This window comes from Rhinolophus hipposideros (genome assembly GCF_964194185.1).
Source record: "Rhinolophus hipposideros genome assembly, chromosome: 10".
In the NCBI taxonomy this organism is placed as follows: Eukaryota; Metazoa; Chordata; class Mammalia; order Chiroptera; family Rhinolophidae; genus Rhinolophus; species Rhinolophus hipposideros.
In genome coordinates, this window is record NC_138056.1 from 52,797,474 (window position 1) to 52,869,562 (window position 72,089).

Here is a 72,089-nt window from a genome sequence, read left to right on the forward strand (position 1 = left end):
AATTTTATTCCCTTGACATCTTGATAACCCTCACCCAAACATTTTCAGTTCAACTGTTTTATCTTTCTACTTTCTCTCTTTGTGTTTATCAGGTTCATTGGAGTCTCATTTGGATTACTTCATTTGGATTACTTGCGTGCTTTTTAAAGAAACCGATTCTTAAATTTACTTGTCAGTTTTATTGCTTTTCTGGTTTTCTTGTATATCGCTTTCTGCCTATCTTTATTAATTCCTTATTTTCTAATTTATCTGAATTTGTTTTTATGAAGTACCAGGCATTGAAAGTATACAATAAATAAATGGCATTTATTACTATTATGTAAATTTGCATTAAGCATTTGTTGTTTGTGCAATTTGCTTTTTTAGCAACAACACAGGTGCAGGGTAACTTTGGGTCAACCATGAGTAGGTAGATTGGTGGTGGCTTGTTAACATGGTCCTATGTCCACAATAGTGTGAATATGGACTCTAAGAAAAAGTGATTCAGGCAGAAGCAAAAGGAGGAATGAAAAGATTATGGATGAGCTCTTACTATGTGTCAGACCCTGCTTACATTAATGCACTGAGTACTTTGAATATCCCTACAAAGTGGTTATTACTTCAACATGGGAGCTTGTCGTGCTGGGCGTCCGGCGGGGTCTCTGCTCCTGCTCCCGACATAAGAACGCAGGACATGGTGAGGCCAAAAAGGAACACCCACAGAGCCATAGGTAGGGGAGTCAAATCACTGTATTCTCACCGGTGGCATCCGCCTCTCTGCAATCTGCTCTTGCTACCCCCCATTTTCTTTTGCTAGTGTAGCCACAGCAGTTATATTAGTGGCCAATGGCTTACGGGTCACAGCTGACGGCCAACTAGCCACAGCTGATGGCCATCTGATCACAGTTGATGGCCATTTACTACCCGAGCTAGCACCTTTCTATATGAGGCCGAGAGCCTGGAAACTGCTTTTTGGGGCTTTGTCCCCACAGAGCTCAAAAAAGTAAAATATCCTGCCCAAAGTCATAGAGCTAGAAGGTGGGGCTGGGGGGCAGAATTCATACTCTGGGATTTATACACTTTCAACAGGCTCTGCTGCCCTTTTTTGCTTGGTGTAGTTCCAAGTAACTTGTATGTTAACTCCCACTGCCATGGTATATCCATACTGTGATTTCTAAGAACATCCTGATTTGTTTAATACTCAGAATGTTTGGGAATATCTTTGAACCTAAATAAGTGACATTCCATGACTCCATCTCAGTGCATGACGTTGATTGCAGTTGTTTTGTCTGCTTTGCCTTTACTTTAGCATTGTCAACAGAAACTACCCCAACCAAACTTAGCCTTTTAAATATCTGTGACTTTAGTCACTATGGCTGCATAGGTAGACAATCTTATTCAAGAACCCCACTTCCATCTCAAAGTATCTGCTGTTATTCTACCAATGCTCAGGATGATGTTTCCCCAGCCTCTCTCAAGGCCTTGAATTATGTCCTGATTCTCACTGTTTGGGTAATCACAGATGCCCTGTCCCAGCTGATACACATCTTCAGTTTATTCTCAGCTGACCCCCACAGCTTCTAATCAGAGCACCCGATGCTTTCATGGAAGTCTCTGTCTGCGAAAAACCTTCATGCCTCTCCTCCAGGTCTATAACATTTTACCCTGATGGCAGACAAATAAACAAATGAATAACCAAAGAAAAAAGAAAATGAAGGATAGAAAGAAGGAAAGAAGGAAAGAGAAGGGGAAGGGGAAGGAGGAGGAGGAGGATGAGAAAGGAAGGAAGGAGGGAAGGAGGGAGAGACGGAGGGAGATGAGGAGAGAGGGAAGGAGGAAAGAGAGTAACTTAATAGTTATTTTGGAAGTCAATAGATAAAATCCCCGGGGCCTCTCCCTTACTATCATGGGACCTGTTGTTTTATAAATTTACCATCATTTCTTATAGAGTTAGATAAAATAAATGCTGTCACATTTCTCCTGGATTTCAAAATAAAGTGGAATCTAAGTCCTTGCTTTCAGGGAGCTTTCACAGATGAAAGCTATGGAAGTTACTTTTTGGATAGGGTTTCTGGGCAGGAATTCCCGCCCATTCTCAGGAAGTTTTTTTGCCAAATATCGAGCTATAAACTGTTTTTTGTTCTCCACAATGAATTGTTTCCACAAAGTGACAGCCGATACTACTGACCACCTGGGTTCAAGGAGCTGATTTTCCCGATTTCCTGACTAACTTTTCTCGGGATTTGGGAATGGAAAAGAGAAAAAAATTCCCCAGAACGGGCAGGAATCCCCTGCTTGGAAACCCTAGCAATAAATAGGAAAAATGTCTAAGAGATAACATTGTGAGTAGTATGTTTATTTCCCATTGTGGGTATTCCTGGGTTCAAGAAGCTGATTTTTCCGATTTCCCAACCAACTTTTCTCAGGATAAGGAAAAGCGAAAAAAATTCCTGAAAATGGGCGGGAATTCCCACCTGGAAAACCTACTTTTGGATGCTGCTCAGCTTTTGAGGCTCAACCCTTTAAAAAAAATGTTCTGTAATAATTATCAAGTTCTGAGCTCACTTCACCCAGAAACCATATTGATACTACTATAGGATCCAGTCCTCAGCACAGCTGATTAAACCCTGTGGTCACTTACAAGATAGAGAGAAGGACACATTTGTGTTCTATGGTATGAATAGAACTTAAGCTTGTAAAATGGAGCTATGACAGTTTCTTGCCATGTGGACTGCAGGGAGCAGAGACAAGTGAGTTACAAAGAGATAAAAAAAATGGGTAAGACATGCAGGCAAACCCAGAAGTGCATGTCCTAAAGCCTTCTCATAAATGAGGAGCCTTTCCTGCGGTTCTGTTGCAACCCTACCCTTGGGTTCCATGAGGCACCTTATTCTACATTTATTAGGCTACACTGAGTAGGTTCTTCTTTCTTGCAATTCTTGTTGTTCGAGCAGCTGCAGCACTGCACATTAGTGATATGATCAGCCATTCATAGCCCCAAAAACCGTGGAATTGAATCCCAGCTCCTACACTTATTAGCTGTAGTAGACTGAGTGGTGGCTCCCAAATATACCGAGATCTGAATCTTTGGTACTGAGGGTGTTTCACATGGCAAAAGAGACTTTACAGATGTGATGAAATTAAAGGATCTTGAGATGAGGAGATTATTCTGGATTGTCTGGGTGGGTCCTAAAGGTAATTATAAGTGTCCTTATAAGAAGAGAACAGATGGCGATTTAACATGGATGAGGAAGTAGGAGATATAGTGGTGAAAGTAAGAAGTTGGAGTAATGCATGGAAGCGGTCATGAGCTAAGGCATCCAGTCAACCTCCAGAGGTTTGGAAAAGACAAGGCAACAGATTTTCCTTTTGAGTCTCCAGATGTAAGTAGCCCTGCTGACACCTTGAATCAAGCCCACAGAAACAAATACAGTGTTTTGAACTCCAGGATAGTGAGATTAAAAAAAAAAAAAAAATGTAGTTTTAAGCTACCGAGTTTGTGGTGATTTGTTAGAGCAGAAACAACAAACTAATATGGTAGCTTTGTGATCTTAGGGAAGTTTTCTAACAACTCTGAACTTCAGTTTAAACTGTCTGAAATGTGGGGAAAATGCATATTTCATCAGGTGATTTTGAGAATCAATGAGTTTTTATATTGTCTGCTATATAGCAGGCACTCAATTAGCATTTGATTATTCGATGCTTGCATTCAATACAGTTTTAGTCATAGAGCTAATTAGACTCAGGACTCCTTTACAAGTTGTTCTGATTCCAAACCCACTACAAGCAAGTGGGAGACAACCATCATTTAATGGATTGAATATGATGTGATCCAAATGTGAAAAGTTGGCATATATGAATCCTTTTTAAAATGGAGTCAGAGAAGTTATTCCAGAGAAATGGCATTGCACATCTTAGTCTTTGAAACTGTAGAATGTTTGAATGGGGCAAAATAACTTTTAGACCAGGGGTGTCCAAACTGCGGCCCGCGGGCCAACTGCGGCCCACAATCCACTTTTTATTGGCCCGCAGCAAATTCCAAAAATATATTTAGTTTACTTAAATAAACCAGGTGAGGCAATAGGTACTTCACCTTGAGTGATGGCCTGGCTGTTTGTGTATTTTACCGCACATGGCCCTTGGTAAAAAACCTTGAAAAAAGTTTGGACACTCTTGATTTAGACTAAGCCACATCAACATTGCCTTAGAAACAACTGTTTATAATGCTAACAAGAAAGCATACATCCTGACTATAAGAACAGATAAAGATATTCTTTAGATTCAGTAATGGCCATGTATAGCTAAAGAATAACTTAGCTTATTAGCACCAATAGAAATGCCTTCCTTCTATTCACATAATTATATTTATGGAAAAATTTAGTCAAAATTATTTAAAACACTAATGGCCATTATGCGGAACCTTTGTTTTAGATAAGTCCATTGCAGGGGACTCCTTTAAAAGAGAGGATGCCAAACCTTTTGGAGGCAACAGAATGCATTCTTTGATAGGTATATAGAAGCTTCTAAAAGCCAGATGACTTCAAAAAACATCTCTAAAAGGATCCTAAAACACAACTTTGGCCATTTGAGCAGGCCAACTTAACTTAGACATTTAAAAGCTAGAGTCACTATAAGGCTTCAGAATTTCTTACTGTTTGTCCCACCAGAAACCTGACAAGATCTTTTTTTAAAAAAATTAATAACTCTATAATCAGAGATTTTGCAGAATTGAGAGCTGATATTCAAAGTCTAATAGGAATTTTTAGGTCTCTTAGCTATTTCTCAGGCCTTTCTATAAATAATCAGGAAATAGATTAGCTGGAAGCCAATGCCCAAGGGTTTGTCTTGTAAATCTCTATAAAATCAGGAATTTAAACACAGCCTACAACTTCCTGAGACTGAGTTCAGCTTAATTCAGCCAGTAGAAACTGAAACCGAAGGTGGGAAAATAGTAAGTTAAAAAAAAAAGGCGCTGAATAATCTCCCTTGCCTAAATCAAGTTACCCCCCCACCCCCAGCATGCTTAAAATTGTTTGTCAAGGAAGAACAAAACAAAACTAAACAAAACAAAACTTAAAGTCTTCTCCACAAATAGTAAAGTAGCTAATCATCTGAACAAATAAACAACTTATTCTGTTATTTATGAACTAATGAGTTTTGCATTACTGTGCCTGTCCCATGGCAAAAATTTTAAAATAAAACTATCTGGTCTTCGGTTGTGTCTCTATATTCATTTGCATGTTATCTACCTCCGAATGATATTATTAAAATGTGTTTGTAAAGACCTCTGCTTAATTGCCTTAAAGTAATTAAGTGCTCATAAAAATGTTAAAAAAAATTAAAAAATTAACAAATATTTTTCAGGTTCTGGAAAAAAATGTTACGTGGTATCAAAGCTAACTTAAGATGTTGGCTTAACATAAAAAGGCATGTATTTAGAGTTATCAATTTAACATAGTATCTTTATTTTGCCTGGATTTACTAAAATGAGTTCCTATTATTTTTGTTACAGAATTTGTCAATAGGAACAAATAGCTGCGGTTGATAATTGACTTTCTCTTACGTGTCAAGTTTTTATGGATGAGCTAACAATCAATAAAATAATATATGTTAATAGAATAAAAGTTACAAGTGAAACTTTTTAATAATAATTATGTGTTATAGTATATTACTTTAAAGTAATTCCTTAACTTTCGGTAAACTTCAGAGTTTTGTTGAGTTGAGTTAAATGATGGGAATTTGTTACATATCTAGATCATTCCCAATAAGATAAAACACTCCAACACTAATTGCTAAATAAGTCAAATTTTATCTAATTTTGGCTTATTGCAGAGAAAATAAAAGATAAGTTTGGATATATTAATAAAACTTGTGCTTTGTTGAAGAAGTGTGTTTCTAGAAGTTATGAAATACATTAATGGGTTTGCCAAGCTATAGAATGCTGATATAACAATTCTTAATTGTGCACTTCTTAATTTTCACTAGAAATTAAGGCTATTAAGGGTTAAGAATTTTAATTAATATGGAAGTAAATTATTATATGTTTCCATTAAAAGAAGGTATAAGGTATGGAGGTGCATTTTTGAGGGAAATAAAAGAAAGCAATTCTGCCCTAAAATAAATTTGGTTATTTCTGAATGGGTAAGACAACAAAAAACAAAATAAAGTGGACATAGAAAGTTGTAGAAGGTTGGTGAAAATAAATCTTGGGAAAGAAATTTTACGTGTGATCAATGTGGATAATAGGAAATAAATTTATTATGAGCTTTTATATTAATGATGTACTTATATAAAACGAAAACAAAATTCTTTCATCTGCTAAAAGGACAAAGTTTTCCTGTATTGGTAAGCTCTTAAGAGATTATACAGGGAAAACAAAGATTTTGTGTTTTATTAAAATGATTTGTTGTACTCTATCATCACACCTTTGATTACCTAAGTAAACTGAGTTTTCTTAATATTAAAAAAGCTAAATTTTACTTGCAATTTTTTAACTTTGTATTTGTCTGCGTGAAGACTTTAACTGTCACCATAGTTAAACGGGTAACTAAACGTAATATCCTCATACACTGTTGGTGGGAATGCAGACTGGTGCAGCCGCTATGGAAGGCAGTGTGGAGGTTCCTCAAAAAATTATGAATAGAATTACCATATGATCCAGCAATCCCTCTTCTGGGTATCTACCCAAAAAATCTGAAAACATTTATCCATAAAGACACATGTGCTCCAATGTTCATTGCAGCTTTATTTACGGTGGCCAAGATATGGAAACAACCAAAGTGTCCTTCTATAGATGATCAGATAAAAAAATTGTGGTATATATACACAATGGAATACTATTCTGCCATAAGAAAAGATGAAATAGTACCATCTGCAACAACATGGATGGATCTTGAGATTATTATACTGAGAGAAATAAATCAGACAGAAAAAATCAAGAACCATATGATTTCACTGATATGTGGTATATAAAACTGAAAACAACTAAAGAACAAGACAAACAAATGAAGAAACAAAAACTCATAGACACAGACAATAGTTTAGTGGTTACCAGAGGGTAAGGGGGAGGGAGGTGGATGAGGGTAAAGTGGATCAAATATAGGGTGATGGAAGGAGAACTGACTCTGGGTGGTGTACACACAATGGGATTTATAGATGAGGTATTATAGAATTGTACACCTGAAACCTGTATAACTTTACTAACAATTGTCACCCTAATAAACTTTAATTAAAAAAGAAAACAAACTCAGAATTAAATAAACTTCATTGAACTATTAAAAAAATGTAATTTCATAATGACCTCTGATCCTATTTGACCAGGTGTTAAAAATCTTGTTGATATTTCTGACAAACTTTCCCCAAATCAAATTTAAATAAACTAATTTTGAAACTTTCCAGAGGATCCCCAGAGCATTTCAAAGGCTATTTTCTTTCCTCGTGAAAGGAGAAAATTAAACTAATTAGGTCTACTTGATATGCAAAAATTACACGAGAAACATTGTCAAATAAGAAATAATAATTATATTTATATGCATGTGTTATTAATATAAATGTTCGAGAAATTATAAATTTTAAAAATCTAAGATGTCCTGGATGTTTTTATTTGTAATTCCAGTTGTCTTAAAATGTTGTGTATTGCAGAAATAAGCAAATTTCTTTTTCAATTGCATTTTAATGAATGATTAAAGCCATTTTGAGTTTTGTTATTTAGATAGTTAATGTTTTACTGATATTTTTACAAATTTGCTTCAACTTCAAAGACATTCATGGAAAATACTCTAAAATACAGGTTTCTAATAACTTTCACATCACACCACTGAACAGGGTAAGAATGATAAAATTCTAAGGAAAATTGGATTCATAAAAAGCATCAACAATAATTAAGTACATGAGACTGAATAAACTGATGAAAATGATTATAATTCTATAGCTTTTTGTTTGATATATTGCTGAATTTTTATGTTTTGTTTCTCCAGATTTAAAAAAAAAAAGTTTTTGTCTCAATCTACTTATGAATTACAAAAATGTGGTAAATCATACTTTGTAAGCAGAATTGAAACATTGTTTTCTACCTACTTGAACCCTCCAGAATTTGGAAATGCTTAGTAAGTTAGTATTCTTATTTCCATAGTTGTATAGTTATTTACATAAGTTCAATAAAAATCTGTTTTCCTTAAAACGGGACACAACTGGAAACTGGTTATATTACCAAGGATTTGACTGGAATGTTGTGTTTGAGACAGACATACATAGACTCCGTTTTAAAGACCTAAACTCAAGAATTAAGATTGCCTCCTTGAACAAAGCCTTCTTGGGGGGGAAAAATCAGACTAGTATCTTGCTTACAGGCTTCCTAGCAGCCTTACCAAGTGAGTAAGGAAGGTTATTTCTTGGTTGGCAAAGAAATACCAGGATATTTTGTGGACCTCAAGAAGAGAAGAATTAACCCAGATCTAAAGGTACTGCAGGTAAAGTGTGATGGCAAGTATTTGACTTGGCCTCTTAGCCTCAAGAAACTATGAGAAGTTTAATCTGGAGATTCTTTATGAAAAATTCCAGCAAAACAGATTTAAAAGACCCTATATGATCAATTATTATAGTTGCTGTATTTATGTAACTAATCAGGCCAAGTTTATTGACACTAGACCTAATCATAGTAAAATTAATTTAACGGCAAAATATCTTTGGTAAAAGTGGGGATAATTGTAGACAGAGAAAATAAATGTTTCAAGAGAAATTGTAATACACACTTATGGATATTAGTTTTAATTGTCTCTGAGGTTTTGTTTTCCACCTGTAAACTGGATTGAATCCTCAATTCTTCTAGTTTCCTCAATTATTTGTCTATAACTCTCCAAACTAAAGTTTCCAATTTTCCTCCTAGTTTTGACTTGAAATACTCGAATCCTAAAGTTGCGCTTTTCCCCACAGTCTTGCAAACTGAATGCAAACAACTTGATATAAATCTCAGAGTAATAGCCGTGATAGCTCATGCCTAAACAATCTTCGTGCCTGAGGTGCGTAAGCCACTCAAAAAGTTTACCTGAACAACTGATGACATCTTCAGAAACATTTTGAACTGCAAAAAATGATTCAACCCTGGCATCGAAAAATGATGTTGACTGGCTGCCCCCTAGACTCAGAATCTGGTTTCCAAACATTAATCTTTGTTTTTCTTTTGTTTCCATAAAAATGCCTCTTCTTAAATACCTGACTGCTTGCACCATAGGTCTCCCTCTGGTGAAGCAGAGACAGAACTAGATACAATCCCGGCATAGGTCAAAGGGTTAAATGCAATGTCCACTGATACCCCGTGATCTCTGACCTCTTTAGCTAGCTAGCTTTTGGCATTGCCTGCTGACTCAGATCTACTCTCCAAACCAGATTTAGCGTTTTATTTATTATTATAGGACTTTTGTTGCTATGAAACTTTGTCTGTTTTACATAATTCAATGTAATATGGACACCACTCAGATAATGGTTACTCGGAGCTTTGACATGATCACTAAGGTCTTCATATGAGAAACCTAAAGTGATTGTAGAAGATGTTTGCCCATAAAGGAACATGATGGGAAAGTCTTCCTCTGTTCTGGCACTCTCATTGCTCAAATGTGACATAAGGCCCCTAAGGAAACCACTTTCCCTCCTAAGGGGGACAAGACATACCAAGAATAAACATTCCTGGCAACAAAGGACCCACAATGGCATGGCATACCAAGAACTAGCTTTCCTGGTGATGAAAGACCAATCAGGCCTTTCATAACTAATCAGCACTGTCTTCCAATGGTTGATCAGCAATACTTTCAAAGAAAGATCTTAATCAAAAGAAGGAAATGTAAAAAGTTGGCGTAAGTGGAAACATTTTAAAATAGAATCCGGTAGCCATTCCAGAGGAACTGCATTGCATGTCTTACTCCATGAGCCTTTGGAACATTTGAACTGGGCAAAATAACCTTTGGAGTAGGCCAAACCAAGATTGTCTTACAAACAATTCTTTGTAAATCTAACAAGAAAGCAGACATCCTGACCATGAGGACTGACAATTAAAGAGAGTATTTAGAATCAATAAATAACTATGTGTAGCTAAAGAACAACTTAGCTTATTGGGATAAATAGAAATGTATTCCTTCATGTAATTATTATCCTTTTCTTTCTCGTAAAAACCCTTTCCTTCACCCTATAATCAGGACATAATTTGGGTTTATGCCTGAATCTGTGCCCCTGGATTGCAGTTCTTTTTTATCTCAAATACATGACTGTTGCCTCTGATTTTTGCTTAGTTTTAGATTAACACAACTTTTTTTAGGCTTTCTTTAAAAGTGACCACTAAACAAAGAAAATGCTCTTTCCTGTCACCTTGTCTGCAGTTTTAGAAAAGCTAATTTTAATTTATGTGAGTCAAAGTTCATTTCCTTCTCTGCTGAAAGAGATGTAAATAGGTCTTCCAAAATTTTTAAATGTCCTACTTTGATTTCCTATGAATGCTTTTCTATTTATTTGTTTAACTTACTTTGCCTCACATTTGGGATATCAATTTAACTCAACAAGCTTTTACTAAGTACCTACTCTGTGTTGGCATCATCCCACATGCTTATAGAAAGGAATCCAGTTATTCATGTATCCATCCATCCGTCCATCTTTCTACCCATCCAACTATCGAGTTAGCAGGCAAATATCTGGGGCCCACTGATCTGAGCTATTTATACATGTGCTAGGTCCTGGTGCACATGCATGCCCTATAGAGGGCATGCAGTTTTAGTTCTGGATCCAGATCCATGATCAGAAACTTCAAAGAAAGGTGGCAAGGGCAGTGATCCAGGTTTGCCAAAAAACTGAAAGGAAGGAGAGTGGAGGGGTGGCTGTATCAGACAGAAAGCAGGAATTGTAAGGAAGACCTCACTGAAGAAATGCGGGGCTGAAGATGTGAGATAGGGTGGAGGAGACCAGAAAGAAAAGAGCCTTACATAAAAGCTTTAGAAGCATTAAAAGGAAAAGATGTTATGAACAGATTAGACATGGTATTTGAAAACATATAGTTGACAATTTTTTTCTTTGCTTTTCCCAGACAAGACTGTAGACTGGCATTTGATTATTTAATGGAAATGACTTAGAATAACATACTAGAATTCTATATCTCAAGGCAGGCAGCTTTCTAAGGTCTGATGTATACATTATGACTTTCTTTCCCCTGAAACATTACTGACAGTCACCGCTATAGTCCAGCAATCTTGAAGTTGACATATGCTGAGTGACAGATCCAAGATAAGAATAAAATACATTTGAATGTGCCGGTAAAGGAAAAGTGGGAAAGGGATGAAATTACAGAGATATAAAAATGTATCTTTAAAGCTCTTAGGAGGACAAATTGCTAATCAAGAATAGAACTGTACAGAGGCTTGATAAGTTCAAATGCAGAAACCCTTCTGGGATGGAAACTTTCTAGTGCACAGTGGTTGTATAAGAAGTCTAATGAGATACATTTGAAAGTGCTGGCTCCATTTGGTATGAAGAGAATTGTCAAGAGATTTTGAGATGTATGAATGAGTAGTAATAAGCCCAACTGGGCCAAGGTGGGGTGTCTGATCAGCCAAGTGGCATAAAAGCTACCTTTGGAAACCTATCCATAATAGTACATTCTGTTTCCATTAAATTCTGACAAATGGAAACCATCTGCAAGGAAATAACACTGACATCAATCAAGAAAGTCATAGCTTTGATTTACTTATAATCTATAATTCTAGTATATTCTATAAAAAAAAAATAATATAAATGGAGCCACTTCTAAATAGAGTCAGAGTTGCCATCCCAGAGGAACTGACTTGTGGGTCTTACTTTTCAAATGTTTGTAATGTTAAAACTGGACAAATAATTTTGGGGCTGGGCCTAAACCAGCATTGTATTAACAACTGTTTGCAAAGCCAACAGGAAAGCAGATATCATGAAAACCTGACTGTAAATGAAAGACATTCTTTAGAATTAAGCATCACCATATCAACTGATGTACACATATCAAAATTCTTCCTTTGCTCATTAACACCCACAGAAATTCCTTCCTTCTAGTCATGTAATTGTTTCCCTTCCCTTTCTCATAAATACCCCTTGCTTTCACCTCCTAATAGGAATGCTATTGGGGTTTCTGCCTGAATCAGTGCTTTTTATTTGGATCTCAAATAAATGCATGTTGCCTTTCACTTATGCCTTTCATTTTTAGGTTAACGTATCATTTTATACTCATTAAAACACACTTATACACACATGTGAGGACTCACATACACCCCACACGGGTATTTATAAAGCATAGGTAATTTCAATACTCATCCAGTCATTGGTCTCCAAAGTAATTTCTAATAAAACTAACTTATTCATTTGTTTATTTTTTTAGAAGTTGTAGTTACTAGCACATGTAGTATTTGCCTGATTTACATATTTCTTCTTATCCATGATCATTGGACCCTTAGTATAGAAGGATGACAAATTGCTAAAAATTCGTCACTGCATTCCTGGCCATAGTTGATTTAATTTGGAGTGAATGCCTGACCTGACGGGGCCAATGAGAGAATCTCTACTTGAAACAAGAAATGATAAGGAGAGACTAAGAGGAGAAGCTCATTCAGTGCATTCATGTTGCTCAGAGTGTTTCCTCCTAAAATCCTGAAATCCCAGAACTTTGAGGACTGCTGATGTGGTTCTATTTAAAAAAAAGGTTTCCTCCATCAATATTTGTGGGATAGTCTGCAAACTGCAATTTGCTAAAAATGGAAACCACAGTTGCCCTCACACTTTAAATGGTAGCAACACAGATTCCCACTGAACATACAAGGCACCCAAGTTACCAAAAAGATACTTTAAAAACGTTTTTGATAAAAAGCTAAGATCATTTCCTTGCCCCACAACTGCCTTCTCATGCCTTTACCACCTTCAGAAATACTGCCAAATGATCCATTCCTGAGAGACAAATCCTGCAGTTATCTGAGGGACCATATATATTATGATAAACACTGTGGTATAATAAGAAATATATTTGGTCTTTGTCTTTGGTGTCCTGCACAAAGTAACTAAACTCTTGGACTTTCCTGAGAGATAGGAGTGCCTTCTGTTATTCATAAGCAGACCCTTGAAAGCACACCTGAGTTTATGCTAATGAGGTGACTTAGAGTGGGGCCTTTAGATAGCTTCAGGATGGGGGCTGGCCACCAGAAAGAACAAATTTGTGACTGAGGAGTAGGAACTCTGGGCTCTATTCTCCAGGGAGGTGGGGAGTTGGGGTACAGAGACTGGCTTATAAACTTTCTTGAACAAGAATGTTTGGAGAGCTTCCAGGTTGGTGAACTCATTGCGGTGTGGAAGGGTGGTATGCCTGGAGAGGGCATTGAATCTCTCATGCCACCCCCAGTACCTGGCCTGGTAACAGAATGAAATTCCTCTCTCTCTCTCTCTCTCTCTCTCTCTCTCTCTCTCTCTCTCTCTCTCCCCTCTCTCTCAGACTCAGGCTAATAACTTCTGCTATATATATGCTAATTGACTAGAATAATTCTGCCTGAGGCTTTTATTTTGCAAAAAGAGCCCCCTTGTCAGAAGGAGTCTTTCCTGAAGAGGTAGGAAAATGTGTGCAAACCAATGACGGTTTATCAAAGATTTACAGGGACCTCAGGAACTTCAAGACAGGACCAGATCTGTGGGAGTGGGTGGGTCTGTCAACCAGACCATCTGTTAACAAAGAAATCTGAAGATTTCTCACTCTTCCTTGGATCCCACTCTTTGTCCCACCCCTTCTCCCTTCCTTGGACATATAGGGCACTTGAACTTGGGTCGCTCTTAAGATGGACTTGAGAAATTATTGAGAACTCCCATATTCTTGGTAGGCACTGTTTTGATCAATAAACCTTTCCTTCAAACTCTGATCTATTGAATATTCGCCTTTTGCAGCATCAGGCATATGAACCTTGTGATGGCAACGGCCTTATGCATCTTTTCCATTTGGCTGTTCCTCAGTTGTATTCTTTGTAACAAACCAGTGAAAGTGAGTAAAGTGTTTTCCTGAGTTCTGTGAATTGTTGTAGTAAATTATCAGATCTGCGGAGGGGGCTATGGGAACCCCTGATTGACAATAAGTTAGTAAGAAGTATGATGGCCCAGGATTTGTGACTGGCATTTGAAATGGGGGTGGACTTGGGGAACTGAGCCCTTTAATTTTTGGAATCTGATGCTAATTCCAGGTAGGTAGTCTTGTTAATGGAGAACGGGTTCTTGGTATCCTTATGATACGGGATAGTTAGCATGTCCCTAGGTAGACAGGGAGGTCCCGGGTGGAATAAACAAAGACAGCCATATCCTAAAACTCCAGGTTTTGAAATCACTCCTTCACTCCAGGACAAAATGTAACAAGGCCTTGAGTTTAATCATAAAATTCTTTTCAGCCTGATAAACAGAGTAGATCTGATAGATAAGTGTGGATTACTTTGCTAATTCCTTTAGGATGGGCAAGAAGAACAAACCTGGTAGACGAATTTCATTAGAAGGCGCCAGTTCCCTTCTTCAAACAGTTCCCTTCTTCAAACAGCTCCCCTTCCCCAAGCAGGTAAGGGCAGGTATAAAAGAAAGAGCTTTCGCCTCAGTCACGGGACCACCCCATTCGGGACCCCCTCCCACTCGGGAGCTCTGATTCTGCTTTCAATAAACTCTCCTCTTTTTAAAACTCTTTGCCTCTCCTGGGTCCATGTTTCCATTCTTCGGTCTCACGGAGACACGATCCCGGCACTCACTCAGAAACTGCCGGCAGATCCAACATCATCTACATCATTTGGGGACTCACAGGAAAATATTCCTCCATCACTTACAGGAAAGAATTCAAGGATGTACTGAATAAGGCACACAAACAGCCAAACAAGCAGTGGATTTATTTAAAGAAATAGTACACTCTTAAAATGGTGTGAGAGTGGCAGGCCCAGAAGAGGAGCAACTGCGCCGAAGAACAAAGAAGCTCAGGATTTTATTAGAATGAGGCTGTGAAATATTCAAGTTTTAGGAGTGGCATTCCAGGCGTTCCCAGGGAAGTCGCCTGTGAACACTCCTTCCAGTGGGGAAGTGGGATTCCCTTGTCTCTACTTGGCCCTTGTCGGGTGATACAGTGGAGATTTTTCCCTTCCCCCAATGGTAATAGTATTATGGTCTATTACAACAAGCTGCAGCTGCACCTTTTCTTTAGCATGATCTCCTCTCCTCTCTTTCCCTTGTCTCCCCTCACATCCTTCTTCTTTACCTCTCTTCTTACCCCCCACCCCGACCCCATCCTATTTTTTCTGCCTACCTTAACAGTCTCAGAATTCAACTGGATTGCTGGACACCTGATTTGTGTTAGAGAACTGGAAAATTGATTGGTATCAGAAACAAAACAAAACAAAACAAAACAAAACAAAACAAAACAAAACAAAACAAAACAAAACAAAACAAAAAAACACCCCAGAAACACCGATAACAGATTGATGGATTTGGATTCGAATTATGGTTTAATTTGTTCAGACCATGATGATTCTTAAAAATTTACTAAACACTTTCAATTGTTTATGTGGGTTTAATCTGTAGAGCCAACTGAATAAGGCACACAATGTACCTCTGTGGTATATTATAATCCTTATTATTACCTTTTAAGAATACTGAGCCTCAAAGAGTAAAATGTATAAAAGGACAACCTATCACTATTCCAGGAACATACTGATTGTGTCCCAGTTGCTGTGGTTATATATACAGTGTGTGCCAATAAAAATGTATACACCTTTTAAGAAAGGGAAAAACTGTATTAAAATTGTAATATGTTGTAATAGTTAGCATTCACTTGATTAATACCATCTTTTGAGTGAACGTCATACTACACATTGCTACGTAATTCAATTCACATTTGAAAAGTAATACATAGATGATATCTCTTAAAATGCGTATACATTTTTTGTCACCCAGTATTATTTTATATGTGTGTGTGTATATACACATTATATATATATATATATATATATATATATATATATATATATATATATGATGTAAATGTGGGCATATATATATAATATACAAATATACATTTTCATTATATTATACTTTATATGATGACATACTGTCTCAGTTTTAGTGGATTTTTCAAATCTTTGGTAAATATTATTTTATCATTATTTAATTACTTACAGTTTAGAAAGTTGTCCATAACCATTACTTTGAATGATTTTTACCATATCCTCCCCTAAACTCACGCACATGCTTAATTGGTAATTGAGTTTTTCCCCTCTATTCTGTAGATAAGATACAAAAATTTTAAAAATGTAATTGACTATAGAAGTTACACATTTTAAAGGGTTGGAGTCCAAACTTGCCTTTGAAATTTCTTTTTCTCAACAAAGTCCCTTACTCTTAGATCATCTACTTTCTCTTGTATCATCTATATTTACTATCTATTGTGGAACTACGACTTAAATGGAGTTGCTATAATGGACATAATACATTTGTACAATAAGAGAAGTTCCAAATGGTCTTATTTGGCCAAAAAGAATAAAGATTCAGAGCTAGGATGCTGTACTGGTTAAGGGGCCCTGGTGTAGAGTCAGGTAGACTTGAGATTCAATCTTAGCTCCTTTACGTACTCGGTACTAAGTAAGCTCCTTAACTTCTCTGAACCTTGGTTTCCTCATCAATAAAGCAGTAATAACAGATATATCCTGCAGGACGTCTGGCAAAATTAAATTATATTGTGTAGGTAAAGCACTTATGACACTGCTGGGCACTACAGAGTTCCTATAGTTTTTCAGCCATAATTAGTTTACTATAGTTATATTGGGCAGTATAATCCAGCCCTGATTATCAGTGCTGTTTCCACTTGCAGCACCCATTTTGAAATCCTGCAATAGCAATCAGAAGGTAACTAAGATGATGGAGCCACTCTGTATTCATTCAACTGACATGCATTATTTACATTCAACCGTTCACTCATGAATGGATGGCTCCTCAAGGAAATGTTGAAAAATCATTTTTCATATATTAAGGACTTTTACATGCAATCCTGGAGATTATATCTTTCTGGGAGTTTTGACCTATTTCTCAATTGTACTATTCCCAAAGTAGGTTGGAAAGGACACCTTTGAAAATGAAAAACAGCAAGTTTAAGAAGAATAAGAGGAAATCTCACTTCCTGCAGCAGCTACAATCTTGTAAAGTATGTTATTTTAACTGAGCGATTATGGAGCAAGTACTTGACTTTTTCAGGCTGAGTTGACTTATGAAAGGGATAAATAGATGATTTCAAAGTTCTCTTCCCTCCTGACATTTAGTTTCTGGCTAAATGTGTTACCATTTTAAGATGCGATTTAGATAGATTCATTGAAGACAAATTTCCAGTGGGTTATTAGGGGAAACTAAGGTGTGTGGCCATTTCCCTATTATCATAATTAGACATCACAGAAGAATCACCACAGCAGGCTCAGATGTACGACTTACCTGACCTACTTCTGTTCACTTCACAATCTCTTGTGGATCATTATGGCTTTCCAACACCTGGCTCGTTTTCCCATAAATGGTTATACTTTATTCTTCTTTTTATTACGTCACCAACTTCTTCTTTGGCTTTTGATCCCTACCATGTTTCAAATTTGCTCTTTGACTTCACTGCTGTTGGCTGATGTAACCATTTCAGCTGATCAGTCTGGCCCAGGGTCATATAGAACTTCAGAAATGAGGCTGCTGATAGTTTTGCTTGGATATAGAGTGGGCCCCTGACAATAAGCCCAGTGTGATCTAATATGACAGTCTGTATAGTCTTAATTGTTCAACAGAGGTGCAGATACTTTGACCTTTTCAGTTCTAGCATTGCATTCCATGTGATTCATTTCTCTTCCATGGTAGAACTATGGGAAAATTGAAAGTAGAAGCAACAAAAAGTGTTGTTCAAAAAGGGGGGGGTATGGGAATTGAGTGATAAATTTAAATTAAATTGGATTTAAGAACAGGACACATAAATCCTTTTTCTGAATATGTTCAACTAATGAGGTTTATTCATTTACTTATTCATGATAGTATAGTGTAATAATAAAGAGCACACATTCTGGAGCTTGAGTGCTTATGTTTCAATCCCATCTCTGCCACTTACCAGATGGGTAAGTCATTTAATCTCTATGTGTCTCAGATTCCTTACGTACAAAATTGGGAATAACAATGGCAGCTACCTCAAAAGACTGATGAGGATTAGAAAGTATATGAAAATCTTTAGAACACTGCTCAGCACATAGCAAATCCTACATATATATTAGCTGTTTATTATCAATCAATAATTATTGATCTCCTACTATATGTCAAACATAAGGAATTCTGTACCTATTCTTGGAGTCAAAGAATAGTTCAAAGTAATAGTTGACATACAACAGATAGCTGGTGATATGAGGGATTGGATACTTATCCATGGGATTTCTTCCTCCCATCGTTATCATCCTCCTCCTCATCATCATGACTAAATTTTTTGAGTGTTTGCTCTGTGCCTGGCACTCTTGGGTGTCTTTCATGATTTTTCTTATTTAGGTTTTCTTATTTAGTTTCAATTTTACAGAACAGTAAACTATTTGCCAGAGATCATATAACTTGAAAATGATAAAGCCAGGATCAAACTCAGGCTGTCTGATTCCAATATTCTATGTTCTTAAGAACATTGGGTAGCTATAAACTACATTGAGATGTGGCTTGCAGTGTCTCCATTCAATACACACACATTTATACTCAGCAGTCAGAGACAAATAAATACTCAGTGGGCAGAGACAAATCAGTCCCCTGCCATCAGACAGCTCCAGCCATTAAGGAGATCAGAGTTTCATAGTGTAGATACAAATATGAAAAGGGCAAAAGTCTGGAGTGTGCTATAATGGTGATATTCACAGGAAAAGCTAGAGGACCAGCATCTCAATTAGAGGGAGGGTCAAGGAGTCGTGTGAAAGAAAGAGATGACCCGCGATGTCAAGGATGAAGAGGTAGCAGGTAAGTACTCGTAGGTGTTGACTGGACATTTGAGGCAGAAAGACAACATGTGACAAAAGATTTGATGTCTGGGGGGACTATGTGACTTTGTGGCTAGTGAAGATTAAATGAAAGTTTAGGAGACGTGGACTGGGGTGGAAAATAGGGGCATGACCTCTGTCTGCTAATGTGAGGCGTTTGACATGTAATAAGAAGGCTTAGGGATTCTTTGAAAATGTTTAACCAGAAAGAAAATAGGTTTATATTTTCTTGGCAAAGGTTATTGTACAAAAATGTATTAAGGAGTGTTTTTATCATGTCTTTAAATTAATGGCATGTTTTACTGAAATCTATCTGTATTATTCTTTTGTTTTTATGGATTTACACTAATGAATTTCAGAAGGAAGTATTATTAACATTACTTACTACTAATCCCTACTACCCTAATTCTTTAAGTTTATAGCATGTTTTAAATTTCACTATCTCCCATAACTTCTAACTGGCTTATTTTTATTAATTATTATTTCTAATTTACAGATGAGGAAATTGAGGCTGAGCAACGTAAGCCCACGAGAGATGCCTCAGAATCACAACCCTTGAAAGAAACTTGAACATGGAAGCCTTAAATGCACATCAAGTGCACATTCTCTTCGTATCTGTGACATGGGACCCCCTCACATCAATCTTCAATGCAACTTGGGCGTGAGGGTCAGTTCCAACCCAGCCTACCTATCTTAGCTTATTCATGCTGCTATAGCAAGCTATCAGAGACTGGGTCACTGAAACAAGAAATATTTATTCCTGGCAGCTCTGGAGGCTGGGAAGTCCTAGATCAAGGACTTCCTGGCAGATTCAGGGTCTGGTGAGAGCCTGCTTCCTGGTTCATAAACAGCCATCTTCTCCCTGTGTTCTCTCATGATGGAAAGCGGTGAGGAAGCTCTTTGAGGTCTGTTTTGTAAGGATACTAATTGCACTCATGAGGGCTCCAACCTTATTACCTAATCACCTCTTCCAAAGGCTCCACCTTCAAATACCATCACATTGGGGATTAGGTTTCGGCATAGAAATTTTGAGGGACAGAAACATTTACTTCATAACTCTACCCAATGGCCATTCCTCTGTCTTCCTGGATAACAAATCTTGATTGTGTCCTGGCAGCAGTTATAGCCAGTGACATATAGGGGGGATCTTTCAATGATCCTTTTAGGAAAACCTTTTTCTGAGAAGAGAAAGAATAGTACAAGATGATAGCCCCTTTGCTTCCTGTGTTTTGTATGTTCTTGGATGGAAATGTCATATTTGGAGTTTGGTAGCTATCTTATAAGCATTAAGAGATCTTCTGAGGACAAGAGGCAGCATCCTGAGGACGGTGGAAGGGAAGGATGCAGAACCCAGGTCTCGGTGGTGGATGTTGACAAGTGCTGCCAGATCTCACTGAGGGAACCCAAGATAATTACCCTTACTGCTGGCAGGGCCTCTGGCGGGCAACCCTCAATCTTCAGGACCCTTGGGGAATGTCTCAGCTGCACAGAGTTACTTTGTCCAAGGCCATGACTTTTTCCTAGGGTCGCCAATATCTCCTGACTGATGGGCTCAGAGGCTACAAAATCCCAGCCTTCTCATCCCAATACAGGGCAGCTTTGAAGGGTCATCCAACCAGCAGAACTCCTCATGGGGGTCAGCTGAAATTGTCCTTTGGCCTCCATGACAGCTTGGCTTCTTCCTCTGCCCAATGCTGCTTCTTTTCCTTCCTTTCCACAATGTTGATTCTCAAAGCATACTCTAATAAGCTCTTGCAAGCTAAAATCAGTCTCAGGGTCTCTTTTTAGGGTGACTCCTCCCTGCAACAATCCCTGATGACTATTTTGGGCTGCTGAACAAACCATGGATCACCTGTATTTTGTTAAGCTAGCAATAAACACATGGTCTAAATTACGACTCGTTGGCATTCATCAAAAAGCTTTGTATCTATCTGTTTATCCCTCAGTCTTTCTGACCAGACTGTGATGTCTTCCAAAGTGTTCACTGTATTTCATTCATCACTGTGTCTCCTTCCAGGTTCATAACAGTAAATGGAACTTAGGTACTCGACAAATGTATGTTAAATGAACAAATAAAACCTATACCTATTTTAATGCCTGATATTCATGGCCGTGTTCTAGTACAGTGAACTATGACTGCAGACCTATATTTGTACATGGTCACATATCTAAATCATATTTTTTCAGAAAATGCACTAAGCAAACTGAAAAGAATCATGTTATATCTAATTTTCAAACAATGGGATCAGTCCCAAATTGAAATTTAGATCTTTAAAAAGGAATTCTACTGCTGGTATAAGATGACATGTGTTGTTACACAGAGGATCTTAATGAAAGATAAATGTATACTGAGCTTCGGTTTCTAAAACCTAGTTCCCTGACAACAATGTTCATGAATAATTTTTTTCTTCTGTGCACAGCCTCAAAGGCAAAACAAAACAAAATACACACTAGAAAAAAAGTAATAAACAAAAATCCTGAGTCAAAATCTCACCTCTGCCACTTCATTACAGTATAATCTTGAGCATATTGCTCAAACTTTTGAGACTCAATTCTATTACCTATAAAATGAGCAAAACCAAATGCTATAAGAATGCTTCCAAGTTTCTTATAAAGCTGTAATTCAGGTATTTATTCCCAAGATTTGTTTGTGCTCTCTAAGGATCCAAATGCTAAGTATGTTCTAGATTATGTTACCAGAATTTGGTAACTCTGTTTGTTATAGCATATTTCCTCTGTTTGTTCATGAGAACTGCACTTCATGCCTTGGCTGCCTGGAAGCTAAGAGCTGGATTTAACATGTAGTTCTTCTCATTGGAATATTTTCTTTCTCCTTCATAGATGTTTTGTTCCATGTCTTTCATATTAGCTGTACTATATAACCATGTTTTGTAGTCAATAAGGTCTCTTGGAAAGTAGGCAGGTGTTTACATTTTTATGTAAAATTTAATGTATGAAATGTTAAAAAAAAACTATTATTTATTGATTATCTTCTATAAGCTATATACTTTAGGTATGTGGTCATCTTTAACGTTCACAGCAACCTTACAAAGTAAAGAATGATTTGTCCATTTTGCAGATGGAGAAAGTAAGGCTTGGAATAATCAAGTAATGTGCCTGAGGCAACTCAGTTAAGTGACTGGTGAGTCAGTATTCAAAGGCAAAACACCAGCACCCCCAAGGCTTTATTGTTTTCTCTTTATTACTAGGCAAACAGAAAGATAGACAGGCAGACAGTAATTTGTGAGCACACATATAACTGTAATTCCTCATTAAAAGATAAGTTAGAGATAACTATTTTTATGAGATCAAGTCTTGCAAGGGCCTTAAGACATTGACACAGTTTTTAAATCATTTTTATATAAACTTAATATAAAAATGATGGACAATGTTTATTTCATAACTATATTTTTTCTTAAGAAACTATTCATCCCAGTGACCTTTTCAAATAACAACTGGTAAGTTTTACTTGATAATAACTGAAAGTTAAGAAAACTTGGGATGATTAGACAGTAAACAACTTGCCTTGTTTTAATTTTTTAGAAGAATCAGAGCTAGGGAGGAGATATAGAAATACATAATTTAATTCCCCCAATTTATTAATCAGACAAAATGCCAACTACATGGAGGGCATTTTAAAACTAAATGAAATGATCTGCATGGTCATTGCTGTAACACAACAGTTGTTTCCATTTTTTTTTCTTGCATTTCCTTTAAGCCTCTCTCAATATGTGGCTGTGGAATTTTTATATTTGAAACATTTTAAAGAATACCATGGTGCTGGGAACACAAGATCTTAATAAATATTATTTGATGAAAAAACACCAAAGTTCAGCTTTTGCTCCCAAGAGTACAATGTAAACTCAGCTTTATTTGATGAAGAATCATTTACACAGACTTGAGCCTCTGGTTACAGCTCATAATGGCACTAAGAGATATTGAATATGAGGAGGAAGACATATTTTCCAATGAGATATTAAAGAGATGAAATAAGCTGAAAGATCAGGGAATGAGGATGTTTTAGAGGGAAAAGATGAAGGAGGAGAGTTTCCAGCATGCCGAAAAGAATATCACAGTGGGCTTTCTCTTTTTTCTGACACTTTTTCAACTAACAAGGGACACTATGTTCACTAATATCCAGAAGTGTGTGTGTGTGTGTATGTGTGTGTGTGTATGTGTGTGTGTGTTTAGAATTTAGTAACTGTTGGTCCTTCCACTGAGATGAAGAAGATATTATTATTCCCTTTTTCTTGATGAGGGTACTGAGGCACAGAGAGCTTCAGTGACTCTCGTGGGAGTTTCAGAGCTGACCAGTGATGGGCACAGGCTTTAGCCAAGGCGATTTTGTCCCAGAGTCAGTGCTCCTAACCATGTAGTTGTCCAGCATTCATGGAACCACACCTGGAATTCTTGAGTGTGGTAGGAAGTTAAACTGCTTTATGGGCTCCTGCTAGATGCTTTACATTATTATCTTTCATTCCTATTACAATTCTAGTATCACCCATGCTTGATACATGAAGAAGAGATACAGAAAGGTTGACCATTTTGTGCAGGGTCACACAGATAGTAAATTAGGGAGCTGTGTTTCAAACTCAGACCTGATTCATAAGTTTACATTATACACGTGGAGCTACTTTTCTCAAACTTCTAATTATCCATCATTTTTACAGCAAAGTGGTAAAGACAAGAAGCAGGAGGAAATTTGACATGTCTCGGTAAGCCAAAGAGAGAAATAAAGATAAGAAGAACCTAAGAGGAGGATCAATTCAGTTAAACAGCTTATCTTTGAGAAGTACATACTATTGACAAGACATTGTGCTTGGTGCTTAGTAAATGATTCTCATGGAGAATTTCTGGGTCCAGCAGGCATCATAGATGAGTACACAATGATTACAGAACTGTAGAGGTGAAAAAGGACTGGGGTCAAAAGCCAACTGACATTACGTGTCCTGTGTGGAGTCACACAGTATTTAAGTCCTGGGATTCAAACACATCCTGACTCGAGAGCTAGAGATGGAAACCACTGTTCTCTAATTGGTATATGCCAGCATCTCACTTCAGGTTTAGAAGACCTAGAGATATACTCCTTATAGCAAGTACCCTGGGTTGCGAGGGATCCAACTAACATGCAGAGGAGCTCACAGCTGGAATTAGAAAGCTGATTTCATTCATTATTTATTTATTCATTCATTCATTTACTTATTCATTCAATCAATATACACAACTCCTTCTATGTGCCAAATTCTGTTCCAGGAGCTAGGGACACAGTGGTAAACTTGAAGCTCTTGTTAGGCTTAAACTATAGTGGAAGAGTAAAACAAAATAAATATTTGAAGAAAAATAAAATAGGGTATTAGGTTCCAATGTAATAGGGAAGGGAGATTTGTTAGGAAACAGGAGCAGTTGACATCTAAGAAGACATGTGAATGAAGGGAAGCAGCTGCAGTTAGAATACCAGAGGGAGAGCATTCAGGAAAGCCAGTGTCCCAGGCTGAGAGGAGCCAGGTGTGTAGGTGACACAACAGAGATCATGTGGTAGAGGTATGTGGATGGGGACAGGGCAGGAGGAAAGGTACAGAGGTGGGCAGGGGACAGACCTCAAAGTCCTGTTGGGTTGTGGGTTAGGAATTCAGAATTTACTTCAAGCCCTTGGAACATTTTGAGCAAGAGAGTAACGTGATCTGAGTTAAGTTTTAAAGACCTCATTTTAGCTAAGGAGGGACACCAGTCAGAAGGCTGTATAGCTGTCTAGGAGAGGGTTGACAGATGGCTTGGACTGGGGTGATAACAGCTGGAGATGGACAGAAGTTTGATAAACAGAACTTTCTTGAGATTGGGAGTTTTGCCCTGGGATCACCAACACATTCTATCGCTGGAGTCAAGATACAAGGGAAAAGGCACTGTAATCAGAGAACACCTCTATGTGTACTATGAATGATGACGGTGACAGGATCTGAAACTCCTGTGATCGAACCACTATTTCCTGAAGACAAACTTGATGAGCCAAGAGATAATCAAGAATGTGGCTTGGTGGGCATGGAATTTGAATTAGGGAGTCAGATGAATTGAATGCTGATTAGCTCCAGGGGACAGAGCTCGATTCAGCAGCGTCACAGTAAAAATGGCCATGCCCAAGAGATCAGAAATATTCGAAATCCTGGGGCCATAAACCTGTGTACCCACCCCCATGCCAGGAATCATGTTGCCTTTGTCACTGTTCAGACTGGCCTGACAAGTTTGCTCCTTAAAATGTTTCTTTTGCTGTACTCCCTGGGCTAACAATCTCCCCTTTTTGTTGTGATTTGATTATTATTTGATTGTATAGTGAGGCCTAAAATTTACCCATTATTACCTGGGTGTGAAAAAGAATGTAGCTGTTCTTCTTCCTGTAACTGATCAAAAATGTTCTCACAAACTTTTATTCTCAGAGGTGGAGGGGGTCAAAGGGTGAGACCAACAATCCCCACTTTCCATTTTAAGATAGTATGGGTTATTTCCACAAAACTTACTCTCTTTGGACAGATTGTAGGATCAAATTCAATGTTCAAGCACTGGGGCTTCTTCTCTCCTTCAAAGGGTCTCCTGCCTTCCTCCTTCTCCATGACATGCCATTTTGGTTCAGGGGAAACTCATGTAACCTTGTGGCAACAGCAAGAGAAGTTAGAGCTGGGGTTGTCCTCACTATAATAGTTTCTTAGAAGGGCCATTTTGATGGTCTCTGTGCACCTTTCTTTCTTTAAAAGTAAAATTTAAGAAAATAAAATAAACACATGTGTATATGTATGTCTTTATGTTGAGCATGGCATTGGCATCTACTGCTGACATCTGCCGTGCTTCATAATGCTTCTTGTCTTGAGGCACCCTCTACTGAGTAACTTCCTCCTTCTGGTCGCAGACCTCTGAGGGTCCACCATCTTCTCAGCACTTCTGGTGCCCCTGCCCCAGATCCCTTGGGTACCCCTAGGTCTTCTGCATTCTATGTAGAGACATCTCTCTGAAAGCCTCTCTCTCTCCTTGCTGCTTTCCATCCCCAGGCCATCCAGATGGAATACAGAAGAGTAGCAACCCATATCTTCTTCTATTCTCCCTCAGCCTCTCTGGGCCTTCTTGCTATCTTCTCATCCCCACCTCTCCTCTGTCCAGGACTCTTGGAAGGAGTAAGGCAGAATACTGAACATGGATGAAGAAACTCCACATCCTTCTCCTTTTGGGACTATACCCAGAACTGAAAGTTCCTTACTCCTCCTCCCCGTGAGCCTCCATCTCTTTTTCTTTGTGGCCTTGGCCTTCACCTTTCTTCTGGCGTTAATGGCAGAAGGGATTTGTGGAACAAAGCTTGCTTACCGATAACGAAAAAACATGAAGAGGCACTTTTTAGATATGATTGCCTTTCATCAGGCAAGCCAAGGAGCCAAGATGACTCCTATTGCTTATCTCTGCTCTGACCTTCTGTGTGTGGTTGATCTTCGGGTTTCACTCCCAGGAGTCAAGCTATTACTTTTTTGTCAAAGTTCTTAGGGGATACATGCAGCCCCTAAGAACCCTTTGAAAGTACAAACAGAGCACTGTGGGCATATATAAAACAAACAAACAAACAAAAACAAGAAAGGGATAATTAATATTTTAGAAGAGTTTATATGTTAGAGACCGCTAGGAGATTTACATATACGAGTTATTGTCCAAATTAATACAACAACTAAATGCAATCTTTCCATTGCAAATCTGGAACTGGATACTAACTGCCAGAGTCTCAGATCAATATAGTTAGTATCTGTCTACTGATGTCCCATAGGTACTTCAAACCGAAATGTCTACCTCTCTCTGTATAAAAGTTTCTCATTCATCACTGCTATTTTAGTGAATGTCACCGATATACAACCAAATTCTAAGGTCAGAAAGTTTGTAATCAACTCCCTTTACTCATTTTTCCACCTAGGCAGATGCCAAATTTTAAACCTTCTGCCATCTTAATACATTTTTTCCCCTTTTGTGTCCTCTTTCCTCCACCTACTATGTCACTGCCTTGGTTCAAACATTTATCAACTCTCTTTTTGACAGTACAATAGAATTCTAACTGACCTAGTCCGTGTCATACTCCACATACTGCAGAGTGGCATTTCTAAGATACAGATTTGTTCATCTCATGTTCTCACTTAAAATTCTTTAGTGGCTCTCCAGTTCCTCTTTCATAAAGTCCATCCTCCTTAGCATGGCTTGAAAAGCAACCTGACTTGCCTATCTTAAGCCTTACCTCCATGCATCTTGGTGTTTCACTTTTGTGCCTTTGCTTTTGCTGTTCCATTGGCTTAAAGTACCTTTCAATTCTTTGTCTCTCTCAGTCTACTTATCTGCCAAAACAGAGTAAAGCTTTTCTGATGAAGCCATGATGATCAGCCCATCTTTCTTTATGCTTCTACAAAACCACATATAGTGGGATGCTTTCTTCCTTGTAGTTATCCAGTGATATTTGTATTTGTATCTCTTGTGCCCAGAAAAATCTCTGGCTCTTAGTTGAAACCTAATGCATATTTAACATCCATGCTGAAACAGAGGCAAAGAAGAAGAGAAAAGGAAAGAAGAGATAAAGAAGAAACTATGGAAAGTAAGGCAAAAAGTGGGAAGAGGAAAGGAGGAAGAGGCAGAAATGGAGGGAGAGAGAGGACAATAGAGGAAAAGGAAAGGCAGGCAGACTGTAGATTATTAGTCACGATTGCTATGTCCACATCATGAGGTCTCTGAGCATTTGTTCTGAGGGCACTCGTAAGATAAAGACAAATACGGGCTCTACAAAGCACATTTGAAAAGTTATCAGACCTGGAACAATCCTAGCTCTCCTCTCTATTTTTTCCACTTAAGCCAAGTCTTGCTGGGCATCCTCTGCATAAAACATAGGAATGTGAAGCTGAAGTAAATATATTTTGCTCTATTACTGTTATTTTCAAGAGCGATGAGTCAAACTACCCGCTATCCACATCCGAGACCAGTCATCATCCCTAGCAGCTTCCAGAAGGTGCCCGACCTCCTGGATTTCAATCCGGGTGCTTGGCACACTCTCTGACAGAGAAGGCTCCCACCTGACCCTTGGGTTCATGGGCCAGGAGATACAAGCACTGTATACTGTAGAAGCCAGACGCCACTTGACAGAGACTGAAATAGGAGCTTCTAAAGTCAGAGGCTACGGTAGGCCTGGGGCCATAAGGACAGTGAAATATGTGGACAAAGAAAGGTAAGGCTTATTTATTTGAATTATGGAAATAAAATATTACTTTGTGGTGCTAGAGTTGCTTTTGTGCCGTAGCCACCTTGTGTCTTCTGCTAGCCCTCCTTCCCAAGAGCTACTGCTGGAGCAAACTTTTATCAGACAATAATAATGATAATGACAGTGTTAACCAAAGCAGCAACAGGCATTGCACCTGTGAGGGTCAAGGACTAAATACATTATATAGAAAAAGCAAATGCACTTCTCCAATTTTTTCAAAATGTATATTCTTATGTCCATTTTAGAGAAGCAGAGGCAAACTTGAAGTAATTTGTTTGCCATCACATCATGAGTAAAACTGTCTGTTCAATCTTCCATTGGGTTCCCATTCCCCTAGAGTAAGTTCCTGAGTCCCCTGGACCTCTCTGATTTATCTCCAGCTGCTTCCCTCTTCCCTCCACTGTGCTCTGCTTATACCAGTCAGCGGCATTTGATTCGCCATTCATGCCTTGCTCAGAAGTGCTTGGAGGCCTTTGGATTGGCTAGGTTCCTTTTCTAGAATATGTCCTTAGTCCTTTGCACGGCTGGATCCTTCTAGTCAGAATTCTGCTCAAACAGCATCTCCTCAGACGGGCCTTCTTGGCCACTCAGTCTGAAATACTTTATCACACTTGCCCATACCTCTCTCCCAACTCAAATGACAGATACTGCCGTCAGGTCCTGCGTTTGAAACTGTATTTCAAAACATACACTAGATCATGATTATTTTTCCCTTTATAATCATTTGATAAGTAGAAGGAATAGGAGGAAAGTGAGGCTATGAGGGAGAGCTTGGCAATGAATGTAGAAAATTAATAGGTATAGATCCACAGGCATGAGCCCAGCACCATCCCGGGCTCTTTCGCCTGTCTCCCACACACAATTTGTTCTCTCTAGCACAGAGCCTCTGACCTAAGTTTTGAATTTCATGTCCAGTAATCGTTCTACTCCACCTTTTAAGATCATGGCATATTATAATTACATAACATTGTAAGTTTTTCAAAATATCAAGCACGTTGATTGACCTATACACAGGAAATAAAGAAAGCTTGATGATTATATATACATAACACATATATACGTTAACATATATATACATATACATGTATATGTTACACATATATATTACACATATACACACACACACACACATATATGGTATAGATAAATCAAAAGTTGGATTGATAGTGACGAACAGCATAAAGGAATAGAAAGATAAAAAGCTTAATTTATTTCTCTGTTGTCTTGTTAGTTTGTCAGAGAGTTCTCCGTTGACTTGATTTTAATTAAGCTTTCCTTAAGCCTAAGAGTTCTGGGAAGCTAAGAGACTGTGGGTGCCAGGTGGGAATATGCCAAGAACTCCCAGATCTAATTTTTAAAATTCTTCTTTATAGCAAACATCCATTACATAGATTCTGTTGACAAATGACCTGGATCCAGCTGAGAAGTACTGGTTGTTCATTTGTGTTTAGTGTTGACAGAAGAGTCAACTACTAGGAATGCTAAATTGTCACCAGGTCCCTGGGCAAGGGAGAGAGGGCTGAACTGGGTGTTAGTAGATGTCAGCTTAGTTACTAACAACCTGTGTGATCTTGAGGATGCTGGTGGTTTTCTGAATTTCACTCCTGTCAGTTGTCAAGTACAGCTGTGTTACGAAAAACCCCTTCTGGAATTAAAAGTCTATATTTTCTGGGTTTTTTTCTTTTTTTCTTTCTTCTTTTTTTTAAATTTTATTTCAAGTAGGCCTGACGTTTTATACTTTCATTTAAACAAAGCAAAATAAAAGTAGTATTTGTGTTGAACACACTGTTCTTCCTCCTGTTTGGAATATCATTCTATCCTTATTTGGCTAATTCCCCATCTCTCAAAACTCACCTCAAAGTCCTCTTTCAGAAATGGATTGACTGTCTCGGGTTACTCTAGTTGGTTTCGTCTTTGTGCTCATGGTCTTCTCTTTTATGTCTCATCCCAGACTATCAATTAATGGATATCAGGGACTATGTCCTTTATTTTTGAAACTCTGGTATATTGTACAGAATCACCTACATAGTAGAGGAACACTAAATGTGTATGAATGAATAAATGTAGAAATAAATGAACATTAGATAGGAACAATGAGGAAGAGAAATGATGTCTCACATTTTTATAATGCTTTACAATTTACAGATTGTGAAGTAGTTTTTGTTTGTTTGTTTGTTTGTTTGTTTGTTTTTCCCCTGGGTCCCTTTTACAGATAAGGACATGGGTGATCAGAGACAGTGTAAGTCATCCAAGATCAAGATCAATATCATACCCTAGGTCACTGGAGAAGCCTATTGACAACTCCAGTGATCTGGGACAAGCTCTGCTCTCTTTTCCACCACCAGGCCACAGGCCATCCACGTTGGTTCTTAGCTGACCGGGCTTAACAAGAATGCACAGTGTTTATAACTACAAAGTAGAATGTCATCCGTCTCACAAGGGGGCATCAAAGAAGGTGATGGGAGAGCATCTAGTTGGGCTGTGGAGATCCAGGAGGGTCAGAACTACAGGGACGATGATGCAAAATGTCTGAAAACTTCAGCAACCTCTCAAGCCAGGAATGTAAGGCCTGCTACCAGGCAGCATATTGTTAAGTGCCTAATGTGTGGCATGGGCACACAAACGTCCTCCTTTTACAAACATAGCCAGGGCAGGGGCATATATGTAGAGGGCATTTGCAACACTTTTTTTCCCCTCTTAAGAATGATGAGTTCTAGGCAAGAGAATCATGGTAAGAAATTAAAGTAGAAAAATCAAATATTGGCCTGATGCTACATGTGAGATAATTGAGATAATTCTTTTATTTATGAAAAGAATGTGTTATTATACTTTTGACTGATCTGTGATTTATAAGACACTGGACTACCTAATCATTCATTCAATCAGTCATTGATCCTGCCTGTTATTATTTCAATCCAAATAATTGAAAATCTACTGCTGTGTTTCCCCGAAAATAAGACCTAACCGGAAAATAAGCCCTAGCATGGTTTTTCAGGATGACGTCCCCTGAACGTAAGCTCTCATTCATCTTTTGGAGCAAAAATTGATATAAGACTAGGTCTTATTTTTGGAGAAACATGGTATGTCCAGTCTTGGCAAGGGCTGGAGATTTCTCTATGCATAAGACATATACTCCTCCTAGAAAGGAAGCCAGGAAAACCATTATTTAATGAGCATATATTAGATTTTTCTGTGCTATGCTAAGCATTTCATGCCTAGTATTTCATTTTGAAAAATCACAATGACCCTGTGAGGCAAGTTTTGTTATACCATATTTAGAGATGAGGGAACTGGGACTGAGAAAGCGTGAGTGAGTTGCCCAGATAACAGTTAACAGTTAATGGTGGAGTCAGGCTGGGAACACAGATCCTTTAGACTGCAAATCTTTATGTCAAATCATGGATTATAGGCCAAGCAACCGCAATCCTGTTAAAATATAGAACTGATTCAGTTTATCTGATACGGGGCTTAAGATTCTACTTTCCTAACAAGTTCCCAGGTGATGCCTATGCTTCTGGTCCACGGACCACACTTTGAGCAGCAAGGGTGTAGAAAACTTGCCTGTCCAATCAGAACCCATCTTTCTCTCTTCCTTTCTAAGCAGGACCTGAACTTCACTTACATCTCCCCTCTGCCTGCTACAGCCCAGGTGACTCCAGAGATCTGACTCCATCTCGATCTTCAGTCTACGTCTTAATCACTCTCCCACTCTGTCCAATATGGTAGCTGCTAGCTATTTTGATTAATGAAAATACAACCTTTGTTTTCTCAATTACACCAGCAGGCTTCAAATGCATAATAGCCACATGTGGCCAGCGAAGAACAGAATATTTCCTCATTGTAGAAAGTTTTATTGGACAGCACTGAAGTTCTAGACCAGTAATTCCACCCCCCATTGTTTAAGAATTCTGTTTGTAAGAACATGCCATTCCCCTGACAACTGCTACCAGCCCACACATACATAGTTGAGCTAATTTGGCCCAATCTGGTTGTAGGATAGGACTATAACCCTTGATTAGGGGAAAGATTTCCTTTTTCTTTCTGTGCGTGCTAAATTAAACAAGGAAATGCATATCCCTAGTTTCTGTTGGCAATTTCTGTGTCCTTCAATGGGAGGACGACAAAGCAGTGATGGACCTTCAATGATGGACCTTCACTGGGGGCCTCACTAGAGGCCTTCCTTACCTTCCACTTCTGGTTATATGAAATAATAAATTTCCGTATGATTTAAGCCATTTTGAGTCTGGTTTCTATCACTTAAGGCTAAAAGATAATAGATAGACGTCTGTAATCTAAGTATTTGCAAGTCAGTGATATAGGCACAGGGCTAAAGATAAAGCAAGACAAAAAAAGGTACAGTAATTGCTCTTAAATACAATTTAGTTTCACGGGAAAGATAACTCATGCAGGAAAATACCAGTAACAAGAAGGGTCTGGAAAACTGGTTTCATAGGTGTTTGGAGTAGGGAAATTCTCTATGAGTGAAAATCCAGGAAGGCTTCATAGAAGAGATATTTCAGCAGGATGCTGGAACAGGCAGATTTTGAAGCACAGGTAGGAATGAGGGCATTTTAGAAGAGGAAGTAAGAAAAGGTGAAAAGGTAGGAAAACAAAGGACAGGGGATTTCCACAAAAATGGCCAAGGCCTGGCCACTGTTTTGGACATAGAATACATTAAACTAAAGAAGATGCTGCCTTGCTGATTAGTACATCTTTCTCTGTGAAAAGGCCTCTTTATAATTTATTTAGCATTTTATAGTGTTCAAAATATGTTAACAAGTAATTTTGTTTTGTTTGCAATACTGCAACAACGTAGAGAAAATAGACCTGGGTGGGTAATGTGACCAGGGCCACAAACTAATACATGACAAAGCTAAACATTGAACTCATATGTCTCTTGGCTCCTCACTTGACTGTTTTGTAAGTTAAAAAATGTGCTGTGGCCTGAGAGTGACCTTACTAGTTTGCTATCCAGGGACAATCTAGCTCAGCGTTCAATTTTAAAGTTTCCTAGTGTGGGTGACAAATCATTTGGTCACCCTATTATCCCTGCAGTCATGACTTTTGTAAGTTCCTCTTAATTTTAGGAGGAGAGGAAGAGAGGTCAGACTGGTCTAGGGACACAGGTTCCAAACTCCAGGAAGCAGTTCCCAGGCACTTCCCACCGAATCTATGGGCCAGAAAAACGTTTTCACATCAGGCTATGAAAATGGTTTTACCTTTGTAGCCAATGATTTATTTAGTAGTCAGTAAAGATTTTCGAGGAAGGAGTTAAACTGATCCAAACTCTACAACTTCTTTCAAAATGTTCAGAAAAAACAAATGTGTTTGTGAATGTTTGTGTGCACATGTGTGTATAGTATGTGCAAACAGTAATAGATAGATAGATAGATAGATAGATAGATAGATAGATAGATAGATAGATAGATAGATGATAGATGTTTAAAGCAAATATGTCAAGATGTTAATGATTGGTGAAACTAGACTTTCTTTAAAGTACAATTTCTTTCCAACATATTTTGTAGATTTGAATGCTTTCAAAATATATAAGAAAAAATAAACCACTAAAAATGTCATGTGAATAAAAATACTTGGGGTCAGGCAATGAAGTTAGTGGGGCTCACCCACCCTAATGTAGGCAATGAGAAGTTAATGAGACTGCCCGCTATACTCAGCCTCATGGACGTGTGTGCCAACCACATCGGTAATGGGTTTGACCCACAAGAGCTGCACAAGTAATGATGGTGCCTTCTAATGTGAGCCTGTTCCTTTTGACAGTACCTGACCTCTGAAGCCTTACATGTGGCCATCTCTACTTTACAGGCTGGAATCCAATTCTCCACTTTCTCAACCTGCTGCCCCTAACATATATAAAATTGGAACTCATTTTGTCTGACTCCAAAGCCTATTGCACACTGGCCAGCATTATTTATATCTAAGCCTGTGTAACCACTCGGATAAAAACAAAAAAACAAAACAAAAAAACCCAAAACAACAACCAAAAACAAACTGCATGATGGACATAGAGTACAGATCTTGGTGTTTGAGAAATCTGGGAGGAGATTAAGGTGTACTGTGCTTTGAGAGCAAAATGAATGCTCAAAGCACAACTCTGGGGTCCCTGATCCCAGACTTGGTTGCCACAGATAGAACTTGGGGTAGCAGCCACGGAGCCACACAGAACAACTATACAGGTTTGGGGCCCCAAATGGGTCAATTCTTGCTCACAAGAAGGGGCATAGCTGAACCTCCTTTTGGCTGGGGATGGTAGAAGATAAAAAGGGTTCCAAATCAACATGGGCCCCAGCAGAGGAATGCAGGGGGCAGGGTGGGGAGTCTGGCAGATGCTAGCTACACAGAATATAGAAATCATTCTAAATGAAGCAGTTAGCTTTATTAGCAAAGAACATTTGGGTTGAAATTCTTCATTCCTCCCCATCTTACTCCATTATGAGAGAATGGAACACAGAGTAATACATAGCAGGGAGCAGCCAACTTATCTAAACATTAATGACAATAATTACTGGCCTGGAGAAAATCTTTTAGTTCAATTGAAATATAAACATCATTGGGAGAATTTGTGTGGGGTTAGCAGTTCTCTTAACAATGAAGAGCCTTTATCAGGGCTAGCATGACTTCCTAGAAGAGAATTAACTGTCTCTGGGTTGACTGGGGAATCAATAGCATGGGACTGTCTAAATATGGCGGAAAAAGGAGAGAAGAAAGGAAGTACTGTGAAGGTCCTGGTGACAAAAGCAGAAATAGGCGAGGCTGGATCACTATGTGTAGCATGATTAATCCAGACTATGTCCTTGACTTTCATCAGCCCATCTCCCATTTACAGTGCTAGAATTACTCTGTTGAGATGCTGTCAACATATTTGCAATGCTTTTACCAATAGGAAAAAGGTTAGAGTGCTGAGATGAGGGAAACATGGGTACTGTGTGGAAGGAGATAGGAATGCAGCTAGCCAGCCTGGGACGAAGAAAGTACGCTGGGATCTAGGGCGAGAAGACTTTGTAGGAAATCTGACAACAAAGATTCTCAAAGTGTGATGTCCACAACAACAGCATCGGCAGTCCCTGAGAACTTGTTAGAAAGCACATTCTCAGGCCCTGTATCAAGACCTATTGCACCGGAAACTCTGAGAGTGGGACCCAGTCATTTGTATTTTAACAAGCCCACCAGGTGGTTGTGTTTTATTTTAAAGAAAGAGAACTAACTATGGACTACATCCAATTTTTCCTAACTTGCTCACACTGTCCCCTTTGTTCACCTCTGTCCCCAGGATCCAATTCCCACGTCACCCTCTCCATTAAAACACTGTGACAGCTTCTTATTTCATCTCTTTTTTTTCCAAATTAAAGTCTTCTTCTGTGTGCCCCATACTGTAACCAGTATGACATTTAAAATGGCAAAATTGATCTCACAAGTTTCGTGCTTAGACCATTTCATTCCATAGAATTTCCTGCAGTGATGTTCCAGGCGATTCAAACAGATGTTGAGAAATTGTTGGAAAATACTGGAATTAAACTAAACTAAACAAATTCCTTACTTTCCAGCAGCTATAATTAGCTGATGTGCAGCACAGACTTCCAAAAAAAACAATGAGTTTTTCCAACTTACTGTCTTTGGAACCTGTTCTAGAGGAGCATCTCATGAGAATTGGGAATTGCCATCCAATTACATGAAAGCCAAGCTCGTTAGCCTGGCCCCTTATTTAGGCCTCTGAAGTCTCACCCTTACTGGAAGTCCCAGACCTTCCCACCCCCGCACCACACCTTTGACTAGGATCCTAATCCTGCAGCCACATTTAGACATATCCTCGCCTACTCCCCATTCCTGAAAACACCATTCACTGGTGTCCTTTGTTCTGCCCTCCCTCTGCTTGAAATATCCTTTCCAGTCTCCATATGTTGAAACTCCTGTGGAAAAACCAAGCCAAAAGTCATTTCCTCTCTGAAAACTTCCTAGATTCATTCCCCATAGTTCAAAAATATTTTTAGTGCTCTCCTCTATCCTCAAATTTCTGTGTGTCTTTACCACAGAATTGCCATATTACAGAAGACTTAGATGTAGATTAGTGTGTTTGTATTTACAGCTAGGCTGGGAATATCTTGAAGCTGAGGAAGACATATCTGTCTGTCTGTCTGTCTGTCTATCATCTATCTATCTATCTATCTATCTATCTATCTATCTATCTATCTATCTATCTCTGTCTGTCTATCTATCTACCTACCTAATTACCAATTTTATCCATCCATCCATCCATCCATCCATCCATCCATCCATCCATCCATCCATCCACAATGATGGATCTAGACAGTACTCAAAATAAACATTTTAAATCTAAAAAAGTGGTGTATGTGTTAACCTAGCAAATACCTATTTATATTACAAATTCAGTTTAGGGAGAACTGCAAACAGGTGTGATAGGTCTATATTTGTATGTCTTTTTCAAAATTATCAGACCAGCACTTTAGGCAAATAGTGAAGAAAAAAGTTTTATGAGGTCAGCATACATCACTTTACCCTTTCTCCAACTTCCCCCTCCCAATACTCAATTGTTCATTCAGCAACATGCAAATTTTAGATGTTATTCTCCTTGAGGACAGGGAACCTAATTCATTCATGCTTATATCGTAGTGCCGATCGCTATGTCTGGGACTAGAAGGCACTCACATAATGCTGTTCTTTGGGTCCTCCAACCTTAATCCGGCTTTCCTTTCTACGCTAGGCTTATCAATCACCTTGTCCAGAATTTCTTTGGCTATCACAGTCCAAATCTCCACTTTCTGAAGACATTTTACATCTACTAACCTCTTTAACCTATGTTTAGATTCCACCTTTGCATTCGGATGAATAATACAGGAAGATATTGGTAGACTTGACTACTAACTGAATATTTGTGCCCTGGCCAGAATATGATGGTATTTGGAGAAGGGACCTTTGGGAGGTAATTGGGGGTAGATGATATCATATGGGTGAAGCCCCTATGTTAAAAAGAGGAAGAGAAATGAGATCTCTCTCTGCATGCACATACCAAGGAAAGTCCATGTGAAGACATCGTCAGGAAGAGGACCCTCAAAAAGAACCTGCTCAAGCTGGCATTCTGATCTTGAACTTTTAGCCTCCAGAACCATGAGTAATAAATTGTTGCTCAAGCCACCCAGGCTATGGTAATTTGTTAAAGCAGCCTGACGTCTACCTAGAAGAGTCTTTGATGTGCACATCTATTATAATCAGGCCATCAGAACACACAGAAACCGCTTACTTTAGTGTTATACCATACCAGTATTTTAGAAAGGCTGTCCTGAAGCTCTACTGGGTAGCTGAGTAAATAGCATTCAATGTTTAAAGACTAGGAAGTAGAAAATAAAGACATGGGTTTATTAAGTGGCTTACAATTATTTAATGTGTCATGTCTGTGAAATTACATGCACAGATTTTATTCTCGCATCTGGACTGTAAATACAATTAAATGGAGAGTTTTTGTTTTTGTTTTCTTCTCCTCACTCTTTTTTTCTAGCCCTCATAGTTTGTGCCATATTCTGTATTATAATCACTCGTCAAAGATTTTTAAGCCCCTGCCCTATGTCCCAGGCCCTATGCAGGATCAACTGCCACTGCTTACTTTTTAGTATGGGTTGAATTGAAATGACTATTAGTAATGTCTTCCCATGCCTTTTCTTACTCATGAAAATAGACTGAAAACAAACTCAGAAGGTAGTCTAACTTCTACACATCTTCTAATGTCCTGCTAAAATTATGATACTATCGCAAGCTATCCCTCATATTCAAAGCTAGGCTCAATTTCTCCTGGCCTTATTGTATTCTCCTGGCCTTATTGTGTTTCAGTTTTACTTATCTTAAGTACTTTTTGCCTGTCTTACAAGTTGTTTGGAAGCCTCACATGCTCCACCATACACCCCACAGCCCACTGTAGTGGCCCAGTGGCAGTCAGGTAGGCCAACAGTGCCCTGTTCATCTGCACTGGGAATCTCTCATTTGCTCCTTGGGGCTTCTGTAACACCTATGGAACTCATGCATACATGCCGTAGATGCATGTATGAATTATCAGGCCATTGGTGATCCTCAGTCAGTGGGGAAACATGGACTGGTGGCTGGCCCTGTGCCTCTCAGGGCTATAATTCTGAGACAAGGTTTTTACCATTTCTCAGTTGGGCATATGGGATTTGAGTTGCCAACAGGGTGACCAGCTTGACACCCCACACTCATACTAGCTTTTGCCCCCTTCCTCTTTCACTCTTCCTACTACTTTACCCCCATTCTCTGGATAACTTCACAAAGTGAGCTACCTGCATGCAAACCCTTTCTCAGGCCCTGGGTTTTTGACGGTGGTGGTGGGGAGAGGGCACGCAGTCCAACACTCTTATCTATAGCATCCATCAGGCTATCAGCTCCTAGAGGGAGCAAGTCATATTCCCTTAATTTATACATCCCCAGGCCAGGCACTGATCAGTTGAAGTTACTGAACGGAACCAGTAATGTCTACAAGGACACAGGCACCATTCTTACTTCATTTGTGTATTTAACAAATATTTATATGTGTGTCTCTCCTATGCCCGGTACTATTCGGGTGGCTACAGGCAAAGATAACAAAGTCCCAGACCTCTTGAAGATGGCCTTCCAGTAAGGAGAAAACAAGCCAATGGATATCAGTGCATGCAATGGTTAAAAATAAATAAATACATACTGTGGAGAAAATAAATCAGGAAGCGGGCAGCCAGTTAAGAAGGGAGGTACAATTTATATGGAATGGTGAGAGAAGGCCATAGTGAGGGATTTTGTTAGAGAGCTAAGCCAAGGAGGGAGTAGATCCCCTGGAGAGCAGGGAATTCAGAGGCCATAGGCAGAGGTAGCCCAAGGAGACCAGTGTGGCTGAGGCAGAATGAACAGGACATAGGAGGAGATGGGGTATGACAAATGCCAGGGCATAGGGTCTCATGAGCCCTGTTAAAGCATTTGGCTTTTACTCTAAGTGAATGAACGGACACTGGAAAAATTTTGGGCAGAGGATTGCCATGATTAAATTTACACTTCAAGGAATCATAATGTTGTGTTGAGAATAAAAAGAAGGAGACAAGGTGAGAAGCAGAGAGCCTGATTAAGAAACTCTTGCATTGATCAAGGCAAAGGATGACATTGACTTGGTCCAGAGGAGGAGAGGTTAATTGGGCAAAGAGTGGATCTATTTTGTAGATAGAAACACTAAGATTGGCTGATAGGTTGGATACAGTGTATGAGACAAAGAGAAGAATCAAGGATGACTATGAAGGTTTGGCTTGAACTACTGACAGGACAGAGTTGAAAATTTTAAAGAGGTGATAGATTGGAATGAGCCAGATTATGAGGAAGTGGCAATAAGAAGTTCAATGCTGGAACTCCTAACTTTGAGATGACTGTCAGACAGCCAAGTGGGCATAATAAACACTTGGATTGGAGTTCAGAGGACAGACCTGACCTCGTCTGCAGACAATATTTAAAGCCATGTAACTGGATGATATCAGCTAGGGGTAATGTTAAATGGAAAGTAAAAGAAATACGAAAAATGACAAATGAGCCCTGAAGCATTACAGGTAACCCCCATATAACACAGTTGTTAGGTTCCTAAAAAATGTTGTTATGCGAATCCGTGTTATACAAAACAAAGAACGAGTATAAAAAAGGGGGTAAGGTTCCAAAAAATTAAAAAGAAAATACATTATGTTTTTATAATTAAGAGAAATGTCTTCATTAAAGCAATTTTCACCAAAAGTATAACATATTAAAATGTGTTAAATACTGTTTTCTTCGTCATCACTATTAAGTACCATTAATGGAGGGTGTTTTCTTTTGGACAAGATATCTTCATCCTCTGAACTTAATACTCCACGAATAAAATGGATTTAAAATTCTAATACATTTTAAAATTCTGCAGTCAAAACTGATATGACATCCACGCTCGAATGAAAAATTTCAAATGAGATACCTTTTGCTCTTAATAGCTCTTATTCAGTGTTATTCGGGGATTTCCCTAATTTCAAATGAGATATCTTTTGCTTTAAGAGCTCTTATTATGCTCCGGGTTGTTTGAGGATTTCTCTAATTCTCAAACCATGTTAGAGTGAAAACTTGTAGTAGGATGCTGCATTATACAAGGGTTTTCCCCAATTCTTGAACTGCATTAGAACACAACCGTGTTATAGAAGTGCCTTGTCATACGGGGGTTACCTGTATATCTTTTAAAGATCTTGGGGATGATGATGAACCAGCAAAGAAGAAAGTGTGTAAAGAGAAGAGAAAATAGTGTTCTGAAAAGATAAGTGAAGGAAATATTCCAAGGAACAGAGTAATGGACTTTGTCAGATGCTGTTGACACATCAAGTAAGGTGAGGACCAAAGGCTGACCTCCAGGTTTATCAACATTGCAGTTATCAGCAACACTGGTAGGACCTAATTTGATGGAGAGGTGGAGATGGATATCCGATTAAAATTAGTCAAAAAAGAACAGGAAGAGGAAAATTGCTGACTGCATCTTAATCATATATTTTTCCTTAGAGTTACTGTATGCTATATGTAATGAATTATATAGATTATGAGTTATGTGTGACCGATGAAATTCATCTTACAGATGAGAAGCACAGTTCCCTCCATCATATTCTGAACTATAAAATAATCAGGAACTTAAAATAATATTTTTCTCACCATCTTGATAATCATCTATTTAGTGCTCATTATATTTTTAACAGAACCCTATAATGAAAGAACTATGTGTATCCTTATTTTATAGGTGATAAAACTAAGACACCAAGAGTGCAAATACTTTGCCCAAGGTCACATAATGAATAATATCACCACCTTCTAAGGGAAAGAGAAGCATGTGGGAAAATTTAGAGTTTGCGTTTCTTGACCCCTTGATGTTTCAGTTTCATCTTTACCATCTCTCCTCCGATAGTGGGTTCAGAATTTAGATAACTTTTATTAGAGATCAGGGTATTTTCTAAGTAAATCTTGGCAGAGATGATGACCTTGACTATTGCTGCAAAACAAAAAGATACTGCATCTTCCTGCTCCTGGCTTTCTTGCATGTTGGCAAATATATGTATTTTTTTCTTTCTCAGTCTTTCATCTGTATATTTCTTTTAAAAGCTGGAAAAGCAAGCTTTCTTTTTCCTTTCTTTCTTTTTTTTTTTTAAATTGGAGAATATTGGGGAACAGCGTGTTTCTTCAGGATATCAAGTTGTTGTTTTTCAATCTAGTTGTGGGGCTTCCTTTAAGTAGAAAAAAAAGTGGTATCTCTTTTATAAAGAATCTGTATGTACACATAATGTTTCATGGTAAAGTAAACAACGCAGCAAAGAGAATTAAGAGGATATTGAAGGAATGAAAAATAGCTTGTCTTTGGAATTTGAATTCAGCATTTTCTCTCCCAGGAGTAATTATTATTTTCTCTAGATTCACTATTATTAAATATTGCGCTGTACATCTTTTGCCTTTTCACCAACTCTATATCATTAAATGATAATGTATAATAAAATAGACATTATCTCAGACATATCCTTGTCATATAGGATGGGATAAAACTTGGAGTCAGACTATCTGGATTTAAGTTCCAGCTAAAGCGTTGCTCTTGTATCTTGGTGGCTTTTCATTGGACTATTATAATGAGATACAAAGTCAAATTCCACAAAGTCAAATTAGAATAAAGAAGACAGTCTGTGCTATTCTGTCCCCTTGTTACTCAATCCCATTATTCCAGCTCCCATTCTCTTTCCTGAGTTACTGAAATAGCTCTGAATTATTTATCCCACATCTACACTTGTCCTCCTTCAATCCATTTCAACCTGTATGTAGCTCAGGTGACTTTATAAAACACATGTTACTCTTCTAATTTAAAGACTTTAAAGGTAGTTAGTTCTCCACTGCACTTAAAGAACAATTTGTTTTTTGAACTACTCATATTTCTGCCTCTGACTGACTACCTCAACTGCTAATAATATGCCATTCTTATCCTCTTCTCTTTGAGACTCTTGTCTATTCTGGCCATCTGGTTTTCCTTTTGTCTTTTCTTGCTGTCCCATCTTCCTGGAAAGCTCCTTGACTCATCCTTCCACCATTAATTAATTGCTACTCATTTCCTAGACCTCAATTCAAATTCATTTCCAGAGGGTAATATTTTTTCATCCCACCACAACTACCTGCAAGATAGGTCTATTTCTCCTGTTATGTGTTCTCAGAGACCCCACACTTCTTTGTAGCCCCTATTAAAAGTGAAATTACATATGTGTTACATGATAATTTACTGAATGACAGTAATCCCTGATAGAAAGTTATTTTCACAGGTTAAAAACTGTCATTCATCACCATGCCTGGTATTCCGTCAGCATTCAGTAATTATTTGTTGAATAAATTAAGTCAAGACTCGTTTTTCACATCTGTGAAATGGGAAGTAACTTCTGCCTTTTGTGGAGCCTGGGCTTACCATATACCTTTCAAGGTATGCATTGCACTCACAATTACACCTCCTTCTACTCTGAAAAACATCTCCCCTTGCCTCTTGATAACATGCATTTCACAGAAGTACATTTTCAATAGTCATTTGTGTACTCAGACCACAGCTGGGTGGACGCAAAACTGGTCTAATAGGAGCCATTTGTCAGGAGTTTGGAATTGAGCATGCAAGATGTCAATTCATTTAAGACTTACCTTTGAATGGGGAGGGATATACAGAAAAAAAACAAACAGTAACAAAACACCACAAATAATAACAGCAGCAACAAAAAACAAAACTAAAATGAGAGAGGCAGAGAGTGGACATTTTTCAGATTTTGAGTAAGTAGTAGAGAAAGTTGATATGCAGAAAGACATAACAATATTCAGAGAGAAGCTGAGACAGAATTAGACAGAAAAGTCCCTGGGTTCCTTATGACTTTCTCTTCTTCTGGTTCTGCTTCCTTTGTGAGACTTGGCTGCCCGCCTGCCCTTGAGCTGGTTCCACTAGATAGTTCTGTATCCTTTATAAATTCTCCTCTTCCCTGCATAAACCAGCTCCTCTGTGTCTATTGCTTGCAATGAAAGGATTCTAATGGAAAAAAAAATAAAATAAAATACTGATAAAACATAGTAGGCATTCTATAAATAACAATTGATATAATTATGATTATCTAGAATGAGACTTGTACTGGTTGACATTTAATATCTCTTACTTGACTAATGCAAGGGTTTTTTAATATAACTCATTTTTTTTTGCAAAATCCCTGTAAAATGGACTGATAGATGCTTTTTATATTGCATCAGAACTTGTTCTACATGTACCCATGTCCATTACCATAGATAAGCATGGCAATGGGAGAGCTTCTGCCATTATTTTTTCTCATTTTCTCTCTATTTTTCTCAGCTCCTTGCTGTTTAAGCATATTAATATGTTTAAGCATATTAATATTAATATGCTAAAGCATATGTTTGTTGAGTGAATACTAAATGTCCTTGTGTAAGTTTCTAAATCTCTGAGTCACCCTTTTCTTTTAAGTAGGGATTTATACCTCTCACTCAGGATTGGAGTAAAAATCAAATGACAGATGTGAAAGTGATCTGAAAACATTGAAATAAAGTATCAACTGCTATTACAACTCTTAGTACTCTGGCAGGCAGGGCAGGCACCGTCAACCTCCTCTTACAAATGAACCCTGAGGCCAGAGAGGTCAGGTGGCATGTCCAAAATTAACAAATGTTAAATATTAAATAGATCATTAAAAAAAAATAAAAACAACAACAAACAAACCTTTTTATCCTCCAAATTTACATATATCAAGATACTGCGTATGTTCTCCTTTCATCACCATATATTTGATCCCCCTTACCCTCATCTCCCACCCCCCACCCCCCTTATCCTCTGGTAACCACTAAACTATTGTCTGTGTCTATGAGTTTTTGTTTCTCATTTGTTTGTCTTGTTTTTGGTTTATATACCACATATCAGTGAAATCATAGTGTTCTCTGCTTTTTCTGTCTGACCTCTTTCGCTTAGCATTATACTCTCAAGATCCATCCATGTTGTCACAAATGTTCCTTAACGCCGAATAGTATTCCATTGTGTATATGTACCACAACTTCTTTATCCATTCATCTATCGAAGGACATTTTGGTTGTTTCCATGTCTTGGCCACCATAAACAAAGCTGCAATGAACATTGGAGCACACATATCTTTATGTATAAATGATTTCAAATTCTTTGGGTAGATACCCAGGAGAGGGATTGCTGGGTCATATGGTAATTCTATTTGTAATTTCTTGAGGAACCTCCACACTGCCTTCCATAGCAGCTGCACCAGTCTGCATTCCCACCAACAGTGTATGAGGGTTCCTTTTTCTCCACAGCCTCTCCAACTGACTCTGGGTGGTGAACACACAATGTGATTTATAGATGATGTAATACAGAATTGTACACCTGAAATTATGTAATTTCATTAACAATTGTCACCCCAATAAATAAATAAAAAAAAAAGATACTGAGTATGGTCAACACAAATCCTAGATAAATTTATTTTAAAAGAGAAAAAAGTGTATGTTATAATAGTAAAAATAGAATGCGTTAAATCTGTGACACTGGGATAAACAGATAAAATAAAATGGAAGAGGATGCAATAAAATAAGGTGAGCCAAAAACAGGAGGAATTCAACCAATCAAGCTGATCTATCTGTATCAGTACTACTTCCAGATGCCTCTTTTTGGGACTCCACCTCATTATATAATACCATCATCACAAGAAAAGCCAGTGAGCACCATGTGGTCTCCACAGGTCTACCTTGAGGGGAAGTTTGGAGAAAAACCTGGGGGAGATTTTATACAGAGGACCGAAGATGCTGGATGAAGACGGGTTGGCCTCGAGTCGTTGAGCCTGTGACACGGGGAATAGTCTGGCTCCGAAGACCTACTCAGGGGCCCACTAATGTGTCTTCAGTCAGTGTAAATAGATCATTTGATACTTTTGGCATCACTTCTACCTGGTGGCCATATACTGGTCAATGATGATCTCTTCTTGAATATAAAAATAATATCTCAAATTTAACATGACAAATACTAATTTCCTGGTCACCACCAGCCCCCACCAAAAATAAAGACAAAGCAAAACACTCTGTTTGCTCCCCCTGTTGTCTGCCCCAGATCAGCAACCGATATCCTTATCTTTCTGGTAACTAAGGCCAAAGTTCTCCTTAGTTTTTCTATTTCTCTCATCCCCACAATCTACCAGAAAATTTACTGGCTTAATCTTTAAAATATGACCACTTCTTAATAATCCACTGCTAATACCCTGACCCAAGCCTCCATCATGTCTTGACTGCAGGCAACAGCTCCCTCCAGCTCTTCTGACTTCTTGCTTTGCCTCCCTTTAGTTTATTTAAAATATAGCAGTCAGACTGATCTGGAAACATTTAGAGAACCCTCCTTTATCAGTAGTTTTTCATCATTTAGAAAAAAATGTCAAAACTCTTACAATGGATTATAAAACATGACGTAATCTCCAAACACGCCTACACACACACACACACACACACACATACACACAAATATTTTAGGTCTCTATTTACTGATTTGAAAGGGGTGTCTTTAACATCACTGTTTTTATTTAAGAAATAGCAGATTACAAAAACAGCATGGTATTGTACATAAGGATTGTATTGTAGTTGATAAAGTTGTTTCAAATGGGATTAAGGGTCAACAGTTCTGAAACTACTATACCTTTATACTGAATTAAGCCATTAAGTAAATGGATGCAAGAAAATGGGGGTCTGATTTCACATTATTAGAGTGGGAGGGAAACTAATAAGCAAGAGGAAGACATTATAATTTATAATAATATATTAGAGCTGGAAACATTGATATGAACTCATGTTTAGCTTAAAAGAGATAATATAGGCAGTTTCCAAAGAAGTATTTATAAATACTATGTGTGTATAAATAGGTTATTATGCACACATATATTTACTTTCTCTGTTAGCTCTGAGGGCCTAGAAGCAAAGACACCCCAGTAGCAACAAGCACACCTACTGCTTAGGTCTTTTAGTTTATAATATAATTCTCCAACAAAGGGAATGAGGGCTCTTTAGAAGACAAGAGCCTGGAGTATCTTGTAGTGCCAGAATGTTAAGGAAGTGCTGAAACTCTCTCTCTCTCTCTCTCTCTCTCTCTCTCTCTCTCTCTCTCTCTCTCTCTCTCTCGTCACACACACACACACACACACACACACACACACACACCCTACAATGATGGGGATACGACAAAAGACACAGGAGCCAACTGACATGAGTTTTCAATGGCCGAAGCTGGAATAATCTGAGCGGCAAAACAAAAAATAAAGTGGTATTGGAGGTATAAACTAAATAACCTTGAGACCATACTAATATAAATAATTGATTAATGAGGAAGAGTACAAAAAATAGCCTGTATAGAAGAATTCCAAACAATTTATGTAGATATTCCTTCAAGGAGTTGAAGCATAACTCCTCACTCCTTATTCCTGTGGGCTATAAATGTATCTTTGCTCCAAGGAGTACAGGAAGGAGAGGGGAAGGGAGGGGAGGAAGAGCAACTACAATAGAGAAACTTGACGAACACTATTTCAACCAAGTGACCAAATTTAACATCAACGGCAAGAAGACATGTTGGTAGTATGCACTCTGGACATGATGTGACGAAAACGGCACTTTACCTCTGTGGTCTTTCTCCTCAAAACCTATAACCCCAGTCTAGTCATGAGAAAACATCAGACAAATCCCAAGTGAGGGACATTCCCTCAAAATATCTTAACAGAACTCCTCAAAACTATTAAGGTTTCTCGAGTCAGAGAAACTGTCATCCCCCAAAGGAGCCTAAAGAGATATAATGAGTAAATGTGTCCTGGATGGCCTTCTGGGACAGAAAAATGACCTAAGGTAAACAAACAAAAAACATACAAAGAAAAAAAGAGAACAAAAACTAAGTCAATTTGATGAAAGTATGGATTTTAGTTAATGATAATGTATCAATTCTGATTTATTAATTGTGACAAATACACCACACTAAAAATCGGATTTTAATACCAGGGAAAACTAGATGTGGGATACATAGGAACTCTCTGTACTATATAATTTTTCTGTAAATCTAAAAATATTATAAAATATCAAAGTTTATTTTAAAAACATGAAAACGTGGTCCTATTTATATAAAACAGTATGTTATTGTTAATATGTACAAAGGTATCTTAAAGGATATTCCTGAAAATATTAACAATGATAAGATCTGGGAAAGTGTTTTCCTTAAATTATTTTTTATTCTGTTTTATTTTTAAAATGTTATTAAGATATATACTACTTTCTTAAGTTATTTTTTTCTATCTATCTAGTTATTAAAGTATTGGAGGCATTTTGCCATCTTACTCTTAAAGTGTAGTTTCTTTATGTTAAGAAGAACCAGCCCCTTCTTTCCTTGTAGTAAGGTGTATTGGCATCCCAAGAAAGAGGTGTTGTTTTTTTTATTTTCTTTTCTTTTTTTTGGTCTTATATCATGCTCAAACTTTAATTTTTTTTCTTTTCATTGCCACAGCTTCTAACAGTCTGAGGGAACTAATCAAAGTAATTGTTGAATCTTGATGACCAGAGCTTCACATGCCAAGCATTTTCTCCCAAACTGGGTTATTTAGAGTCCAGTGAAGCTGGGAATAAATTTATAAAGTTAAGTAATTTGGGGAGATTGGAGAATTTTCAGAAAATGTCTTTCACTTGGAAGCATGAAATTACATGTACTCTAGTGGAATGAAATCAAATCAATCAGCAGCTCAGAGTCTCCCAGTCTCGACAATCAGCAGGAGCTCAGAAACCTCTCCCTGGGAAGGAAGCTAAGGTTTGGTGGAAAAGTACCTGGCACTGGTATGCAAAGAGACTGATACCTGGTCCTCTGGGAGAGCCAGCTTTGGTAGCTGATGGAAGGTGCAGACAGCAGAATACAGGTCATTCAGAGGACAGGGGGAATAGCCAGACTGATTCCCGAATTCCCAACACTCTATCCTACACTTCCCTGCCAGAAGGGTTCAATGGCTCCTCATTTCCTTTTGGATAAAGTCCAAACTCCTTAGAGTGAAATATGTTTCTTTAGCATCCTTACCTCCCTCTTGAGCCTATTTTTATCACTTCTCCGGTTACATCCTAGTCAGCCTTATCAGCCAGATCGTTTTTATGAATTTCTGGAGGACCGAGCTCTCTTGGGTATCTGCTTTTGCACCAGCATGCCCAAAACACTCAGAATGCCTGACTCCTGTCACATCACGTGGCAATCGCTGAGATCTTACTTCCACCACAGCAATCTTCCCAATGCCTTCATTCCAGGATGGGTGCCTGGATCTGTGCTCCCACACACATTTCACTAGATCTCATACAGCACATCTACTGCCCTGGTTTCTCCACAGGACTGCGGACCTTTAGAAAAGAATGACTCTACCCTCTATCAGTGTGTCCTGAGCACAGAATGCAGCACTTAGTAGGTGCTCAAAACTGCCTGTGAATGGATGAATGAATACGGCAGTTTACATCTAAGCATTAAAATTTGAAACAGGCTACTTAGTTAAAACAAACAGACAATAGGATGAGGATTTCAAACATGTAAGAAACTTTGCTGAAAGGCATCTCCAAAATCACCGAAAGCTGGAGCCTGAAATGAATACAAAACATAACTCAAAAGGAAAAACAAGAGATGTTTCTAAAATGAACCTATTAAAAATGCCAGCTTTTCTAATACTTTTCTTATGATTTGCAAAAAATGTCCCCACTGTATCAAGGAAGAAATAGAGGCAGAGGACACTCACAAACACTGTCAATCAGCTCATCTCCCATAATCAGGTGGTCATCTGTCTAAGAGAATGTCTCTTGGAGCGTGTCAGTAATTAGGGAGATAATGGAACATTACCAACCAACAAAGTCTATGACCGTTTCGAGGACAATGGAATCACAGGCTGAGATTACCACAGGTTTATTAAGAACAAATCATGCCCGAATATTTGATAGCCTTTTTGATAGTGGCTGTCCAATTCCTGCCACACTTGCTCCATTGGCTCTACATTGCCTTCTAAATCAACTTAAAATGCCTTCTTTTGAATTGACCTTCAAGGCTGTCCACTACTCAGTTGATCACATTTCCTTTCTCTCCTCTCTCCCAGTTCTCCCCTGTTGGTTCCCCTTCTTCCTTCTGTTACCCCTCCTGGCTCTTGGTCTTGAATCATTTGCTCTGATTTTGTGCAGACTCTCATGTAACTGTGACTTCACACATGCTACTTTCTCGACCTAACAGAAGCCTGTTCCCTCTCTAGGCTACCTAGTGAAGTTTTATACATCCTTCAAAGACTATCTCTGATGCACCTTCTTCAGGAATAAATACTACCCGGGCCAGCTTTCCACATCAGAGTTAATCTCTCAGTCCTTGGCATTCCCTTGTACATGCATCTAGAGTTTCTAAATTAGAATGTAACTTATTTTTGTCTATCTTCTGTTAAGCTTTTTTTTCCTATAGACACTGGAATGAGAATTCCACTGTGGCAGGTTTTTTTTTTTTTTCTATGTGTGTTCACTGGTGTGGCCCAAGTACCTAGAACCTATACCCCTCAACACACACACACACACACACACACACACACACACACACACCTGGCCTAATACAAAATAGCTGTCCAATAAACGACAGTTTCATTGATGCCATGTTGCAGAACAGAAGGGAACAAAAATGAATACATTGATTCAGGTCTCTCAACAGCATTTGGCGACTCTTCTTAGAATACAGGCTCCCTCACCCACAAAAACTTTCATTTGAATAATTACTGTTTCTAGAAAATATTCCTGGTCACTGTTACTTTCTCTCATTTATCCATTCATTGATATATTAAACAAAATGAAAATAAACATAGTTGACGGTTTTTGAGAGCCATGTTTTCAAGTACTGAGACTATGTGAATAATTAATGTAATCTTCAGAATCATAACTTTGAGGTAGGTGATTTTTCCTAAGTTAAACTTTTTTATGTTTACATATGTGTAGATTTACATTTAGTTATAAGAGATAATTCTGGGCAATACCTGTGTCCTTCATCTGGTTTCCCTTAATATTAGCAGCGTGCGAAACTGTAATACAATACCAGAACCAGGATGATGAATTGATACAGTCAAGATACAGAACACGAGTGTCATTAAGAATCCCTCATCTTGCCCCTTCCTAGCCACACCCATTTTTTTTCTGTCCTCAATTCTTTCTTAACCACTGGAAAACACTAGTATTAATCTGCCTTCCAATTTTGTCATTTTTTACTTCAAGAATGCACTATAAATGAATTCATACAGTATGTAACCTTTTGTGATTGGCTATTTTCTCTCAGCATAATTATTGAGAGGTTGATGCAGGTTGTTGCGTGTATCAGTGGTTTGTGCCTTTTAATTACTCGGTAGTACTTTGAGATATGGATATACCATAGTCTACTTAACCATTCACCTACTGAAGGACATCTGGGTTGTTTCTTGTTTTTGGCTATTAGGAATAACGCTGCTTTGAACATTTATAGATGGGGTTTATATTAGCACACATTTTTAGTTCTCTGGGATGCATGCTCAGGAGTGCAATTGCTGGCTCATCTGACAGATGTGTGTTTAGTTTTTGTTTTGTTTTGTGTTTTAAGAATTGCCCAACTGTTTTCCAGAGTGATTGTGTGTTTTCCATTCCCAATAGCAATGCAAGAGTGATCTAGTTTCTCCACATCCTCTCCAGCGTTTGGTATTGTCATTATTTTTTTTATTTTAGTCATTCTGATAGGTGTGTCGTGATATCTCATTGTGATTTACTTTGCATTTCCCTAATGGCTAATGATTTTGAACATCTTTTTATGTGTTTATTTGCCATCTGTATATCCTCTTTGGTGAAATGTTTCTTCATATATTTTACCCATTTTCTAGATGAATCATTTGTTTTATAACTATTGTTACTTGTACGACACTTGGCAAGTATATATATGGAGGCTTTATACACGCTTGTTCTTAGTTACAATCCAAAAGCCCCATATGGTCAATTATGTTATTCCCATTTTAAGGATGTTGATAACAGGTGAAGTGATAAGGTTGCTTACTGACTCCATGAAAACAAGGACTTTAAATGTCTTTGTATCTCCATTACATAGAACACTGCCTAGAAGGCAGTAAACACAACGAATTACTTATTGAATAAAAAAAAAAATACAATTATTCCCAAACAATATCCAGCCTTTCATGAGCACAAAGATCTGTCACTGTCTGTGATCTGCCATCATTATTCTTTTTTCTGTTTTCTCCTAGTAATGTTGCATATTACTAAGGGATTCCTTTATCCAAAGGGAATGTCTATAACTTCTAATTTTCTCTAATAAATCTTTGGCCTTTAACAGATGCATGACAACTATATTATGCTGTGTTGTGAATTTCAATTATGTGTCGGGCAGATGCCTGCCCTTTCCTATAAAGCTCATGGCTTTGTGAACTTCTATTGTAAATTGCATCTCAGATTCATCAGTAGGCATTTTTACTAAGAGTGTGTGTGTGTCTTGGTGTGTGTATAAATCACTCAGTGAGTTACACACTATTTAGACTTCTGAGTTGGAGTAGATAGCAAGATGGATCCAGATTCAAATACATTTAACACAAGTGTATAACTCTATAATATGGTGATCATCAACCAAAGAAGCAAGCAATAATAATGAAATTTGGATTTTGTCATTTGGTTGTGACCACCAAATGAAAGCGCTTTATTACCCAGGAAGCCAATTCTGTAGGATGAAGCTCTGTGTAGATGATTTAACCCTATGATTAAATCCTGGATCCACCATCACTGACTGTGTGATCTGGAGCCAGTTACTTAGCTTGTCTTTCGTTGTTGATACGAACATTTGGAATAATGGTGATGATGATACAGAGCTACTAGCACACCCATGGTGTTTACTATGCCAGGCAATGTTCTAAGCCCTTTTATGTAGAAACATTTAATATTAACAACAACCCTCTGACGTAGACACTGTTCCCTCCCCAATTTACACATGTCTTCCTTGCTGTTGGAATTAAACGATGAGGTAATATGGAAAAAGCTATGCAATCAGTCAGGTACTATAGATTATCAGTTATAAAAGCTTCTTTATAGCATCATTTACATGAACTATGATGATTTTTATACAGAGTTACACAGACAGAAATGGTTGAAGTACAGGTGCCACCACTTATTACCTTTCGACCTTATGCAATACACAATATGCTTAAACTGTCTAAGCCTCAGATTTCTCTTCTGTAAAATGGGCATGCTATACAGCCTATTCATAAGACTATTTTGAGGATTTACAGAGATAATGCAGTATGCCTGACATATTTACTCTGTAATTGTTAGTTATAATGATGATAGAGATGATGGCAAGGATGAATGTATTCACTGAGAAAGTAGAGTGGAATATCTGAAATGGTGATGACTCCTTAAATTACTTGTGTGAGATGGAGGCTACTTCGATACAGGGCCGTTTTTATGTACATATTCCACTATTCTTAACTACAGTGCTACTAAGTGACTAAATTGTATTCTACATTTATTTATTGTAGTCCCAAGCCCATTAAACTGTGTTATATTTTATTTCCAGTCAATCCCTGAACCCTAGCAAGGTTAAGTGTTCTGTTAGTATAATATATGAGAATCTGTTTAATTATAAGGTTCTAAATTCTAAAACAGCTTAAATATTTACCAGAAGAAGACTGCAAATAAAGAAATAAGCAAATACTCAATGAACTGATGATACAAGTTAATGTATTGGAGAAGATTTATTCAAGACAAAAGGTAACTATATTTCGACGTAAAAAAAAGCGATAATAATTTCTAACTGGAGGGAGGGAGAAATTAGAAATATTTAATCCGTCTCCTTTTGGAGGTCTTGCATGAGTCTTATTATCTTTCATCTCAAATTCACGTATTTTCTTGTGTTTTGTACCTCAATAAATCGATAAATGATTCCCGTAAACCCAACCAGAAATCTTGTTTCCATGTTTGATCCCTAATTCTCTCTTGAAATGCCACATTTCATCTGCCTTCTTCTCTTGGACACATTTATTTCTCCCTTCTCATCACTACTCTCCTTGTCTTGGTCTTCATGGTTTCTCATCAGTAGTGTTCCAGCAGCATCTTACTTAAGCATTACCCCTTTCTGGTGATTTCACATTCTATAATTGAGGGGATCTTCAAAAAAGTCATTCCCCTTAAAACTCCTCAATGATCCATGGTCTGCACTTGTCTACATCTCAAACCATCTCAGACATCTTCCTTTGCCTTACTTCCTTCCCCTTTGAAACACAATTTTCTAGCCACCATGAGCATCCTTCAAAAGTGTCGATGTCCCCCTTCCTTTTCTGGATCTTGGAACTTGGTCTTCCTTCTGCCTGAGGTAGTAGTCTCCTCACCTTCCTTCACTGAGGTAATCCCTACCTAATTGCAAAGTATCTGTGTATTGATCACTCTCTAGGAAGCCTTCCTCAAACCTTTAGCGGGATTATCTCACCTGCAGGGCCCTCCTTGTCCACACCTATCACAGCACTTAAATCACTAAAACATAGTTCTTTTCCATATTCCTTACTAGATGCAGTAAGAACAGGTTCACTGAGGACAGGTCCTGGGCCTCATTTGTTCATTATATCCTCCCAAGGCAAGGCACAGATGAGAAGCTCAACAACGATGTGTTTACATGCACGTATGCATTAAATTCAGAACAGAAAGGATTCACAAATAAAGATAAAGCTGTGTAAAGGAGTAAAGTAGGGAGGGAGTGTAGATAGAGGGGTCAGGGAATGCCATTTTAAGGCAGTGTTATTGGAGCAAAGACCTCAAAAAAGGGAAAAGGGAACCATAGGGATATTTGAGGATAAGGTCACCCAGGCAGAGGAATTAAGCAGAGCTTGTGAGGTTTGAGACAACAGGCAGGCTGACATAACTAGAGAGCCCTCAACAGAGGGAGAGAGTGGCAGAAGTTAGGGTTGGACCATGCAGCAATTTGTAGGCCAAGGTATGAACTTGGATTTTATTCTGAGTGGACAAAAAGCAATTAAGTAAAGAATGCCAAGGTAGGACCTAATATTTATTTCTTGAATATGCCTCCTAGCAAAGTCCATTGGAAAACTATTATTATATTTCTAAGTGAATGCATTTGAAACAAATGACCTTCACAAAGACTAAAGATACAGAGTCACAGCTCATTGTACAGATAATTTAATCTGTACAATGGAGGTTGATTATTTTAGCAAAACTTGTACAGCAAACATTTGGCTAAGAGAGATCAGAAGCCATGTCTTTTGACTCCCTGCCTCGTTCATCTTTATAAAGATGAAGAGATATCTGAGGCTTCATATGTGACACTTGAGGCCATATAGACTAGCTCTTAAATGGCCATTGAAGATGCAAAAAGTACCTTGAGAGAGCATTGAGCTCTCTTACATTTTAAAGATCTGTTTCTTTGCTAGTTTTTAACTAGACTATGAGTATTTTCAAAGCAAGTACATAGTTGCACTCATTGTATATCTTCTAGCATGTGCCATAGAGGCTGGTATGTCACAGAGCATCAACAACAAAGGACAAAGTGCATTACAAATGTGGGTCACTTGCTCTGAATTCTTCCTAAAATGATCCAAAAATCATTTATTTATTTACCAAGTATTTATGAGCTCCTATTTTGTGCAAGACATCATGTTGGATAGCCACATGATGAAGATGGATATAACATGTCATCTGTCCTTAAGGAACTTGCATCTTAGGTAGGACGACAGACATGGAGGAGAGCTATTATTTAGCACAATACGAGAAGGGTCACAACAAAACTAAATGGTTTATCAAAACAATTATAGTAATACTTTATATTTGCTGTCCAATAACTGGGCAAATGCTGTAAATGCCTAATGTGTATTATCTCATTTAATCCTCTTAACGATCCCCTTAAGATCCTATGGGTCACCAAACTTGTCCTCTCTTTTAATTTTTCATGTGAGAAAACTGACTACAGAGCAGTTAGGTCACTTGCTTAAGGTCAATCAGTTGGTCAGTGGTAAAGCTGAGGCTCAAACACGGGCAGTTTGCCTCTGCAGGCAATCCTTTCAACCACTCACATAGCATTTGGAGAGACACTGGCTTATTTTTAATTCTCACAGAAAATCTGTGAACCAGGTTTTATTTTATTATATAACCATTTCATAGGCAAAGAAACTGGCTCGAAAGGTTCAGTCACTTTTAAAATTCACTATTAAGTCCAAGGCGGACTCGAAGTCTTTTGATTTTAAGTCCTACCTTTTTTCCACTAGAATATACTCCATGCTACACACTTTTGCATCTTTCAGAGAGCTGAAACAATACATTACCTCTTATTTGACTGCTGTGGAGGTGAAGGGCTTCATTAAGGAGGTGATATATCCCAAAGAGGACCATCCTCCCTATTTGAAAATGTCACTGAAGCAGGATATTTTGTTACTATGAAATACCAAACTGTTTCCAGATAAGTGCTTCTTCTAGAGACTGCAAATTAAGCTTTTCACTTAAGCTACTGTATTCTGGATAGTACATGCCAATTGGTTTAAACATCCTTTCTCCATCATTGCCAGGCTAAACATTATCACACAAAAATGTACGCAGGCTTTCTTGGAAGCAACATTTTCTGACATTTACTTGGGAATCTACCTAAATATTGAATAAATATAATTCTAACTGAAACAGCAAATAAACTTCCTGCAGTGTTCTGTTGATAAAAGTAACAAAAGCAACACCAACAATTCCATGCTCATTACCATATGACTCCTTTTATAAACATTGAAATGTCTAATCCTCAAAGCAACCTAGGAGATAAGTGTCCCCATTTTGATAAGACATTGGTGATTTGAGATATTAGATCTCAGAGATAAGAAGTGACCGAGGTGGGAGCTGAACTCAGGTCCATATAAAATTATCTGTTGGTCTCTCTATACTGTTCCCTATTCCATGCTGAGATGACAAAGCAGAACATTCCACTACATTGGACAAGTTCATGGCTGGGTAATGTATTAACTGGGTGTCTGCTATGGACTCATGGGGTCTTAAGTTTGGACCTATAAATTTAGATTCATGTTCCTGTGTTAAAAAGATATATTAGAGGTCAGTTACACCAATACCCACAGTGAGCATACAGCTGCAGTCTTTCCTGTGGACACCAGCCCATCAAAGTTCTAAGACTTAGTAGATGGATCTAGAAATGGCTTCATTAATGTCCCAATTAAAAAATTCAGCAAAGTGTAGGTAGATGGGCTGGCTGCTGAAAATTCCCACCAATAGACATATCAGAAATTTTTGTTGTCATTCAGATATCCTGGATATTTGACAATTGCCCACCTTTTCTAAGTTCTTTCAATTATTTGATAGGCTCAAGGTGAACACTCAATTAGATTAAACTTATTTGACTCCCATGCCCTCAACAACTTCTCTTGACAGAGGCCAGGCATCCTTTCTCTTTAGGTCACTTTATAGGTATGGCAACAACTGCCAAGATTCAATTTGAATGTTCTGTATTTGCAATCACGTGCTCATTTACAATGGGCGTCACCCCAAGATGCTATGAGAAATGTTCAGAAAATGGCTGAGATGCCTGTATCCTCACATAAGATGAGTTTTCTTTCTTAAACCAAACTATAATAGGATATAACTAATAAAAGATTAAATGAAATAAGGTTAAGTAAAGAATCTGGAATAATCCTGGAATACGTTTTTTTTTCTTTTTGACTACATGCTGAAACACAATTTTACCCAAAATAATGCAATTCACACTTTCAACACATATTTTTACTGAGCATGTACTACATGCAATATACAGTGGTCCATTCTGTATAAACTTTTTATTTTGTACAGTTATAACTTATTGATAAATGATAATTTAAACCCTGCAGTAAGCAATTGATAATCTCATGACACCTTCGCAATAACAACTCCAGATTTTAGTTTCTCATTAGAAATGAGGAATCTGAAAGTCAATACTTGAAATCACTTTCCCAAGATCAGTAGTGATTCCTCCATCAACATCATGAGCCAGACTCTGGTCCAGAAAAGGACCATCCGCCTACAATTACTCGTGGAGAGTTCTTGATGTTCACTCAACCTCCATCCTACTTTACTCTCTTAGGAGAGTTTTAAAAACTACGCCCCAAACTACATTTCTTAGAGTTCTTTCTCTGCAGCATTCTAGGTGAAAAGTGGTATTAGATGCCTGAGATCTGAAAGCAGCATTGAGGCAGAGGCCATTTTTCCTCTCTATTTTTGGCTGCGTCTGTGCACGTTGTGGGAACATGAAGTTTCTCATCAGCAGCTTCCCATTCCCAGCTTCCTTGGTGGCAACAACAGCAATGATGGCAGGTGCTCTTTGACCTGATTTCTCATTCCCTGGTGTGCGGACACAGGTTTATTTTCTCCAGTCTTTGGGTTTCTGCAATGGGGGCAGCAGTGGTGGCAGTTTGGGATGTGGGGCAGCTCCAGAGGTAGCCCAGAGAGGGTAGTTTCCTTATGGGTATGGCAGCAACAGCCAAGATTCAATTTGAGTGTTCTGTATTTGCAATCATGTGCTCATTTACAATGAGAGTCACCCCCAGATGCTGTGAGAAATGTTCAGAAAATGGCTGAGATGTCTGTATCTTCACATAAGATGAGTTTGGGTTAGGTGAATTGTTTGGGAGTTATTCCTGGAGACTTAGATTAGACTTCATTCCTTCAATCTATGTCATGAATATGTAAGCCCGATTCCCTATATTAAAGCATATTAATCAATGAGCATTGAACAAATAAACATCTAGAGTGGCATCTGTTTTTTTGTACTTAATCTGTAGTGATATATTGAATAACAGGTCCTACTTGTTAAAACATGTTTGCCTGAGAACCCATCTCACAATTCTCTTGCAGTGATGGAGGAAGGTGTTATCAGAATCATACCCAAAAAATTACAGGCACCAAAATTCAGAAAACGTCTCTTTATTTCACACGAGTGCATTAAGTACGTCTGTTACAACACACGGCATACTGAATTATGAAGATTCATATTAGACACAACCATATCCGTTTGTTATTAAGTGTGTACAGTATTAGTGTGTTGTGTCTGCACTCCGATTGGTCATTCGGCAATAAGTCTCGAGTTCATCTGTTCACATAGATGTTTACCTCTTGTCCTAAGGCGTCCACTTGGGTATTTAAAAATACTTAATTATAATTTCTATTATCATTTATTTTAAGTATTAATGTCTATCATATTATTTATATTTAATTATATATTAATATTGTTTTGTAATTCAATACGTAGGTTGTGTGTTGCAACGGATTTACTAAATGCATGTCTGGCTGATAATCTTAACTGGGTCTTATTTTTGGCATAGGGCTTATATTACGAGCCCTATGTAAAATCATGCTAGAGCTTATTTTCCAGGTAGATCTTATTTTCGAGGAAATATAGCATATACCAGAAATAGGGATAGGATGTTTTAAAACCATTGCCAATCTTCACCTGGACTTTATAAGTATTTTCATCTATCTAGCTATCTATTATCATCTATCTAAATTTTCAGATGAAGAAACCCAGGTTCAGAGAAGCAAACTGGACTGACTCCAAATTAACCCATGCCTTTTCTAACGCATGTAATCAGGACATGGACTTTCTTTAATTTTCCTTAGAAAGACTTTCAAATTTTACCAGTTATACGGTTTAAAAATAATGCACTTGAAATAAGAAGACCTGGTGTGAGTTCAGCTCGAAGACGGCCTAGCAGTGGATCCTGGGGCAAGCCGCTCACATATTCTTTACCTCGGTTTCCTCATCACTGAAAAGGGCACATCAGCATGTGCCTTGACCACTGCACAGCATTCCTGCATAATTCCATAGCTCTTTGGGCATCAACTAGAATGGGGAAAGATTTAAAAATACATACACCACCCAAGAGTAAACACCTTCGCAAGTCATTTCACCTCCTTAAGACTATTTTCTCATTGCAAACATGGGTATGGTAGTTATAGCCCCCACCCCCAGTGTCGTGAGGATTACACGGGATACCATAACTGAGGTGCTCAGTGCGGTGCTGTGGCATGGTAAGTGACCAATAATTTTCAGCTTTGAATATTTTTCTTACAAATAGCATGATCACAAGTTCATCTGAAACATTTTACCCAATAGCCTCCTCTACAACACTGTTCAAGAGTTCAAGAGTATTTGGGGAAAAAAAAATGCCATTAGCTTTAGCAGTGCCCTGAGTATAGTTCACCTGTCAGGTATAACTTGCATCCTGATGAGAAGTGGAGCCCCCTGCCAGTTGGCTCTGTGCTCTGGTTGGAAGGCAGCTTTCTCCCTATCCTGTTGGCTGCCGAGGCGGACAAGTGGATTTTCCATCCTCTGGTCACTGCCAAAGACTCGAGCCAAAGGAACAGATGTGAAGAGCATCTCCCCAAGAAAAGATGCTGATCAGATGGGAACCTTATCCCAGCACTTCTTTCATGTCTGGCCTTGCTGGCAGGCAGGAGAATGGATGAGAAACAGCAGCCACACGCCAGAACCTGCGGCAGATACTCATCAACTACAAATGCGCCACAAGGTTACTTTGTGTTTGTCTAGCTCCTTCAAGCCAGAGGCGTTCTGAAGTCTATACAGAATCATAGTAAAACTCATGCCTAAGTGGGCATGAAACAGATCTGTGCATGGGTATTTGGGGAGGATATCTGATTGAATAACCTAGAAACTAATCTGAGAGCCATTCATTTATTCACCATGAGAAAACCTTTTGTAGGTAGCACTCAGCATAGAACTCGTCTTTTTTTCATACCAATACCTCTCCTATCAACCAAATTACTGCAAAGAGACAAATCTATTCCAGGAAGAGGCAGCACATACTAGAGGAGCGTTCTCATTGGGCCCCAGCACTACACAAACACAGAAACTAGTAGGCCACAGCAGCAGCTAGCACTACATAAATGCAATCACCAAGGAGTTCATATTGTGAGCTTGAACAACTGTAGATAGAGACATGGGGATTTTTTTTGCAATTAGTTTATCAGCATTGGTAAGAAAATCCAATGAAAGTCAATGTAGGATGTAGAAAATATCAGCGACTTTTTAGAATCAGTGCAATAAAAGAAGGGCTTCTTAGCTGGAAAAGACAATAACCTTCCCCTCAGATACTTTTGGCTATGAGATTAAATTCCTTTGTGAAGAGAGAGTGAAGACACAAATCACACAGTGTTTGGCTGTTGTTGCTGTTTTCTGATGTATGTGCATGTATACCTGCTGAGTTTGCTGTAAAATGCATTAGTCACCTGGTGACATTATTCAGACGTTATTACCAGGCCTTTGGAGACTCCTTACATAATCCTGACATAAAATAATTCCTTGCGGATTTCATAAGAAAGCACTTGAACCAGTTCTACCCAAAGAGAAATTCAGAATCAGGAATTTTACGCCCAGAGTATAAGACATTGTAGGACAAGTTTTTAAATGAGGCTCATTTCCTATTTGGGTGGTAAACAAATTATAGGAATCTTCTGATATCTAATTTTCCTTTGGGGTTCCTGTATTCTTGAACTTCTGAATATTTCTTTGAGGCATGGTCCAAAACCCCCAGAACACATGAAACTATTTCTAAAATCAATTTATTTTTTATAAAGTATATACAGGGTTTAATGGAACACTGGACTTAGTCATCCCAGAAGCAGTTTCTCCTTCGGCAATTCTTTGAGGGGATGGACTAGTTAAATCAGCCTCCACTCCCTGCTGGGGAGAACATAACAGGGTGACATAAGGGCCAGGCATCTCCTATGGAGACAAAGGAGGAAGGAAAAGAAAACTACATTTTGTTCCAAGGAGCACCCTGTTGGGTGTGATGGAAGAAATAGGGGGTTTTCATTCATTGAGAGACTACTTGTATGTCAGGGCTATCCTAGTTAAACATCCCACCTCGTCTAATTTTCAAAACAGCACTGGGGCTCAGTATTTTTATTCTCGTTTGACGCAGGGAGCTGGCACTCAAGTATCTTACCCTAGGTCTCACAGGCAGCAAGTGGCAGAATAAGGATTTGGTTGCTGAGTTCCTTTGCTGGGATGTTCTCCCAGGTCTAAAGTCACATCGGATCCTTCTCTGCTTCTTGTCCCCCTTCTGCAATCAGCAACTCCAACAACCAGGGAGTTGCTTGACTGTTTTAGGGTCCTTCCCACTATCCTCATAGGATTGCTTTTATCTAGATTTTCTTCTTTATTCCCCCCTCACTGTAGCTCACAGACCATATCCTGAACCAGCTGAGTCATCTCTTGGCTGTTGTTCCCCCACCTTATCTTTCCCTAACATCCCCTACTTATGGTGTTGCAAGGTTAATCTTCCTCAAGTCAGCATGATCATGTCACTCCACTAATAATAATGATAATGATAATAATAATAAGATACAATGATTCTCTGTTGTGTTTTCAATTATTATTATACTCCATACCTTGGCATTTAAAGTTTTTTATAATGTGGCTACAATATGTGCTCCAAGCCTAATCTGCAGCCAAGAGCTTACACGAAAATATATGTCATTCAAACAAGAGGTGTACACCTCCTAAGTAATCCTAGCACTTGGATTTTACTCTTAGTATTATCTCCATAGGATTAATCCCCCTCCCCATCTTCACCTATTCAGAAAATACCATTCTTTTGAGCTCCATCTCAAACCCCACTTTTCTGTGTAAGACATTTCAGATACCCCCAACCAAATAACATTTTGCTTTTATGGATGAATCCTCTTCCAGGTGGGATAGTAAAAGAAGAAAAACATACTGTCAACCGTGTGCTACATGTGTATTACCAGCTTTATAATTTTTAATTTCATTTAATCTTCTCCATAAATTTAACAGATTTAGTAACACTCTCCATACATTCTATAGTTGAAGACACTGGCACTAAGAGACACTGAGTTTATCCAGTTTCCTAATGCTAAGAAGTGGTAGTGCGGGAACAAAATCCACGCCAATCCAATTTCAAGTACATACTTTTTCTCTATCTCACATATATTTATTAGAGGACTGATAGCTTAATCTGTCTCACAGATAAATTTAGTTTGACCTGTAGTGTCCAGATAAATAGATAGATAGATAGACAGACAGACAGACAGACAGACAGACAGACAGATAGAATTACTTCTCAACTTGGAAAAGATCACATAAAAATCTGGATTTTTAGCTTCTCTTGCAAAAAAAATCAGAAAACAGACACTTTGGGTCTACAACCACTATGACAGTTGGTTTAATCTAAAGATTGATAACTCTTTATACAGGTGAATATCCACCAATTTGCTATGGTCCCCACTCTGTCAATTCCATGTTGTACCATTTTGACACCTGCATATTTGTTGTAGGTTCCCATAAGAGTTTATTTTTAGGATCTCTTTCTTCTTTCTTTTTTTTTTTAATTCACCAGTCTCTGGTACAATATATCTCCAGTAGGGAACAGTAAAGAATTTAAAAATAAGCAACATTTAAAAGCACAGATTTTTGGTTTCAGAGATCTTTGATTCTGAGTTTCAGCTTTTTTTCTAAATGTTGGACAGATTGCTTAAACTCCCTTTGTCTTAGCTTCCTTCCAGAGTTAGTGTGTGACTGAGATAACACTTGCAAAGTAGTTAGTAATATGACTGGCACACAGTAAGTGCTCAATAAATAATTCATTATGATGGCTATTATTTCTGAAGTTTAAGCAAATTGGAGTTCTCTTCCATTAGCATTAACAGAAGTAGTGATATAAAAAAAACAACTATTAGTGGTCTGTGCTCTTACTGAATGGATCACATAGAGCAATCTCTTTCTCTCCTTTTCCTCATTTTTCACAGGAGAAAAAAGTCAATCAGGATCCGCGAGAGCAGAGAAAAGCAAATCAGTTTGGCACCTGAACAACAAAGCAGTGTTAGTTTATTTTCTTTGTAAAAAGTCATCTGTTCGCAAACCTATTTTATGAAATACCTGTCATAGTCCATTTTATTGAACGTTACTCACTCCCCATGTTTTTGGCCTCAAGGTCATTCTATTATCAGTTCCTACATCACCTTCAGTATTGGAAATGGACTGGAGGAGATGGAAAGGAAAACACACACACACGCATACACAACACACTCACCAGATGGACAGCTCAGATAATAAAGGTGATTTCAACCCATGGCAGGCGGAACTCAGATCTGTCCCTATTCCAGATGAAACCAGCTTCAGTGACAGTTACTGACAGATCTGGCAAAACAGTTTGCTATGGAAGGTGCCTGAAGCAACGAGCAGCCTTCGATCTGATCACCAAGTCTTGTATAAGATAACCTAAATATGTTTTATGAGTTATTTCATTTTTTTGTTTTGTTTTAAGACACATTTTTTTTCATTTCTTTTCAAAAAAGAAAACAAACAATTGCAACAAAAATGCACCAATACCTCCCACTGTCCTAAAGGGCACCCCAAAACCCCAGCACAACGTCTAAGATTGATGTCATTTTTCTGCTACTCTCAGCTGTGGCCTTAATGGGGCTGGCCTGATGAATGAATTTGTTATGTGGTACTTTGATCATTCTGTGGAATTGTAAAAAAATTAATTTGGAGATGGACAGGTTTTATGGTTTGCCTCTATTTCTGCACAGTTCCCTTTCCCTCTTGCCAAGCAACTAGGAAGCCTCCTGTTAAAGTATGGCCAAAGACCTGCAAGCGTGGTACAGATAATATTGCTCATACTAGCCTTCAAGATGAAGGAAACGGAGCCAGCTGTAGGCAATTTGTAAAAATCCTATGATGCACTGAGGAAGACGACAGTGACCGCAGGAATAACAGTGATGATGATGGTGATGATGACGATGGAATTGTCAGAAATTAGGAAATTATAGCTTACAAGAAATAAATAGCTATAATCAAGATCATGTAGCTAGTAAGAGTTTACCTAGCATTTAAATCTAGGCCTTTCTCACATTCTCAATACTCTCGACCCTTCTTCCCACCTTCCTGTCCAGGCATTTCCCAGGACTCTCCAATTAGAGCTTCTCCATGACTACCCGTCTCCAAGCATCCTTTGTGCTTTTCCATTTTTGGTTGTCAAGCATCCCTGTTAGTTGAGATTTTTACTACATTAGCTTTTTTTTTTCTTTTTCTTTTTTTTTTTCCAGTAGTTTAGATCACGGCACAAAAAAGAGAATTGATATATGTAGGTATAATTGAATTAAATTCAGAGAAGGGATGGCTTTTCAAGCCCTTTGGCTTTGTACATATAAGGACAGATCATGGTTCAAATTGCATAAACAAAGCCAGTGTATGGAGACAGAATCTGTATCTTCAGGTCCTAGTGAGGTCAAGGACCTATAGGGATTATATTCTGAAAATGCAGCTGATAATTAGGCTGAGTAAGACAGATGTGTGTTTAGTCACTCCTTTTTTTTTTTTTTTTTGAAATTATATCAAAAGCAAAGCAAATCAACAGCCTTCGTTACCTAGGAGTGTATTTTACAATGAAGATGTCTAGAAAGATAATATTTTTGGTTCCATCACCACCCTGTTATTGATGGAGAGAAGGCAAATGTCAGTTCTGTCATCACATGAACATGAAACTGTAGTCTGTTTAAAAATAAAATGTCCTGGATATGCCTGCACTGCTCGTTTTCACTCAGATAACAGTACAAGTTATTCATTGGATATCTTTACACGTTTATCTACTTTGTCCTGATTTGCTGTTAAAAATGCTAGAGTAACCCCGAATAATATTATTTTAAAAAGATGTCCAACAATTCTCAGTGAAATTCTGAGACTTAGGAGGCACTTAAAAGATTATCTCCAACCAGCTGCTAATGACAGTGAGAGCAACAAAACATTAACTAGCACGTTAAAGTTTACAAATTACTTAAACACCTTCTATGTAACTGGATTCTTATCAGGATTTACTTGCCAAAGAAAGTCATGTTATTTTTCTCATTTAAAAAATAAGGAAATCGGTGTTCGGAGGGTTAAGTGCTTTACTGAAGAAGTTACAAGTAAAGTGGAGCTCACGATGTATTTTCTAAAGCAGCTGTATCAACTACATACCTTCCAATTCTATAACTCTAGCTCAGTTGTTCTCCTGAGATTGAGATATTATCCAATTGCCTTTCAACACATCTCCATCTGGCCATGCCACAATTATTTTTCAGTCAACCTGTCTGTAAATGAACTTGTTATCACCCCCTTAACCTGTTCCTCCCCTTGGTTGCCCAGTTTCTGTGACGAGTACCTCCAAACACCAATGGAACCAATCACAGTTTTCTCCTTTATGCTTGCCACCACGCTAACGTCCAATCAATCATTACATTAGGTCAATTTTATACTCCAAGTATCTTTGAAATCTGTTCACCTGCTTCTGCTTCTCCAGTTTACACCACAATTTTCCCCTTCTTGGGCAAATAGAGTTGGCTTTCCTACTTCCAACCATGCTGCCATTTCCAAATGACTTACAAATCAAGTCTAAACATTTTGTTCTAAGTTTCTTCCTTCATAAAATGGAGATAATAGCATCTATTTTGCAGGGTTGTTGTAAGGAAATCATTTGACTAGGGATGTAAAAGTGGAAGGCATTTTCATACTTCTTTGAGTAAAGGGAAGGGATGCCTGGACTGTGTGGATAACTGACATCCTTCAACTGAGATGACATTGTGTCCATTTTGAATGTAGGGAAACTGAGGTTCAGAACAGTGATGAGATCTGCCCAAGGTCACTTGATAAGTGATCATCTGGAGATTTTTCCCCATAACTGTCTGACTCCAAACATATAAATTTCTCTTCACATTATCCTGGACTCAATCCTGTGGAAACTTGGGAGGTTGGGCTAGTTTGGGGTGACTTGGCTACTCAGGAGAGAACTGGACGCATATATGCCAAGCATGCAATAATTCTTTCCTTCTTTGATCCTAGGGTAGTAGGACTGAGCTGAAACCATGGGGAGAAAGGAATACTTGCCTTATTCACGAGAACTAATAAAAATGATACCTCTGGGAGAGGACATCGGCTCCATTAGCTTAGGTGGCTCAATCATATGCCATTGAGCCATGTATTCATTAGTTGCTGGGTGACTTTTCCATTGTGTCTCTCAATCTTTTTTTAATTAATGACCTACCTAGAACATTTTCTTGTCATGGCAATGGCAGAGGTTTAATAAGAGGATAAGCCCAATTTCAAAAGTGCATTTCAGCCTTTGATCAATTCATGCCTGCTAACATCCCATTGGCCAAAGTATGCCACATGGAAATCTCTAGTGTCAGAGAGCAGGGAAGCACACTGTGCCCTTGGAGTTGGTTGAAAATGCTAAGTCACACGGCAAAGGATATGAACACAGGAGGGTAAAGAATTGGGGCCCATAATGCAATTGACCGCATGGTAGTTTCTAGTTTGAGGCTATTAGAAAAAGTGCTACCAAGAACATTCGTGTGCATGTCTTTTGATGAATATATGTATGTATTCTTGTCAGGTATATACGTGGGAGTGAAATCGCTGGATCATAGGATATAGTATATGTATGTCTAGCTTTAGTAGATATTGCCAAATATTTTTACAAAGTTTACAAAGTGGTTATAACAAAATACATTTCCATCAGCACCGTGAAATATGTTCAGTTGTTGTACGAGTGTATCTTTGTCAACACTTTGTATTATTTGTTTTATTCACTTTAGCCATTCCAGTAATTAAAAAATAATTATAGTGCATTCTGGCTTTTTTTTTGCATTTATCTATTTAAGCATTTTTTCTAAAGTAAATATTGTTGCCTTTTTCTATTGAATTGCTTACATTTTTCTCAGTGATATATAAGAGTAGTCTATGCATTTTAGATACAAATGCTAGTTCAGATCTAGATATTACAAATAAATTGTTCATACTCTATGATTTACTTTTTCATTTTCTTAAGAATCAAAATTCATAATCTACATACAAAGCTCATAATCTCCAAATTGTCAATCTTTTTCTTAGAATTAGTATTATTCTTTATGTCCTGTTCAAAAATGTTTTGACTGCTCCAAGGTTATGAAGCTCTGTGTGTGTGTGTGTGTGTGTGTGTGTGTGTGTGTGTGTTCTTTCTTTCTGGCTATTTTTGTTGTTGTTGTTCTTATTGGTTTAACATTCACATTTAGATCTCGAACCCATCTAGAGTTGTAATTTATGTGGTGGGATGGTGAGAGGTAGGGGGTCATGATTCTCTTTTTTTTTCCATATGTATATCAAATTTACAACTATTTAAAACACCATCTATAACCCACTGCACTACAATGACATTTTTGTCATAAATCAAGTGCTTTTAAATGTGTGCCTCTGATTCCAAGCTTTCTATTCTGTTTAATTGATCTATTGTGTCTATCCTTGCAATAATATCACACTCTCTTAATTACTCTAGCTTTATAGCATTTTCCATATCTAGTACTTTAAGTCCTTAAGCTTTGTTTTCCTTTAAGTTTTTCTTGGCTATTCTTTGATCTTTTCAAAACACAGAGTTGATCACGTTAAACATGATTAAACATTTAAATGACTTTCCATTGTACTTTGGGTAGAGACTGAAATTTTTACAAGGGCCTATAGAGCCCTGATCCTATCGATCCCATTGATGTCTCAAACTTTTACCTCTGTTACCTGACACGTGGCCTTTGGAGTCTTCTGATATCAATGTTTTTTCCTACAATGCCTTTCTGCATGCTACTGCTATGCCTTGGGATGTTTTCCTGTCCCCTCCCACCTTTCCTATGGATCCTTAAGCCATCAGTCCAATTGTTATTTCTTCAAGAAAGCCTTTCCTGACCCTATCAGTTTTGCTCATCTCTCTCTATTACATGTTTCCATAGCTGAATGGACTTCTCCATGGCACTAGTGAGTGACTTGTATAGACGATATTTGGCAATGTCTGTCTGCCCCCTTGACTTAAGGTCAATAACAATGTCTGTTTGGTTCATTATTTTATACCCAGAGCTTAGCATAGTTCCTGGCTCATAGTATGTATTTGATGACTCGATGACTATTTTGATGAATTAGGGACCTACCTGAAGGAACAACGTGGTATATTGAAAGCAGACTGGAACTGTGTAGGAAGAAAGCACAGCCTTTTGGTATTTGACAGATCTGAGTTTCAAACTAGGTAAAACTATTACCAGTGGGCAAGTATTTTGGGTATTCTTTCTGTACTTCAATTTTCTGACATATAATGTGTGAAAATACTCCAATACTCATCTTCTAGAATCTGGCACATAGTGGGTAGTAAGTCGAAGCCCATTTTTAGAAAACAAAGCTCAATCTATATTACTGGTCTCCTGAGGCCTGGTTCACTGCTCTGTCTAATCGCCACTCTGATGGTTGTTTACATTAAGTTCTTTTAATTGACTACAGTGCCTAGGAGGGAGTCTCGTTGAGTGATCCTGGAGGTTTCCACATGCAGTGCAGACACTCCCATTTTAGGGAAATAGGTCACGATGTTCATTTTCCCACCCATTTCTGTTCTACCACTTTTTTTTTTTAACTTGAAATATGGGGAAATGACCTTCATGGAGGACAGAATCAACTAGAACTAACAAAGGCTCAAAGTCTATTTCATTAGACTTTGGCTGTTAGTGAGAACAGGGGCTAAGTCAAACGTGAGAAAGGAACAATGGTGATGGGAAACTTTGTAAGGGACTGGTACCTTTGGCACTTCCCAAGTTTATATCATTTATTTGTTTCCACACAGTAGGAGATAGGTTAAAATACAAAGAATTTATGGATAGTCTTTAGAAGCAGCAAGGAGATTCCTGGCCCTACAGAGCTACTCCTGGGATAACAGAAGCAAAATGATAGAGTGGATGGTGACACCATTACTCAGATTTTCAAACTGGAATTTGAGCCTTGGATGGAAGGCAACACAGCCCTGGATGGCACAAATAAAGTTTTCTGAACATAACCTTGCATAATAATATCACTTTCACATACAAACATGCACTCCATTCCACTGTTATAACCATTTGGTCTTCAAGTGTGTACAATGACATGCGTGTAAGCAGTGTTTGTCGTCTTACATCCTTACAGGTTCTGGACAATCACCTCTGAGGTGGGGTAACTTTTGAATAATTTTGTAGTACTTAAATACTTTCCTAGGTTTGATTTCCTGTGACTATTGGTGTAGCAAAACTCCATGTAAGTGAACCCATGTAAGTTAGTGGAATGTCATAGTGATAGACTATCCTTTAATGACAGAAAATCCTATCCTGTGTGAGAACCTATCACCAAATACAGCCTCGTCTTCTCTGAGTACCTTCATGAGCTTCTGTATCAGAGAGAACTAATGCAAATCCTGACTCCTCCACAAAACATACAGATGTAAAGCTTGCCCTTAGCCTAGGGTCCTGCTCTGTGAATACTAGAGCCATAGCTGAAATCCCGGTCTACAACATTCTTAGTAGACTATGCTGCTAGTAATTAAAATCTGAAAACTGTAAGAATTAGACCAGAGAATTTGTGGGAGATAGTATTGGTTAAACTCTCTGGCTCACATAAAATTCCCTAGATTCGAATCCTGACTCTTATCACATACCAGTTGTGAAGACTCGAGCCTTTTGTGTAGCATATCTGTGCCTCAATTTCCTCAACTATAACCATAAACCTGTAAAGCTCTACGTTATCTATCCATCCATCCATCCATCCATCCATCCATCCATCATCTATTATCTATCTTTTATTAGCTATAGTGCTTGGGAAAATGATGAGCCAAGAGTAAACGTTCTATACATACAAAACTATTATAGTGTATCACATATGACAACAGCACAGATATCCTAAAAATCCTCTATCTTGCCAGGGTCAACTTGTTCCATTATATTTCAAATAAAATTATGTTTAAAATTAGTAAAAGGCGTTGTAAAACTCACCTTTAGTGATACAAGTCATAATAATGGGCACCTCTTATATGTAACTGATTGGGAAATGGTAAAGAAGATCCTTCTAGTTGCTAAAAATGTTCTATATCTTGACCAGGGTTATGGTTGTCTGCATATATAAACCTGTAAAAATTCATCAAATTGTATACTTAAGAAGTATGCGCTTGGTTGTACATATGTTATACATCAAGTAAAAGAAAATTAAAACTCCTTGAAGCTCCATCTCTAGTATGCAGACTTCTTCACTCCACTGACCACATAATCCTTAGGAAGTTCATGTTTCTTTAGTGACCTTTTCCTTCATATTTATACTTCTATTGAGATTTCCTGACTCTCTCAACTGTCCCTTCTATATGGGATTAATATCTCTCCACTCAACATTTTATTGAGTCAAACAAGGAAAAAGATAAGTTTTCCTTTATTTTCCCAAAGCAGTATGCACAAATGGTGAGGGGCTATCAACAGGGAATTATTATGGTTATAATGTATCACAACGTATGATTTAAAATGGAATATTAGATGTTCAAGTTTATCAAGTCTCTTGTGCTTACCTGCCTCTGGTCATTTCTTACCAGTTTCTTCTCAGGCTTCAATCTCTTATGGCCTTGCTTCACTCTTTCCAACTACATCTCACTTTGCTTTCCATTTCCTATAACCGTTACCTCTGTGGGGCCTGACTACACAACTGAAAACTTCTTTCTTTGCCCTTCAATGGAATTTAACCATCTTTGTTTTCTCCTAATCGTAAGTTGATAAAGAGTTTCTCTTTGACCAAACTGTAGTTAGGCTCTTTTGATTCTGCTTCTTCTAACTAGACCTCAAATTTTAGACTTTGTATCCAGCTTTAAATCATCTAATTTTAGCAAAAATACTGCCAAGTCATTTAGCTAGACCCCGGTCCCCCTATCCTCAAAATCTGATGACTCTTGATATCTAATCAGGTTCCTCATCCCCCAGGTAATTTCAGATAACTCTGGACTGCCTTCAGCATGAATCCTATCCAGTCCATTTAGCCAGAAATCCCCCACTGCCCTTGATGTTTCCCCAGTAATTTTCCATCATCCAACCTCTCCCCTCTACTACTATTTTTCCTTGCATTCAGAATTGAGCCCAAGCTTCCTATCATTCTGAAAAATGTCATTGCATGGTCTCTATATCTATCCCAATTGTCCCGAATAAAGTGTGCTTTATCATTTTATCATGTAAAAATATTATTATTCTTTAACAAGTCCATGTTTTTCAGTGTTTTTACCCCCCAAAGAGGCTATTGGGGTGTTTTTTGTTTGTTTGTTTGCTTTTATTTTTTCAAAAAAACAACAATAGATGTACATTTTTAGAAAAAAATAAATTATCCCTTCTCATTCTGTATGTTATTACAATTTTCCTACATTTGAGGTAACAATTTCATAATAACAGTACAATGATATTAATGACATGCAATCCCAAACAAAGTCATATGATCAATTTAAATATATGCTATATATGGCTTAAGCTATATAGACTACATAGGTTACATATATGCTATGTGTGCATAGGTATAGGTATATATACATATATATGTGTGTATATATATATATATATATATATATATATATATATGATATACACCATATTTTGTTGATTTAGTGATACATGGTTTTCACTTGTTAAGGTGTCTGAAACTGAAACTTGCTTTATAATTTTGGTGAAAAAGGAACATGCAGCCATAAGGGAAAGGAGAACGTGGCAGTACCTCTGCCTTTGCCTGTACACAAACCAGTTAGCTACGTTCGTACTACTGTTACCTGAGTTGAGTTACTTTAATTGTCATTACACAGAGTTAAATTTTGACTTAAATTTGGATACCTAATTGTCATTGAAAATGTCTTCAAAAAAGATTATACGGT